At 40.4% G+C, this 72,089-nt stretch overlaps 2 protein-coding genes across 7 annotated transcripts in view; one reads left to right on the top strand and one right to left on the bottom strand.

The window, feature by feature from the left end:
* Positions 1 to 18,144: 18,144 nt before the first annotated feature.
* Positions 18,145 to 49,073, top strand: dipk2b (divergent protein kinase domain 2B). Its single transcript, XM_039745160.1, has 5 exons — positions 18,145 to 18,581; positions 22,932 to 23,193; positions 25,730 to 25,903; positions 29,979 to 30,267; positions 45,941 to 49,073. The coding sequence occupies exons 1-5, from the start codon at positions 18,352 to 18,354 to the stop codon at positions 46,282 to 46,284; spliced, it is 1,299 nt and encodes a 432-aa protein (XP_039601094.1). The 5' UTR covers positions 18,145 to 18,351; the 3' UTR covers positions 46,285 to 49,073.
* An 18,116-nt stretch (positions 49,074 to 67,189) lies between these two features.
* kdm6a (lysine (K)-specific demethylase 6A) overlaps positions 67,190 to 72,089 on the bottom strand; it is a 548,877-nt gene continuing 543,977 nt past the window's right edge. For all 6 annotated transcript variants that reach the window (XM_039745151.1, XM_039745155.1, XM_039745152.1 and 3 more), the window contains 3 exons: positions 70,974 to 71,100; positions 70,554 to 70,724; positions 67,190 to 68,075 (listed from right to left, as the gene is read on the bottom strand). In XM_039745151.1, coding sequence (XP_039601085.1) covers positions 68,046 to 68,075; positions 70,554 to 70,724; positions 70,974 to 71,100 — 328 coding nt within the window. In that variant the 3' untranslated portion in view covers positions 67,190 to 68,045. The remainder of the gene's footprint in view (positions 68,076 to 70,553; positions 70,725 to 70,973; positions 71,101 to 72,089) is intronic.

Here is a 72,089-nt window from a genome sequence, read left to right as displayed (position 1 = left end):
TGGAGGTTAAAATCCAATAGAAAAAAGTCTTCATTAAATACGAGGTTAAAACAATGCTCGCATCTGTCTCTTTAAAAACAAAACTGGTACATTCTTTAACTGCCTTCTCGGCCTTATCCGTCCAGCCGTCTCTCTCTCGTGTGTGTGTGTTTGTGTATGTGTCTTTCTCGCATGCGTGTTTTTTTCTCTCTCGTGTGTGTGTGTGTGTGTTTGTCTCTCTCTCTCTCTTGCTCGCTGCACAGGGAATGCACAGGGAGAGACTGAACACGTGCGGAAATCATCGGCGCGCACAAACCGAAAGGGAAACTGGCTTGTTCATATACCGAGTCAGTGGTCGTGAACAGATGCAAAAGTTTGCAAACTTTTTGGTCATAAACCGATTTGTACGCGTTCCGAGGTTCCACTGTATAACATAGCTTAACACGAGTTGCCATCCCAATCATCTGCAAAACCAACACAGTCCTTTTCCGTCTTAATAGAAATGACGTATTTTCCCAGTATTTATTTTGCAACAAATATTCAGGAAGATACCAGAAGGTATCCCCCTGCTACCCCTTTTTTACTTTTTCCACATTTTTATATATGAAGGAATTGTTGGTTATCATAAAAATTTGACTTTAAATAACATTTAAATGTATTTATATGCTAAGAAAACATTATGAGCATTTTTGGAGAGTTTTTGTATGTTTGTGTTATTTTTGGCATGATGGGGCCACACAAGAATTTTCCTGCATGTGTGCTGACTTCTCTAACATTAACTTATATAACAAGTATCTGTCCCTCTTTTGATAAAGACTAGTGAAGACTTGTGCAGGTTCAAGCACCTTTCATCAAAACAACGGGATGTGTGTGTCTGGAGTGTTTCGACTGGCATCAGGTCACTGTGATACCCTCTGACATCATCATCAGCATCTGACAAAATACAGCCAAGATTTAAAAATTAAGCAAAGAAAGAGCCTCGCAATTACCCACTGCTCAGAAAACTTCCAAAACTGAAACAGCAGCACCTCAAGTTAAGAGTCTGATCGATTTAAGGTGAAAAAGAACAAGCCAGAATAACACAGAAAGAGTATGCAGGTCACACACTCTGCATGCCTGGCAGCAGCTCTAGCTACTGTACAGCCAGGTCAGTGCAAGGCTAGAAAACAACCATAAAATCGATTTTCTACATACTTATTTATTCTTTCATCACAAGATCTCTGTGCTTCTTTGAGACAGAGGCCTCATACTGCTGGCTTCTTTTCAATGAAGTAGGCTTCCTTGTTGGAGTTGTCAAATTTAATACGACCCTCCTCGGTGGTGGGTGAAAATCCAGATGAAGCATAATGTCTTGTGAACAGTGCATATATGATACTGATCTGCTTAAAGAGACAAAGACTACTGGACTTTTCATACCTCTTCACTAGTGTGTGCTGCATGACCTTGACGTATCAACCAAAAGAAATAATAATACTAATTAAAAAGAAAAAACCACAGGTCCTGCTTTTATTATGGGTGATATCCTTCAAGCCACATTAATAAACTGAAAGGTTCAAGATGCACATGCTTAGGCACCTAAGGGTTCAGAGCAGTGTTTCTCAGCCTTTACCTGTAGTACAGTGAGGTCCACAACTGATTAGCGTTTTAAATAAATAATTGTCAGACTCGCGTCTTCAGGTGGGGCCATGGTAGTGTGGCAAAAGAGGACGGCCCTGCACTTAGTGCACAGGTGAAGGATTGCCTGTGACCCTAATTAGCACCACGAGCTGCTGACTGCCACAGATGTGCCACATCCCAGTTTTAAAAGGGAAGCGCGAATGAGAGAGACAGGAAGACACTAAAGGAAAAACAATGGAGGTTAAATCGAGAAGAAGAGAGGCAGGAGTGTGAAAGAGAGCCGGTGTGAGGAAAAGAAGCAGAAGAACAGGTATGGACCGCCAGGGAGGAGTGTGTGTGTGTGCCCAGGACTCAGGAGTGGGCTGAGCAGTTACTCCTGCTGAGCGACCATTGTGCTTAGGAATGTGCTCTTGCTGGGAAGAGTCCACAGACTTGCAGCAGTGGGAGTACAGGGAGCTTGTACCGGGAGGAGCTGACGGGCAGCGGTACAAGCCAAGAGAGCTTTGGGGTTGCCCGTGGAACATTGAGGAAGTGGTGATGAGGACATGAGTCAGGGCAAAAGGTTGTCTGTGGCTGCTGGTTGACTTCTGCTCGGCCTGCAAGATCCAGGAAGTGATTAGACAAGGAGGAGTCGGTTTTAAAGGGGCAACAAGGCTAGTGTTTTTAAAGAAGTTTTAACCTCTATTTTAATGGATATTTATTGGGATTGTTTTAACCTCCACTTTCACTTCTTTTATGGATTATTTATTTATGGAACATTTAGAACACTGCACGTTTTGAACACTGTTGTTTGTTTTAATATCCCCTTGCTTCGTGTGTGTGTTGTCCTCATCTGTCAAGCCCATCTCAGTTACGTTATCTATGGTGTTTGGTTCAAGAGGCTCCCAAGAACAAAGAGGGAGCATGGAGCCGACCTACACCATCACATTACCATCTTGTGCTGCTGTTTTACTTTTATGGGTTTATTGACATTGTAGGCTGGGGTTGGGTGGTCCCCACCTTGATGAACAGAGCATGAGTGTAAGAGTTTAAAGAATGGAAATGAGGGCGGTGGTCCCCATTCATGAAAAGTTTACAGACACAAAAAAGGGATAAACATGACTCGGCACTGTCAATTGCTTTAGTGACCCACCACAACTCAATAGAGCATCCAACAAATGGCAACCTGCAACCAACCAGTGGCAGCCTGGGACCCAATGGTTGGGGATCATTTGTACAGAGAACACTACAGGGCCAATTGGTCCAAACCCTCAGCCAGAAACAGGCTTGAGCTCTCCACATGAAGACAATTTCATGTACTACAAGAAGCCATATTTTTCCAGATAAGTAAAACATTGTGCATATATGGCAGAAAACTGGAAAAAATTGCTTAAGAAGATAAAGCAAATTGTTGTTATAAACATTTTAGTAATAAGTTAAAAAACTTTTAACGTTAAACATTTTCCAGCATAGCAATGGTATTACAGCTTGCATATATTTTGGTAAATTAATGTCATATGCTGGTTGATTAGTTTCGAACCTAGTTTTGTAAAACTTGACTTGCTTGTATGGAATGTTATTTGATTTTAATAAATTCAATAAAATTTAGAAAAAAAATGCCATATACAGTACTATGTTTTATATACAGTACAGAAAAGTCATGTGTTGGCCACATCTGATATTTTGCATACGAAGGAGGACCCCAAATATTCCATCCATCCGTTATCCAACCCTCTATATCCTAACTACAGGGTCACGGGGGTCTGCTGGAGCCAATCCCAGCCAACACAGGGTGCAAGGCAGGAAGCAAACCCTGGGCAGGGCGCCAGCCCACTGCAGGGCACACACACCAAGCACACACTAGGGACAATTTAGAATTGCCAGTACACCTAACCTGCATGTCTTTGGACTGTTGGAGGAAACCGGAGCACCTGGAGGAAACCACGCAGACACAGGGAGAACATGCAAACTCTATGCAGGGAGGACCCGGGAAGCGAACCTGGGTGTCCCTACTGCGAGGCAGCAGCACTACCACTGCGCCACCCCCAAAAATTTCTCGAACTGTTAAAAAACTTATATTTCATTCAGGGCTCCTCCCCAGCTGGTGTTCAAATGCCATTTTTATGTCTGTTTTGTTCATTTTTTTATTCCTTCATTTATGTTAGTACTAGCTGTACCCCATGGCTATGCCCACATAGTAATGAAACAGGACAAAGCATTCCCCACGTGGGGAGAAAAACACATGGCCATGATATCTCTGGCAATCAGCAGCTACCCTCTAAAACACATGGAGCTCTGATCTTTCTCTCAAAAACGTCAAACGTTATTCCTTAACAATCTGTAGATGATAATGTCTGTTGAACAAACAGGTATTGCTAGCTAAGCGGAGGCAAGGTGCACTCCAACACGAGGTGAGACGCAAACCAACTCGAACAGAGGCTGGCGAGGGAATGAGGAAGGCCCCACACACCCTGCTATCGGCCCACAGCCACTCTCTTGGATTTGTATAAATACATCGGTACTGGAAGTGATGGTAGCACAATGACAGAAGTTGCAAAATCAACTGGAAAGTTCAAGCAAATTATAGAAAGCAACCAGATCTAAATCCGTTAAGTAATTCTCTCGTGAAAAGCGGACAGACAGACAAAACGTGCTTGGACCCCAAAATTTTTAAAACCGTTTCTACACCTACATTCCAAATTTCAAGTCCCAAGTCCTCATGGTTCGGGAGATTTTGTGATGAGTGAGTCAGTGGTATATATATATATATATATATATATATATATATATATATATATATATATATATATATATATATATATCTTGTCACACACGTGCAAGCATGGGAGGCAGCTAAAGGGCTTGAGTGAAGGCAGTTCTGAGGCATGCCGGGATGTGGCAGAGTGCACTGACTCTTTTTCTCACTTCCCTGTAGACTATTCCTGGGAAACTACACCTGGCTCTCTTGACATCACTTCCGGGACCAAACCAATGGAAACAGACCTTACCAGCTCCGGCCCCCCTGATGTCATAATGAATGATGAACACGTGCCCGATCCTTATGACCTCACTTCCCCTTTAAAAGCCTGCCCTTTTTCCCTTTTCCCTCAGTCTTGTCTTGGACTCGTTGTATGCACTTCAGTGCTGTATCTTTATAGAAAGAATGACTTTGCAGCCAGGATACGAGATTATACGGGTGGCTGCCCCAAACCTTTTCTTGAGTATGTCTCAACTTTGTGACAGTGGCATAGCCGACAGGATCGAGAAGTCCTGGAAGAGAAGGGGACAGGACCTGCAACCCAACCAGGTAGGAGCGTACCGGGGCTGAGTTTTCAGGCGGGGAGGGTGCCCCGTGTTTCGGAGTGGCCCGGTACAGGCTCTGCTCCCAGCAAGCTCTACTAGGCAGGCCAGGGAGTGTTCGGGAGGGGCTCACAGATGTGGGCTGCTTCGGAAGGGGGAGGCAAAGAGGGCTGTTTGTGCTCTCTCGGAGGAGAGTGCCCGCCTCCCTGTAAAGCCAGAGCCCCGATTTCCACCTAGGGGTGCCCCAGACTGGCAGGTGATTAACCTGAAAAACTGGTGGTTCGACCAGAGCGGCCGACCCCTCAACAAGCATTGTCCTATGGGCAAAGGTAGGGCAGTGGCTACGGCCACAAGAACTGAAGCCCTATCAAATAATAGAGCAGGTGGCTTGCTACCTGCTTCTGGACACGCTACCCCGGAGCTTCACCCAGCCGGTCTGGGGTAGAAACTTTAACAATATGGCAGAGCTCATAGAGAAACAAAGGAGGGCCTCACAATCTGGGGGAGCTGAACCGTCCTTTAGCCGAACCCAGCCGGGGTATGTCCCAACACCTAGCCCCCCCCCGTACAACCCAGAGCTTGTGCCGGCATCCCCAGGGCCGCGGACGCGCAACCCGCTTGGGAATGAGGTGGAATACAGGGGCGAGAAGAGGAGGGGTTGGTGTGCTCTGATAAACCCGTTGGTGGTACCACACACAGGCGCGGTGGTCGTTAACGGGTTTAAAACGTCTGCTCTGTTGGACACCGGCAGCAACACTTCCATTGTTGCCCGCCGTTCTGTGCTACCGCGACAGTGGTTGAACTATAAGGTCGGTATAACCTGTGTCCACGGGGAAACTCGCTGGTACAGGGCCGCCACTTGTGTCATCAGCTACGGGGGATCAGTTCGGAAATTAACAGTGGCAATCCTCCCTGATCCTCCACACCCGGTGATACTGGGGCGGAACTGGCCTGAAATTAAAAGCGGTGAGACACATACCACTCCCGGGATTACTTTGGGCCTCGTTATAGACGGGAATGAGCCATCTCAGACTGCCTCCACGGCGTGTAATCAGCCGGCAGACAGAGACGAAGCGGCTTCCCTGAGTGACATGGCAACCCCAGGGCTGTCGCGTGCTGGTACCTCATCCACCGAAGCCGAGACGGAATGGGAGGAAACCACGCCCCTTGAGGTCGACGATGACCCTCTCTCCTTGTTGCGGTTTCAATTTAAAGAGACGCCGGCTTCCTTCAGAAGGGAACAATGGAATGATGACTCCCTGAAGTTTGCAAAAAATGCAGTGGTCTTTGTCAATGGCCAGCGCACTGATCAGTCAATGCCACAGAACCCTCACTTTGTGTTAGACAACGACCTTCTTTACCGTGTAGCAATGGATGATGGGCAGGAGAGAAAGCTGCTGCTAATTCCGCGTACCTTCCGGCGGCAGGTCTGCGAGCTAGCACACACCCACCTCCTAGGTGGCCACTTGGGCACCGAGAAAACTCTGGAGCGGATCAAGCTCCGTTTCTACTGACCGGGAATCAATGAGGAGGTTCGTCGCTTTTGCGCTTCCTGCTCGGAGTGTCAACTGCAACAAATTCCCAGGAGGGACCGTGCTCCTCTTGTTCCTATCCCCCTGATTGATGTTCCCTTCCACAGAATCGGGGTCGACTTGGTTGGACCCCTTGAGCCCTCAGCGCAAGGAGACAAGTACATTTTAGTCCTCGTGGATTATGCTACACGATACCCCAAAGCTGTTCCATTGCGCTCAGCTACCTCCAAAGCCATCGCACGGAAATTACTAGGGCTCTTTTTGTGCGTGGGTGTTCCCAAGGAAGTATTGACAGACCAGGGGACACCTTTTACCTCGGAGACGTTCAATGAGACTGCCAAGTTACTGAAAATAAAGCATTTAAAGACCGCGGTGTATCCTCAAACCGACGGGATAGTAGAGAGGTTTAATCAGACTCTCAAACAAATTCTACGTAAGGTGGTCAGAGAGGATGGAAGGAACTGGGATCAGCTCCTCCCCCTCGTCCTTTTTGCTAATCGGGAAGTCCCTCAAGCCTCCACGGAGTTCTCCCCTTTTGAATTACTATATAGGCGACAAACTCGGGGCATATTAGACATTCTAAAAGAAGGGTGGGAAGAAGAAGCTCTTCCCTCTACAAACATATTGGAGTATATCGCACAGTTACGCGATAGATTGGGAAAGATTCAGCCTCTCTTTAAAACTCACATGGAAGAGGCTCAAGCAGCACAGGCCCGTTACTACAACCGCAGCACGTCTCTTCGGGAGTTCTACCCGGGAGATCGGGTCATGGTCCTAGTGCCTACCTCCCACTCTAAGTTGCTTGCCCACTGGCAAGGTCCCTACGAAGTTAAGGAGAGGAAGGGGCTGGTCGACTATTTGGTGAGTCAACCCAATCGTCGGCCAAAGGAGCGGCTTATCATGTAAACTTGCTGAAACCGTGGAAGGACAGGGACCCCGATCCCTCCTCCGGCCAGCCCCGCTCACTCTTCGCTCACACACACCGCCTTAACTTCGGTACGGACTTAAGTCCCAGACAACGGCAGGAGCTGGAAACAGTTATCCGAGCCGTCCAGGAGGTAGTCAGTGAAAACCCCGGAAGGACCTCTCTGGTTGAGCACAACATTGTGACAGAGCCCGGGGTTATTGTCCGAGAATGCCCATATCGTCTTCCCGAGGCAAAAAGGGCTGAAGTGGAGCTTGAGATCAAGCGCATGCTGGAGCTAGGTGTGATTGAGGAAAGTTATAGTCCCTGGTCCAGCCCAATTGTGCTTGTCGGTAAGCCTGACGGGAGTTGGAGGTTTTGCAATGACTTCCGTCGGCTTAATTAAGTCTCCCAATTCGATGCTTATCCAATGCCACGAGTGGACGACCTCCTCGAGAGGCTTGGACAGGCTCAGTACTTGACCACACTTGACATGACCAAAGGGTACTGGCAGGTTCCTTTAACGGACTCCGCGAAGGAAAAAAACGCGTTTAGTACCCCTAGCGGACACTGGCAGTATCGTGTCCTTCCATTTGGGTTACACGGGGCTCCAGCAACCTTCCAGCGTCTGCTGGACAAAGTGCTCTGGCCTCATAACTCATACAGTGCTGCCTACCTGGATGACGTGGTCATCTATTCCAGCACATGGAGGGAACACGTACAGCATGTCCGAGCGGTATAGCGAACACTTGGTGAGGCCGGGTTCTGGATTAAACCCAAGAAATGCTTCTTTGGGTTAAGCAAGGCCAAATATTTATTTGGTGGGTCGGGGTACCATAAGGCCGCAGTGCTCCAAAGTTGATGCCATTTTGAAATGGCCCCGTCCGCGAACCAAGCGGCAGGTCCAAGCCTTCCTTGGGTTAGCCGGGTACTACGGCCGGTTTGTACCCCGGTTCTCGGAGAGAGCGGCGCCCTTGACTGATTTAACAAAGAAGAGGGCCCCAAACATTGTGGTATGGACTAAGAAGACAGGCGCTGCATTTGGTGACTTAAAACAGGCCCTTACGTCCGCACCTATTTTGATGGCACCTAACTTTTCTTTGCCTTTCATCCTCCAGACGGACGCTTCGGACACAGGCCTGGGCACCGTGCTGAGCCAAAGTGTCGATGGTGTGGAACACCCCATCATGTTCCTGACCCGGAAACTGTTGGACCAGGAGACCAGGTATGCAGCGGTGGAAAGGGAGGCTTTGGCGATTAAATGGGCGATTACTCAGCTTAGGTACTACCTGTTGGGCCGGGAATTCACCCTTGTTACGGACCATGCACCTCTACAGTGGATGGCCCTGCGCAAGGAGTCGAATCTGCGGGTCACCCGGTGGTTTCTTGAACTACAGCCGTACAAGTTTTCGCTCGTTCATTGTTGGGGTGCTCTCCATGCCAACGCTGATGCTCTTTCTCGGGTTCACGACCTCTCGGTTAGGGTCGCCCAACCCGACGGGTCTGGGCTAAGGGGGGGCCTTGTCACAGACGTGCACATGGGAGGCAGCTAAAGGGCTTGAGTGAAGGCAGTTCTGAGGCATGCCGGGATGTGGCAGAGTGCACTGACTCTTTTTCTCACTTCCCTGTAGACCATTCCTGGGGACTCCACCTGGCTCTCTTGACATCACTTCCGGAACCGAACCAATGGAAACAGACCTTACCAGCTCCGGCCCCCCTGATGTCATGCCCGGGCCTGATCCAATGAATGATGAACAAGTGCCCAATCCTTATGACCTCACTTCCTGTCTTCCCCTTTAAAAGCCTGCCCTTTTTCCTCAGTCTTGTCTTGGACTCGTTGTATGCACTTCAGTGCTGTATCTTTATAGAAAGAACGACTTTGCAGCCAGGATACGAGATTATACGGGTGGCTGCCCCAAACCTTTTCTTGAGTATGTCTCAACTTTGTGACAATATATATATTGTGACAATATATATATATATAGATGGTGATTTAGTTTATATGGATCTCCCTTTATGTTCCCTGTTTTATTGTAATCACTGGAACATAACCCCTAACTTCCCATTGGTTCAATGTATAAATGTTCATGCTGTTTCCTAGGAATGCAACCCTCTCGAAGGTTGTGGATTTACTGCACTCAGTAGAAAGAAAAAAAACAATTTGTAGGGTAGATTTGTTGGGGGTTCATTAATATGAGGGTATAATACGCCTGCATTGTTACTCATTTTCTCTTCCACAATTAATATCTTAATACACACTGATGGCCTTCCGCCTCATTCTACATGGATAGGCTTGGGCCTAAAGCGATCCTAAATTTGATTAAACAGGTCTGAAATTATTATGTAGCCTACTGTGACAGGCTTATTTCACAAAATATATTGTTTGCTTGATTTTTACAATTTGACAACAAAGTGAATGGTTGAACAGTGCAAAACATTCATGTTCCCTGGTTAAATTTCTACAAATTTCTACCTTTGGTTAAATTTCTACAAATTGTAAAGATGTGCAGATAGGGTGGCATCTGGGGTAAAAATATAAAGATTGTTAAATAAAATGACATAAAAATAAATATTCTTTTATTATTTTTCAACAAAGTTGAGAACCCAACCTCCATTTTGGAGCCTATCCCCAAGCCTAGAAAAATGAGAAGGGCTGGCATCAGGAAAGACATCCAGCTGTTAAAAAAATCACATCAAAATCTATAAATCATCAACCCAACACGGAAGTGGGCAAAGATGAAGAGGAAGAAGAAAATTTGGCAAAGTAGAAGAGTTTTTGTTTTTTAGCAAAACGAGTAAATGTATTTCATGATAACTGAAGGGCACAGGAAGTAGGATGAACGGAGGAGACACATCAAGTAAGAAGATTTAACAAAATACTACAAAGAAGTTAAAGAACAGAAGACTACAATGTCGATCTATCAGGTATACTTAACTGATAATAAAGTGGTCCTAAGAGCTTACCAAGCTGATCACCACACAACCCTTTGTCCAACAAAATCTTTCTTTTTTTTTTTTTGCATGGCTGTGACTTGAGTTCAGGGTGCACAGTCCCCAAGACCTTAACGGCAATTACCTCCAACATTTTAAAGTTATTGCAGTAATACAGAAGTATACCACAGTCACACTGAAATTGTGGTTGCTTTTCAAGTTTTCTCAGACATCCCTTTTCAAAATCTTGAGGGGGTCGTCCTTCGATATGAAAGTTCATGCATTTTCCTGATTTGGAGGATTCAAGGTACTCCAAAAGAGGGTAGAGGTAGTAATGATATCACCCAGGATTTGAACTAAAATCTTCAGTAAGTGAGGGAGCCAGACCAGTAGGTCTTCAGTCAATCTTCATACATGAGGAAGCTACGATGGATGTGCAATGAGTGGAGTGGCATGAATTGACTTGACAGGTGAAAAAAATGAAACAGAGATGGCAACATTCACATGTTAATTATTCTGCTGTGTGACTGGAAGATATCTGTAAATGTAGAGCCACTCAGTGAGACCATGGCTCTCCTGGTTTAGATTTTATTTATTATATTGAAAGCAATGAAAGGACCACCCTTGACTAAGTGAGGAAAATAAAATCTCCTCTCATATCTAAAACTCGTGGAGTGTCCCCTGTTGTTTAGAGCAGGTTACAATTGCAGGCCACCTCACTGGGTCAGCTGTGACGTACTGATGGAGGTAAATATACACGAGAGGTGGGCCACTGGTGCTATGGCTGGCCTCCTTGAATTCAGTACTTAGACAAAGAGCAGGGACTTTCAACATTCAACTCTCTACAGGATCTCTTAAATAGTGTGTTATAGTTCTTCTATGAATAACTACATATTTATCATTAATATATCATTGTCAAACCCCATCTAAGCTCATCTGATTCAGAGTCATGGAGGGTGACAGATTAGGAACTAACTCTGTATGGGGCACCAGTGCAACACATGGCCCACTTACACCCCCATACTCAGCCATTTTGGAATTGCCAGCTAACCTGATAGTGAGAGAATGAGAAAAAAAAAAACAGAATAGCTGTAGGAAAGGCCAAGCAGATGTGGGGAGAAGGTGCATAAGCTAACCAGATAATAACTGGGCACAGATCTGTGAGGCAACGGCACTAACCACTGTGCCACCAACAGCATTTACAGGCAAGTTTTACAAAACTTCCAGGATAAAACCCCCAGATGTTCGAGGTGGGTTGATTTTATTTATTTATTTCCCCCCCTCCATTCCTCACAAACCTGTTTAATCCAACGGAGCATTGGACACCAGGCAGGAGCCAGCCAGGATAAGATGCCAGTCTATTAAGCATGTAGGCCCCTACTCTCAGTCATACGAATATACCTGGATACCACACAGGGGGCATGCACAGGGAGTTTGAACCCTTAACTTTTTGACATTTTCTCTTATTCTCCCTCAATAGTATAACATTTTGTCTTTTTGGCTTGGGCAGTTTGCATCAATCTATGGTTTCTTTATCCCTTTTCCTAGCCCTAACCATGACACGTCACATCACAATGCAAATAAGAATCCAACTCAAACATCTGCACATGAAACAAGCCGCCACTTTTTGAAGTTCCCCCACCCACCCAGAAGAAACTTATGATCTTTAGCTAAGAATTTTTTCTGAGCTGTTCAGCTTCTCAGGAGGAAGGAAATTCCTGTATTTTTTGAGAAAGTCCATTTCCTCATTTTGTTTTCTAGAACTGTGTGTTCCTGCATCATTGTCAGCAGATTATCTGAGACAAAGCTCAGCAAAATGTGACAGACCCCAATGAGTGTGACCAATGAGCTGCTGCCTCCACTCTTAGCAAACATAGCAGGAGTGCCACAACAGAAAATAGTCTAACTAAAGACCCTCGCCACCCTGCACAGATGCTTTTCTCAGACCTTCCAACTTTCAAAGTCTACTCATACTAGTTGGCAGCTTCTGTGTAAACACCATACTGAGGAGCCAGCCATTAGGGCAAATACTGTAAAATGAAAAAAACTTAAGGACTTAGATAGTTCACAATATATTTGTCTTAGATGGTTATTATGGATTAGTGTGTCAATAGGAGAGGGCGAATCTTAGAATTTCAAACATTACTTTTATAAAAATAACTAGCTGTGTAAGCCCATGCTGTAAAGAGCCCAGGCTCCTTGAAACAATTGGAAAAAAAAATGAAATGCAGAGTCGGCAGTTTCATTGTCTGTCAGCAGTTAAGCGAGTTTCTCTCTCCTCGGAGGTTTTGTTTTGCCGATGTGCTCACCTCACTTGTGTATTAGTGGCTAAGCGAGTTTGTCTTTCTTCGGTGGTCTCACTTTGGCGATGGAGTCGCTTTCTTTCAGCCTTGCACTTCTTCTTCCGACTTGTTAAATTGGGTCTGCCTTGCCGGCTGTTTGAGTTTCATGCTGTAGCTTTGCACTTCTGGGCCGGACACACAGACACACACACACTTCCACATGTAAATGTTTATATATAAGAAGATATCTGAATGTCCTCAAAGAAAGAAATGAACACAGTGATAGAACAATTGCAGCTATAAAGCATGAGATCCTTGTATACAGATTCCCCAGTGTGTACTTACAAAATCTAACAAACATGTGCTAATGAGCAATGACATCAAGTGAAGGACGAACAAAAGTAACTAAATAAAATGGAAACACTTGTGTGGAGGGAATATAACTGGGCAAAGGGAGGACCATACCAGAAAGGCGAGGTTGGAGTAGATGCAGTGATTCATCTGGAAATCTTACACCATGGCAAAAGTGAGCATAGCAACAAGAAACCTGAATCAACAAGGTCTCTCCCAAGAAGAAATGTTTTTCCAGTGTGCTGTCCAAGCTCTTCTACAGAAGCACAAACAAGCAGGCAAGATTAAGGACTCGGAACGCGGTCAGTCACAGAAACGGAGTTGTAGCAAAACAGAAATGCATCGAGCTTACTTAAAAATGGAAGATGTCAGCACAGAACTGATAAAAACCATAGGAACCCTATTACATCCATCTACAGTCCAGAGACATTTTATCAGAAATGTAAAAGTTGTGACCAAAAAGCCATTCCTCCACAGTGAAGGCAAACGACTCCCCAACACATAAAAACACAATGACTGGTGTGCAGAAAATGGTAGCAGTTAGTCTAGATTAATGAGTCCAGTTTGAAGATATTTGGCTACAACAGACAGCAGTTTGTCAACCAAAAAGATACAGAATGGCACATGGATGCATGTCTGCAGGCAACAGTGAGGCAAGGTGGAGGTTCCCTGCAGGTAAGGAGCTGTATTTCCACAAATGGAACTGCTGATTTGATTAAAACTGATGGCCCCTTACTGTTGAGGAATACAGGGAGATTCTTAGCCATCCAGCAGTCCCTTCAGGAAGCATCTGACCTGTCCTAACGTCATTCTGTAGCATGACAATGGACTCAAAAACACAACCAACAACATAAAAATAACATCTGCAAGGAACAGAGAATCCTGCAACAGATGGTATGGCCCCTGATCCTAACATCATCATTGACGCATGTCTGAGATTACAAGTAAGAGAGCCAAAGTCTGCAGTGGCACGTTCTTCAAGAGACCTGGAACAGCTAACCATGCACACACCTTCAGAAACTGACAGTGGACTTAAGGGACTTGCCAAAGGATGGTCACACCAAATATTGATTTTACTTGGTTTTTTTTTTGTGTGTAGCATTATTTTTGAAAGAATTCCTGCTTTTATAATCATAGTTTGCACAATAATGAAAGTATATCTATCCATCTATGATTAGACACTCATCTATCTATCTATCTATCTAATATTTGACAGGATTGTACATCTAGAGCATTAAGTGTCTGCTAAGAAAGGACATTTTGATATTTAGGGGTGACACACCCCACCCACCCTGTAGAAAAACTAAATATCCAAAAATTTCAAAAAAATTGCAATTGACTTAAAATTTGTTGACATTATAGAAAACCTGCTAAGAGTAGGATGAACGGATAAGTGAAGAATGGCTGGTGTTCTGGGCAGGAAGAAAAAAAGTTGTGATCATATTTGGCATCTACAATCAGAAGGAGAAAGTTTGGTGACAATCAAGGAAGTGTGCTATAACCCTTGAGTGCTGGTGTGAAAGGCTGTGGTTGTGACTGCAGGTGTCACTTTGTTGGAAGCAAAAAGGGAGGAAAGGAGAAGCAGAGGTGGAAATGGCATCCTCACATCTAAGGTATGCCTAGATGAATGACGTCAGTTTAAAATTAATGAGTCCATCATGAGTTTGTTTGTTGTAATATACATTCACATTTATGGACTCTTCAAATCTCCCCCACCACCCCCCCAACTCTCTCCATAGTCGTTAACATTTACATGCATGAATGGGGATGCTCCAGCCTGATGCTCTCCAAAATTTATAATATTAATATATATTCAAATTTCATTTTATTCTAACTTTCAATTCAAAAGAATATAATTTCCTGTAAAATTGTGTTTTGCAATGGGCATCACAAATGCTAAGTCACTAGGAAATGCAGCAATTGATCTGCGGCAGGAATGTTTTTACCCATGGACAGTTATATGTTCAAGAGTAAGCAGCTGCAGTGACTTAATAATATTATTACTTATTATTTGACTGATGTCTTTATCAAAGACAACTTATAACATTTGTTTTGTTTTCCCAAGTGGAGCTCAGGCAGGTCAAGTGACTTGCTCAGGGTCACACAGTGAAAGTAGTGGAATTTGAACTCACAACATCAGGGTTTGAAGTCCAAAGCACCACACTGCCTGATGATAATATTAGCCCTTTGTAAAAAAAAAAAAAAAAAAATCCTACAAATATTATGTACAGAAAACTTTATAGTTTGTTACAGTTCATAGTGCTTCTGACACACCTAATTATATACTGCTCAAAAAATTAAAGGAACACTTTTTAATCAGAGTATAGCATCAAGTCAATGGAACCTCAGAGGGGTTGTTAATCAGTTTCAGCTGCTGTGGTGTTAATGAAATTAACAACAGGTGCACCAGAGGGGCAACAATGAGATGACCCCCAAAACAGGAATGGTTTAACAGGAGGATGCCACTGGCATTTTTCCCTCCTCATCTTTTCTGACTGTTTTTTCACTAGTTTTGCATTTGGCTATGGTCAGTGTCACTACTGGTAGAATGAGGCGATACCTGGACCGTACAGATGTAGCACAGGTAGTCTAACTTCTCCAGGATGGCACATCAATACATTCTATTACCAGAAGGTTTGCTGTGTCTCCCAGCACAGTCTCAAGAGCATGGAGGAGATTCCAGTAAGCAGGCTGTTACTCTAGGAGAGCTGGACAGGGCCGTAGAAAGTCCTTAACCCATCAGCAGGACTGGTATCTGCTCCTTTGGGCAAGGAGGAACAGGATGAGCACTGTCAGAGCCCTACAAAATGACCTCCAGCAAGCCACTAATGTGAATGTCTCTGACTAAACAATCAGAAACAGACTTCATGAAGGTGGCCTGAGGGCTCAACGTTCTCTGGTGGGCCCTGTGCTCACTGTCCGGCACCATGGAGCTCGATTGGCATTTGCCATAGAATACCAGAATTGGCAGGTTCACCACTGGCGCCCTGTGCTTTTCACAGATGAGAGCAGATTCACCCTGAGCACATGTGACAAACGTGAAAGGGTCTGGAGAAGCCATGGAGAACATTATACTGCTTGTAACATCGTTCAGCATGACCAGTTTGGTGGTAGGTCAGTGATGGTCTAGGGAGGCATATCCATGGAGGGACACACAGACCTCTACAGGCTAGACAATGGCACATTGACTGCCATTAGGTATCGGGGTGAAATCCTTGCACCCATGGTCAGACCCTATGCTAGTGCAGTGGGTCCTGGGTTCCTCCTGGTGCACGGCAATGCCCGGCCTCATGTGGCAAGAATATACAGGCAGTTTGTGGAGGATGAAGGAATTGATACCATTGACTGGCCCCCACGCTCGCTTGACCTAAATACAATAGAATACCTCTGGGACATTATGTTTTGGTCCATCTGACACCACCAGGTTGCACCTCAGACTGTCCAGAAGCTCAGTGATGCCCTGGTCCAGATCTGGGAGGAGATTCCCCCAGGACACCATCTGTTATATCATACAAGCACGCAGGGGCCATACAAACTAATGAGTACTATTTAAAGTTGCTGCAATGAAATTATCCAGTTAGTTTCCTTTTTGTGTGTTTCTCTGTTATTTTTGCACCCTGTCACTATTCTGAGAAGACATACTAATAAGAATGTTTTGTACTGCATGCATATGACACTAAATTTGAGTAGGAACTTGAACTGTGCCGTCAGATCCTCTGAATGTTCACGCTGCTCAATATGGGATAGAAATGTGTGACTTCACCTACCAGTAAGAAGGTAACTTCCAAAGAAACTCGTGCTGCTGTTGTTCAACACGTTAAGCTGGTGGCCATGCACGAGTTCACACAAACCCACTTACAACTGCAACTTGTTAAAGAGAACTGTCTGAAGCCACAAATGGGGCCGAAGTGTTTCTGCCATAAAGAGAGTCACAGGAGAAACGTGTTAATGGTTTACAGATCAACTGCCTGTTACTGTCTCTTCCTCCTTTCATTTTCTCTTATTTTCAGCATATTAGAACTGTGGGCTACTTTGTTTTTGTTTTTTTTAACCCCTTCAGCTAAGAGTCAAGGCACATGGAAGACGCTATAGCATCAGAAAGCACCTGCATTGGACTGGCTTGGCTTCTGAGCACCACCTTATAATTCAGGATCATTTCTTAGACAGCACTGACCATGCACTGCACAGAAGGAGGCAGCAGTTTATCTAGTCCAGGCTTACACAATCGTGTTTTCAGGGTCACGTGAAGACCCAGCATCCTCTGCACAACCTTGGACATTATTATTGGTCAAGGTTTTACATTTATGAAGACAGGCAGAATGAATCGTTAACATGCAGTAGATGATAGATAGATAGATAGATAGATAGATAGATAGATAGATAGATAGATAGATAGATAGATAATATATTAATTGCAAGGAGAAATTCACATAATCCAGCAGCAGCATACTGATACAAAAAACAATATTAAATTAAATATGTAATATTTAATTATTTAATAAAAATGCAGATAAAAACAGACAATAACTTTGAATAATGTTAGCTTTTGGCAGGAATGGCAGGAAATCCATCAACAGTGAAGCAGGCTGTGACGGTGACCGAAGACCGAAGAGGTCGCCAAGCGCTCCCCATGCTCAACCCAAAATTGTCATGCACCTTCTGGTGTAGCCCCTATGCAGGCAGATGTGACCCAGAGGATGAAGTGACTACTGGACTCTCCATCACCATGTCAAGTGTCACTTTCTGTCTGAAGATATTTTGGTAGCCGAGAGGCCCTTTCTATGGGTGCCCTGCTGAATTTTATGAATTTATTAGAAGAAGTAACCCGGCAGGTGCCCCAACATTCCTTTTTTGGGTCTCTATCTTACATTTCACAAATGTACGAATGCATATATGTATAAATAAAATAAAACCACCACAATGTAAATTCCAAACTGTCTTGGATGATGGCGCTCCCTACAATAAACCGGCTGTTTGCTTCCATATTCCTGTTTGCCTCAGAGGTGCAAACGTTCAGTTCTCACTTCACCAGTGACACTCCCAGGACTGAACTGACAACACTACGGACTGCAGTTTGTTTCTCTTTTTTTTTCGCACTGGAAATAAACATCAGCATGGAGCTGCTGAAATATGCAAGATATTTCCATTTTGTTGTACTCACTTCACGCATATCTTTTATATGAAAAAGTAAAAAAAAAAAAAAGGCCGGTCCTTGCTCAGGATATTCCACCTTTGTCTCCCCCTGCTCTGCCAAGGCCAAACTGGGTGGGGTCACAGAAGGCGCCAAACATCTGCAGCCTAAGTTGGAGTTGCCATAGTGACCGGCCTATCTGCATCCTCCATGTATTTCCTCCCAGGGTCAAAGCAGAACTAGAACTCAAGGGTGTTTGTCTGGGCGCTTCTTTATGCCACGAATGTTCACCTCGCTGGATGTCACTTGCTGCTTGCCTTCGTTCAGTGACTTCTCGAGAACTGGATGGATTTTGTCCCATGGAAAGCCAATCGGCTGACATTGAGAGCTCTGCTGTCAGTTTGGGTGGGTTTAAGTTTGAGCTGCTGGCGTGCCCAAGCTTCAGTGGCCACTGCAGAGTCTTCAGCACAGCGCAAATCAGCCTACAACTTCAGCAAGCCCTTCCTGGGACTTGACAAATGTAATGCCTGCATTGGCACATCCATCTGCAAGAAGTTCTTCAAAGAAGAGATCAGGTAGGAGTCTCGTCAGGACAATTTCTCCAATTGCTGGTTTAATTTTGGTGAGAGAAGAAAAGCTGAAAATGAGGTCAATGTTTAATTAAGAACATAGAAAGATTTTCACTTTTTATGGTTTGTGTAAAATAACTAATAATTAATACATCCTTTTGGATAAAAAACAAAAATGGAAGGTGGCCGAAATGTTTTAATGGGCTGTAAACATGTGTTGTTTTGACAAAGTAATGCAGGGATCTATTTTTCAGAAAAAAATGTGAAGAAATAAATAAAGGAAAGCAATTGTTTCACTGTGCCAGTAACAGCTCAGGCACGGTGGGCTCCCCACACACCAAATGAATATCAGTCAACACGAAACGGCCTGCTGCAGCGCTCTGAATGGTCTGTCCAAGCTCCATGCTGGCTGGAGCAGCACTGCGACCTCACCCCAACACTCCGATAAATACATAAAAGCAGGAAGAACAAACGTCTCCAGTCGTCTTTATCCTGTCACCTAATTGTCTGCTGCTTCAGGGTTTACTGCATTTGTTTGGTAAATACAACCTTGATGATAATATTTCTTCATAAACCGTTGTGTCCCGAATATTGTCACGACTACAGAAGGAGAATCTAATAGAAGCTAATGGACTGCCCAAAACGTTCAGAAGTAGAAATAATGTGAACAACTCGCATTCAACCGTACAGTTAAACCATTTTGTGTGCGGTGGAGCCCACACCCACACTTTCACTGCAGGAGATCCAAGAGCCATTCAACATGTGAAATGATTTCCTTGATTATCTCCAGAATTTCAGGAAGGCTGGAGGGGAACTTCAGATAATCTGGTGGCATTCTTTAGGGGGTATTCATCTTTGTAAACTTTCATCTGATAGCCCAAAGAAATGATGATTGGCCAGTTCCCTACTGTGGAGAACACACAATATGCAAGATCATTTCTGCTTCCACATCTGAGAATCTTAGCATTTGTTAAGTTTATTCATTTTAATCTTCTTAATCAGTTATTTAGATTTTTGAATCTATATTTAGATTTAATGATACATCTTCTTTTACAATTTTAAACATTTGATAATGCTCAGTGAACTTTCTTCACCAACTCATCACACATGGACTTGACATTTCCTCTGTGGAAAGGCAACATTTTTTATAAAAGGTATAAACTGCAGTGTAGAATAAAGGACAGATCTGCCTCCAATTGATTGACCCATGCAGTCTGACAATGATGATGATAATTGTACATTTTATTTAACTGCACTTTTCAAGAAACGCAGACTGATTATGAGATAAAACGCTATAAAATATACATATATATATATATACATATATATACATATATACATATATATACATACATATACATATATACATACATATATATATATATACATACATATACATATACATATATATACATATACATATACATATATATACACATATATATACATATATATATATATATATACATATATATACATATATATATATACATATATATACACATATATATACACATATATACATATATATACATATATACATATATATATACATATATATGTATATATATATGTATATATATATATGTATATGTATATATATATATATATATATATATGTATATATAGTGTCCACCACCAGAGGGAGATCCTGCCACCCAAACAAGACACAGACAAATCCAGGACACACGTTCAACACACACGCTTTGATTTTTCCTTGTGGAAAACACTTTCCCTCGTTTCCCACCTTCACAGCACAGTTCCAAAACGCAGTACATGGCACAGAATACAATTCTTTTCTCTTTCCTTTCCCTACATATATATATATACATATACTAGGGGGGCAAGCCCCCCTGGCACCCTTCCCCCAGTTGCAGCCAGAATATTAGTAAAATCTGTAAATGTAAAAAAGAAAAAATATTATTTATTGGAGTCAACATCGCGAAATTCTATAAATATGTAAAAGAAAAATTAATTATTATTTAACAGAGTAAAAATCATGAAATGAGAATAAAATATTTACTCTCTTACCGATTGGAGTATTCCCATTAAACTCAGGTCCACTATGCTTGATGCACGACTTTCTTGATATTTTAGTTTATAATTTAAAAACGGAATAAGAATCTGAAAATCTAACAACATCACATTAAAGTTCGATAAATTCTGAAAAGAATGATACCAAACATATATATGTAGGGCATAAAATAAGCCCCACTTAAAGCGTGACAAAAAAGTCACATAAAAACATCACATAAAATTGTTGCACTTTTAGGCTTATAGATAGATAGATAGATAGATAGATAGATAGATAGATAGATAGATAGATAGATAGATAGATAGATAGATAGATAAACTTTTATATTTTGTTCTTTATTTATTAATATTTTTTTTTTTGTGCGTCGGGGCGAGTCTAAGAATCCCTGCAGCCATCTTACTGAATTACGCAGGCTCAGTAAGTGCGCTGATGGGTGGATTTCAAGTACAGTTTCCCAGTCACTTTCTGCTGCTCGCCAAAGTATTTTCAGATGACATGAAGAGCTTTTCTCTGTATTTCCTCACTTGCTGGTCATCCTCTACACTGGATGTGTTTTGCTGCTTGATTAATCATGAAGTTTCGTAAGATAATATAAAACCAGTCGTGAGCATCTTCATAGTTACCAGTGGTTAGCGATCTGTGCCAATAGAGAGTATATGGGGGGGGGGGGGGGGATTTTTGGTCAACCAAACTTTTATAAAAATATTGTATATGTTCAAATTTAAAAAAACAATCTGAAGATGAGCGTATTACACCTATGCACTGCTTTAAAATAAGAAAATGACAGTTGATCAACTGTATCACATGCATATGGCAGAGGTGCAGGGCATTCTATACATTTATGACATTTGTCACTACGTATAAATCTTACCAAGAAGAACGTTTACTCCTCTTTACACATTCTTACAGTAAATCGTGTTCTATGACTTATAAGCACAAAGAACTAGAGCTCAGTTTATGATAAACCAGTGTTAAGCTGCCGTCACATTACCCGACTTCTAGTTATTGGGTATGTCAGACATATTGGCTGCCATTGCTGGTCTTGTTGCCAGACCACGTCAGTTTACATGGCCGAAAATCACTGGCCATGTCAAGTTAAGTGACTGCGTGACGACCTTCCAGCACAGTCGTGCTCACCGCCTTTTTTTGACAGGCCAATAGTGTGCTGCCTGATGGAGACCATGGTGCATGAAGGGTTAACAAGTTTGTAGCGTTCGGCCATCATCTTGTCCCTTTTTGTTTTCTATTCAGACATCACACAGCCGAGCTTCCCATCTGCCTGCGACGTCTAAAACACCCGTGGTCCTTATTCCTCCTCGCTACATTCTGTGCATTGTATTTCCGGAGGAGCATTCATTGGTTGTCAGCCCTCACTCACACAGAGCCCCCCACTACTACTAAGGACTGCTTTGCTGTATCGGGGCGAGTTGTGGACTGACTGGACTGCTGACTCTGACTTGCTGAGATTATATACGTGGAGGCCTTGACTGAAATCACAGGACAAGAGGTGTAACGTAACATTGGCTTTAGCAGAGGCCCACTCGGTACTCCAGCTATTATCTTCTCAAGGCTCTGTCAGAGCGTGCAGAAGTGTGGAAGGTGATGGAGGGCCGCAATTCTGAACACTCAGGGCTGAACCGGTCAGCAGTCGTGATGCTCCAGTATGTCCAGAGGGTTTTTCTAGCTTGTTTTGGTAGTTTAATTAAATGTTTGGCTCCGTTTTGACAAAAACCCCTAGAAGCAGAGAACTTTGTCAGAAGTACTTGTCATGTAAAAGTATTTCAGGCACAATTTACAGAATTTAAGCCAAGGTGGTGTGCAACTGGCTTTGTAAAAAAATACCACAAAGAGATAAACAGCACTACACTTGTGTTTTGAAGTGTTGAGCGCCTCAGCCTTGCTTAGAAACTACTAGCAGGAAATGGCTGAATGGCACCATGAATGAAAACAGTCAAAGCAATCATAAGATGCGTATGGTTGACGCGCGGCGAGATTCAGGAGGGCTTGTTACAAACTCCTAGACTCGAGACAAGTATTGGGAGTGAGCAGCCACAGGCCCCACCCGATGAATGCCACTTTACATGCCCCTGCCACCCAGTTAGTGCCCCGTATTCGCTAAAGTGATGGCTGGCTTCTGCCCGATGTATTAAAGGTCTGAGAGTGTGAGTGCTGGTCTTGTGCTCAATGTGCTCAGGATCTGCTTGGATTAAGCACATGCGAGGATGAGAACATCTCCTTTCATTTGCCCTTTCACTTACTCCTCGCCTGGCAGCTCTTTCTACCGGAAATAATCCAACAAAATCCATTTGGTTCTTTTTCAGATTTGAGAACTGGCTGTCGTCAAACCTCAAGTTGCCGTCCAGCTACAAAGTTAGCTACGCAGGAAATTACACGGATGATTCTGAGAACTGGAGGGTGATAGTCATATCCCGCCTGCTTCCTCAGTATAAGCACGACCTCTCCGACACGAGGATCTGCAGCTCAGCGCACAGGAGCACCTGCAGCATCGAGAGTGTCCTGAAGAGCACAGAGAGGTTCCAGAAGTGGCTGGGCTCCAACCTGCTCACTCCAGAACTCGTTCAGGTCAGCCGTACTGCTCAAAATGAAAAAATGGTGGACAATATCAGTGGGCGTGATGTTTCAGTGACCTCCATTTGATACCATAATCAATAAATACATTTTATACATCTTTCAATTAGATAGTAAGCTTCAGTGCCCAAATTCAGACATTATCACAGGTTTTTCCACATCCATCCATTTATTGCAGTGTGCTGGCGTGGCACTGTACTCAACACCATTTCATCAAAGTGGACGCCTGGCTCACACACACACACACATCCATTCATTCATTCATACCAGACACAGTCCAAATTAAGCACAGAGAAACCCATCTGAATGTGCACATTCAGCCCATGCAGGATTTAAATTCCCACTTATAAAAATACACACAGCATTCTTGCAAATGCTTAACCCAATTCAGCACTGAGGGGGGCACAAGGCAGGCATCAGTCCAAGACAGGACCCACTCGTGCAAACACCCACATTCACACATCAAAAATGGCCAATTAGCCTAACACACATCGGGAATATGAGCAGGAAATGGGTCTATCCAAAGGAAAACCCACAGAGACACGGAAAGAGCATGCCAACTCCACACAGACAACAAGCAGGTGCACAACGTAAACTTGTGAGGAAGGAGCAATCACCACTGCACCCAGTATATACTCATCCACCTTAAGAAAAGGATAAGCATCTGTGTGTCTATCTGCTTGCTATGTCTGTCATTCCCATGGTTGGCACATCACAAACAGTCAATGATAAAAAATACATTGCTTTTGTCATTCCAACAGATGGCACATTGCTAATATTAATACTGCTTTTATAAATCCCAAAACAAATTGCATATAACAGTGACATATGCATTGTCATTCCAAGTGGTGGCACATCAAAAAAATTTGTACTGATAAAATGTATTACAATTTTCATTCCAACAGATGGCACATCACAAACATTAACACTGCTTTTGCGAATCCCATACCAAATGGCATATAAGAGAAACATGCATTGCATTTCTCATTCAAACAGATGGTGCATCAAAGACATTAATACTCCCTTTACAAATCCCATACCAAATGGCATATAAGAGAAACATATGCATGCCATTTATCATTCCAACAGATGGCACATCACAGCCATTTGTAGTAATACATTTTAGAACTACAAGCGTTTGTGGCGCACCATCCGTTGGAATGATATTTTACTACTACATACATTCCAGCAGATTGTGCAGTGCGAATGTTAATGCTAAGGTCTATAATGATTATTTAGATTCCAACCCATCTTAGATAACTAGCACTGCTAGTTATTGAATGCACGGCCATCCATTTCTTTATCCTGTTTACGTGATTTCAATGTTGCACTGGGTGCAAAATTGGAAATAAGCCTGGATGGACCCACTGCCAAAAATGAACAGGTCACTTTAAAGTGTCCCTAAAACACATACGGCTTTGTGATGTAAGAGAAAAGCTGGAAAAGTCAAAGAAAAACCCAGAAGCCATGGGGAGTACATGCAAATTCCATACAGCAGCGGTTCTCAAACTGTGGGGCGCGCCCCCTGAAGCTGTAGAAGGGGGGCGCCGAATAAATGAACATCAAAATTATTTTTTTTACATTTTTATTTCAAATTTAAATTTGCAAGCATATAATCACAACGAATGCATTATAACTAAAATTAAAATAAAACATTTCTAAGGCACAGATCTAATGACTAACTGACGAGCGGCGCCGCTGCTGTTGTTTTTATAGTTACATATTTTCAATCCAGAAAGTTCGAGACGTATCGGTATCTGTCGCGAACATTCGAGTAACAGTAGATCAGGTGATAATGCGGCGTGACTGCACCACATTGGCAGCGTAGCCAATATAGCCAAATTGAGTCAAATAGTTTACTGCGTATTGGGTTATTTTCATGATATAACTAACAGCGGTATAATATTTGTCGTACGAAAATACGTTCGTCTCGCGCAGATTGACTTCATCGGTGTCGTCGTTTACGAGATTTTTAAAAATTAAAACATATTTAATTGATTCTTTACATAAAAAATAAATAAGAATAAATAATATATTCTTTGTTTTTGGGATTAGAATTACTACCAAAAACCACACAAGACATTGTAACAGTTATTAAAGCACTTTAAAAAAAAAATAAAGTGCAAATATTTCATCGAAGTTAGCCGAACACATACAAATCATATAGAAGTAAAAATAATAGGATACCGCACGAGTATCATACCTTTGTTAGTTGTATCATGGGTTATTCTCATCTATCTTATATTAGGCAGGGAGCGCATATATATACCAGGTAGAAAAGGGGGGACGCGAAATACGAAAGTTTGAGAACCGCTGCCATACAGTGAAATAAAATCAAGCGTCTTCTCTATTAGCTTGGCTCCTCCTACGCGGACCACAGAAGACGCCTCACAGGGGCCCCGGGTTGGCTGTCCATGTGAGAGGCAGCAGAGCTCGAGCTCCGCTTCCAGAACTGAGGCAGCTGCCTGCGCTGCGCTTGCGCTTTCCTTTCCCGATTCTGACGCCGGTGTCCTCCTTCCTGTTTTCACAGGGCTTATCCAGCCCCATGCTGCGATGTCCTTCACAGCGGCTCCTGAACCGGATCATAAGGCGATATGCTGAGGTGGCCGACGCAGGAAGCATTCAAATGAATCATTTTAGAGAACAGGATAAACTGAGGCTTCTGTACACGCTGTCCATCAACCAGCATCCTATTATACTTCAGGTAACACAACTTAACTTATTTTTTATATATAATGTTTTTAGAACAAAACACAACCCAATGAAAAAGAAAAAAAAAAAACAAAGCGAGAAAAGCGAGTACATGAATGTTGTACCAAAGAGTATCCACAAAACTGACACGACAAGACAGTCCCACCAAAGGTGGAAACAGCAAATCAAATGAAAATGACATTCCATTTGCTGGGCTTGTTTTTATTACAGGCAGTCTGTGAAATATTAAACCACAGAAAAATTTTAAAATCAGCTATTTAAACCCATAATCAATTTCAAAGAAGAAAAACTGCAAAGAATTAAAAAAAAGAGGGCCACCATGTCAGAGATAACATTTAGGAAGGAAATTGGGTGGATGGCTTAAGATGTCTGAGCTGTTGCTGTACTCTGGGGACCTTAGCCATGGGTGGGTGTTAGGGGGCAGACATTTTCATGGGGTCGAGACAGATATTCATCATCTGCCAGTAAAATACACAACCATTTTAAGAAAATACACAACCATTTAAAGAAGACACCTAAGCAGCAGTTGTCATCAGGCACAGAATCCAGCATTTTAAAAATGCTGTGAATATGCTAAGCAGGCGTCACTCAACTGACACCAAGGCACAACAGCCATGGGCATTTGCGCTGCTGGTTTTTTCCTTCTCCAAGTATTCGCCAGTTAGTAGGTTTGAGCCCAATGGCAAAGAAGAGCAGCATGTACCACAGACTCCTGTCTTTGGGGTTAATCAGCCAGAGGCCAGGCCTTGTATTGTGTGTTGTTAACATTTTAATGGACTTGGAGTGGAAAGTGGAGTGTGCTGTGCCTTTAGTCAAACATGCAAGTAAGAGTGTCATTGAGCTCCGGCAGATCAAAACCTTAGTGTCACCTGCATGTGGTCACTAAATTTGCAATGCCGATCAACATTCAGCACTATGTGCTTTCTTTGTTGTTGTGTATCAGTGCACGATAAGAAAAATGTAAAGGAAACAAAGGCAAATAAAAAAGAGATTATATGATAATCCATAAGGAAACAGAGTAAATCACCACAAACCAATTGCCATATTTATAGTGCATACTGAGTCTGCCAGTGGAAAGAGAATAATAAAGGAGGACGTGTTTGAGTGTGTGCTGAGCGATTAGTAACATTGATTCAAGTCTATAACAGGACAAGGCTGCTGTGGTCTTAGGCTTTGAGGCCAATACCGAGTGGTGATTCTTAGCAATTTTAAAGCAACTTTGAACAATTATTAACTGAAGAAACAATCAGGGGTTAAGGAGTGAACTGGCATTCAGAGAGTGCTGAATTTAAAAAGAAGCATATGTGATACAGAGGCTGATTTCCCATGGATGACTTCTCCACATTGTCCTTCCTTCTTCTTTGCCAGGACTCTCTCTTACCAGGGGGTATTGTAATGTCTGCTGAGATGTTACTGGACCAATCTTAGGCTTCCGACAATCACCTTCTGTAGTAGGGAGTTCTACAGCAATCTCTGTGTATGTCATACCGTGCCATACCACCTGCACTTCAGAACAGGTCACCCACCTGAAGCTTAGCATGTTCAGGTCCGGCCAGTACTTGGATGGGAGACCACCTAGGAAAGCTTTGATTGCTGCTGGAAGAGGTGTTGGTGAGGCCTGTACGGGGCACTTACCCTGTGGTCTGTGTGTGGATCCCAATACCCCAATTCAATGATGAGGACATCACACTTTAAAAATGGTGCCGTCCTTCTGATGAAATGTGAAAACAAGGTCCTGACTCTCTGTGGTCATAAAGATCCCTTTGACATCCAAACCCTAACCCTAAGAGTAGAGTGCATCCCAATTTCCAGGCTAAACTGCGCATCACGGCCTCAGTAATCCTCCCCTGTCCCTTATCCTTATTAATTAACTATCTTGCTCACCGCTTCAACACCTAATGGCTAATGTGTGGTGAGCATACTGGCACAGTAATGGCTGCTGTCACATCACCCAGGTGGTGGTTGAAGAGTAATGAGAAAAGTGCTAAATGAATGGAATTAGCTATTGTTATTATTATTATTAGTAGTAGTAGTACTATGCCTCACCCCACCACACTGCTGGGCGGCCCATGTTCTGGAGCATACCTTTAGCCGGTTGTACTTCTACCTTTGTGGTGTCGAGTGACTCTCCTGTGTTATGATGCCATCAAACTAAGTGGTGCTGTGGAACTTTTGTCTGCGCTGAATGGATTCTTCTTAGGCCCAGATCTGATCCTCTTTGGTGCACACAAACGTCACAAAAACTAAACTCCCACATTAAAGGGCAATTAGAAGAAGAATCATCAAGCAAAGAATGGCTAGATAGAAGAAGAATCACAAGAGAGAGGAGGTCAGCATTGGATTTGTACTCGATCTGAAATCCTGGAGGATGAAGAGGATACTGCTAGGACACACCAACAAAGGGCAATGAGGGTACTGCACCAGCTAAATGTCCTCTCATTCAGAGTTTCTCAACCTTTCTAGTGTTGCAATGCCCTTTTTTCTATTGTAACACCTTTATGACCTCCTTGGTGAACTGAGCAGGATCAAGAAAGTCAGGGCTTGGTGTCCTATTGTGAACCGAAGACATCAAGATGTTTCAAGTGTGATCGTTGCGACCCAGTGGTCAAGAAACACTGCTCTAGGCCATAGGTGGCACCCTTAGGGAGAACTACCTCTAATATATACAGGGCCCAGCAATATACAAAAGTAGGCCTAAGAGGGCAGGTGGGCTTTTGTTGTATGCCTTGCTGTTATTTTTTGTTTTTGAGCATTAAGTCACTTGATGTCTGTGTCAGGATAAGCTCTGGGTAGCGTATAGGACTATGTCTGCTGCAGGTAATTGTTGTAGGTAGGTAAGTACAGGAGAATACACACATTGTTACACAGACACAAGAAAACAACATTATACTACTTTGTACACACACATAACATTTTTAAAAATGATAATATTGAACTCTAACAGTATATGATGACGTTTCAGAGTTCAGGAAGATCTCAACAATTACTATAAGCCAAAACACTTCTAACTCTGGGAATAAAAGAGTTCTGAAATCTGTGGCTCTTCAACCTCAGGATCCTAAATCTGGGGCCTGATGTCAATAAATGAAACAGAAGGCCGCTGGTGCCTAAAAGAACCAAGTCAGCGTTCTTTCTAATTTGTTGGTGCCACAACTCAGTCACAAAGAGCTGCTGCTGCAAACCAATAATTGTACGACTAATTTTGACAATATTGCTTGGGCGGTTTGTTTTCACTGTTAAGGCTTCCCTACATATAACATATAAAAGCAAATGCGACAATCAATTTCATACAATCCTAATATCACAAACCACAAAGAATAATTCAGCATGTAATTCTTGTCAGGCTCTGCCAGAAAACCCTCTCTGGAGTTGTGCAGGATGAATGCAGCTCTCGCGCTGTCTCTGGTACCTGAGGTGCTCTCTGACTGTTATCTTCACCAGATGCTACTGGAGTGTACAGAAGTTTGGAGGTTAGAAAGATATGGAAGGCTGCAACTGAAAAGTCGGAGGGCTAAATGTGCCAGTGGTGGTGCTCCAGAGTGTCAGGGTTATAACTTAAAGACAGTATAGTTTGGTACAGTAAACCAATCAGTGCTTCTCTAGAGGATTCACCTGTCTCTCACTAGAAATCTCATGGAACTTTCTGAGCGTTTCTTCAGACAGAGCCCCAGAAAAACGTTTTGTCACTGAAACAGCAGGGTAAGGAAAAGAAATGTACAGTATAACAAAAAGGTAATTCAAACATAATAACTTATAATAATCAGTGGAAATAAATATATTTCTTGTATATGAAAGAAAATTCTTTCAAAAGCAGGTTGAGCAAAAAGCTATTTGAATACACTGACCATGGTGATGTATTGAATATCAATTGCCACTGATGACTGTAAATATTATTCTATTAAAATTGGTTTAAAGTTAAAAAGAAATTTTAATTCAAATATTTCTCATTATTGTGCAGCAAAATTATTAAGGATTAAAGAGAAAAGCACGAATTTCTTGCTTCAGTAATTTACTAGGCACGTAGCTGTGAGCAAACTCAACAATTTCCTTTGTCGTGTCTTTTTAAGATATTTCCTGGAAAAGAAGGCTGGCCCTTCCCAAGGTATCATGGATCCTGTGGGAGAATGATGGTGACAGCTGGAACGGAGCCCCTCCGTAGGTACTATGGTGCTCCCCTGGAGACAGTAGCAGACCTGGCCTATCAGCTTCTGCACATCACGGAATTCCTGAGGGAAAACGGGCTCAGCTACCTCTTGTACTACACGGCCGTCAGTGCTGACATGTTTGGCACTTTCGAGGACGGTCGTCTGTTCATCACAGATGCCAGCACCATAGGAGTCATTGACAAGCAGGAAGGTAGGCATTTGGCTTCTATTTTGTAATCACTGTTAATTAAAGCTAAGAATCAAAGTTTTAAGAGCAATAAACTCAGATGTTTCTAAAACTGAGCTATAAACCCATCCATTCCAATAAATAACATGTCAAGAATGAATCCCTTGTCATTTGTTCCATGTTATGAATAGTATTATAAGACTTCTGCAGGGAGCCATTTCTTCATATAAACACACAGCAGCATCCCCACATTCGCTGAGGCATTCTGAGCTTCAGCCTCTAAAATGTTACCAGACTTACCAGAGTACTGGTCACAGACACAGGCCAGTGCAGACCTACCGTGGATTTAGAAAGTATTCAGACCCCTTCCCGTGGACTATGATGTTTGCTGATGACATTGTGATCTGTAGCGATAGTAGGGAGCAGGTTGAGGGGACCCTGGAGAGGTGGAGATATGCTCTAGAGAGGAGAGGAATGAAGGTCAGTAGGAACAAGACAGAATACATGTGTGTAAATGAGAGGAAGGTCAGTGGAATGGTGAGGATGCAGGGAGTAGAGTTGGCGAAGGTGGATGAGTTTAAATACTTGGGATCAACAGTACAGAGTAATGGGGATTGTGGAGGAGAGATGAAAAAGAGAGTGCAGGCAGGGTGGAATGGGTGGAGAAGAGTGTCAGGAGTAATTTGTGACAGACAGGTATCAGCAAGAGTGAAAGGAGAAGTCTACAGGACGGTAGTGAGACCAGCTATGTTATATGGGTTAGAGATGGTGGCACAGACCAGAAAGTAGGAGACAGAGCTGGAGGTGGCAGTGTTAAAGATGCTAAGATTTGTACTGGGTGTGACGAGGATGGATAGGATTAGAAATTAGTACATTAGAGGGTCAGCTCAAGTTGGACGGTTGGGAGACAAAGTCAGAGAGGCGAGATTGTGTTGGTTTGGACATGTGCAGAGGAGAGATGCTGGGTATATTGGGAGAAGGATGCTAAGGATAGAGCTGCCAGGAAAGAAGAAAAGAGGAAGGCTTAAGCGAAGGTTTATGGAGGTGGTGAGAGAGGACATGCAGGTGATGGGTGTAACAGAACAAGATGGAGAGGACAGAAAGATATGGAAGAAGATGATCCTCTGTGGCGACCCCTAATGGGAGCAGCCGAAAGAAGAAGAAGGCGGCCTACACTCAGTAACCCATAATGAGAAACACGTTTTCAGAGAGGTTTGCAAATGTATTTAAAAATTGAAAACTGAAATGTCTCATTTATATAAGTATTCAGACTCTCTGCTGTGGTACTCCAAATTTTGGTCAGGTGCTTCTCCCTTGAGATGTGTCTACAACCTGAATGCAGTCCATCTGTAACAAATCAAATGGGGTCAATTAAAGAAAGGCACACAGGATGTCAGGGTTACCACCAAGCCTGGGAAGTCTCTGCGATCAAACTGTGAAGAGCCATAGATTAGGGTGATGATATCAAACCATTCCGAAAGCTTTTGAGTGGCCTCAAAAATTGTGAAATGGAAGAAGTTTATAACCAACAGAACTCTTCCTAGAGTTGGTCATCTGGCCAAACTGACAGACCAGACAAGAACAGCCTTGGTTAGGTAGGTGGCCAAGAACCGAAAGATCACTCTAAAAAAGCTTCAGAAGTTCTCTGCTGAGATGGGAAACCCTGTTGGAAGGACAACCATCTCAGCAGCACTCCATCAATAAGGCTTTTATGGTAGAGTCACTTCACTATATATGACGGACCAAATGGCATTTAAAGGACTCTTGTCATCTGAGGAGACAAAAAACTTAACTCTTTGGGCTGAACTCAAAGACTGGTGAAGACATGGCACTACTCATCACCTGCCTACTGTGAAGCATGGAGGTGGTGCTCCCCAGTGGCAGGAGAAGGGAGACCGGTCTGAAACTTAGGCAAGGAGGAATGTAGCCAAACACAGAGAAGTCCTTTAATAAATCCTGCTACAGAGTGACCTCAATCGTTCACCTTTCAGCAAGACAATGACCAGAAGCATACAGCCAAGATAAAGCTGGTGTGGCTTTGCAACATGCTGTTCTTGAGTGGTCCATACAAAAGCCAAACTAGAACATGTGTGGAGAGACATGAAGATGACAGTTTACAGACATTTCCCATTCAATCTAACAGTGTAACGATTGAGAGGATCTGCCAGGAAGAGTGAGACACTTTCCCCAAGAAGATTCAAAGCTATAATTACTGCCAAAGAGGCTTCCATAAGTGTACTAAATGAAGGGACTGATAAAAGACCAGAGCTAGAGGGGGGCTATGCTCCCCCCTGTCATGTTGCAAGCTTGTGATTGTACTTTGGGAATTGTGAAGGCCCCTCACCTCCATGTTTCACTTGAGCTCCTGAGAACCTCAATGGGGACCACTGCCCTGCCGTTCTGCGATCGCAGCATTAACTGCCCCACTGGCCTAAGCATTGTAAGGGCAACCTTGGTTGGAATACTTCTATAAAGGAGAGACTTCAGTTTTTGATCTTTAATAAATTTGTGAATCTTTCCGAAAACATATTTCCACTTTATCATTATAGGTTACTGAGAGTAGAAAAGTGGCAGATTTTACCACGATAAAGTGTGAAGACAGTGAGAGGGTCCTTTCTGAATCCACTGTTTGCAATCAAGCACCATAAAACATAGTTGACTTTATTTATTGTTACTTTCAAATTTAGGAAAAGCATATATGTTTCATGTTGTTCAAAATGTTACTCTTATATCTTTGAAATGAACCAGCAACATCTTATGGCCGTATCGATGTGATAACAAAAATGTAACTGCTCCGGTTTCGTGACTGCTCCACGCCTTCGCAAGAACACAATGTCTATCGGTGACTCCAGGTTGTACTGTGATGTGGAGTTTCCACTAGAGGTGTCTTTCCTAAGCAGATTAGCCCACCCCCATGAGTCCATCAGATAACACAACATTCTCAAAGTCACTCGATCCACTTCAGGATCATGGATGCCTGTTCTGTCAGCATCAGACACAAGGCTGGGACCAAACCTGGATGTGGGACCAGTCCGTGCCAATGCCCTCTCAAACACCCACACTTGTGACGTGAATGTGGAGCTGGCAGTTGATGTGACAAACACCTTTGAGGTGTGGTACAGGGAGCACCAGATATCCTCAAATAGCTACAGTCACTTACTGACCTCAAGAGGAAAGGAATGTGAAGCTGAGAGATTAAAACTGACATGGAACTGCAAACTCTAGTGAAATGAGGAAGCCCCCGGGCTTGGGGGACCACATCTGGCAGCTCACAAGCTCCCCTCGTAGGCTGAGAGTCCTGACTTACAACTCAGAGTAGATGATCAGGAAAGAGAGCTGCTTATCGTGTTGAGTGCCCGCTGTGAAATGAACAAAACTTAAACAGGGCACACAAATGCTGCCTTTCATTAGGACAGAACAGGGTTTGGACTTTTTAGGCCTTTCTTTTCAAAAAGTTCCACAGTAAAACACCCAAGGATTCACTTCAATTCTAGTTTTTTACACGTCTAAAGTCTTGACCCAGGAGCTGAAATGAACTGATAAGAACGTGGAGTCAAGGCTGTTATAGTTTCACTTTTTATACCAGCTTTTATTTCAGTTCTTACTGGAAATTACTTTAGTTTTAGTTCTTCTTGAAAATGTATTTTTAGTTTAGCTTTTATTTCACATTGACATTACTACTTTTTTTTACATTCATATTAGTTTCAATTTTAGTAATTATCTGTGGTTGTGATGCCCCGTGTGCCTGCTGTCTGGCATCTTCCATCTCCCTGGGCAATGACAGTCATGAACCAAGATGGAGAATGAGGACACACTACAAACAAGTGATGGTGTAGAAGTGCATAGTGCATTTATTAAAAGCAAAGAGCAAAAATGTGCCGCAGAAAGCCATTAATAAATAATCCATTAAAACAGTATAGCGAGGATAAAAGCAATAAATAAATCCAATAAAACCCAAGTCTGAACTGGCCTTCCAAGGTGCTCCTCACGTTCACTCTCCCTACTCACCCATCTCCCTGGGCTGAGACACACACGACTCCCGTCCTGGCCATCTTCATTCAGCTTCTGCCGGGATGTGCAGAGCCCAACTCCCTCATCATCCACAGGTTTGCTTGGAGCACACGATTGCTCCTAACCTCTGCAGTTTAGCTGGGGTCCACTCCTGGAGTGCCTTTCACTGTGTGTCTCTGAGGGGCTAACTGACAGCTTTGCTGCCTTCCTATCACACCGGCTCCCACCCGATTCTCTCCTCTCTCTTGTCACTGATCTTGCTTCCACAATTTCTCTTTCCTTTTATTCTCAACACATTTTTTTCTGTCCTTCTCAGACCCCTTTATCGCTTGAGGGTGCAGTGCTCTTACTAATGACCCATGAACGAGGAATGGCAGGGCTGATTGCACTTGTCTGTGAACAAGCAATCCCTCAGGTTTTGCCCTTAAGCACTCCTGAGCCGCTCGGCTTTCAGCACAGCACAGCACACACCTACACCCACAAAGTCTGAGCACCACTATTTTTAAAACTCCTGCATCGCCACAGACCCCAAGAAGCTTCACCACAATGGTCAAAGAGATATTATGGAGTTTTTGTGTCACAATCACCAATTTATCCAACTGCTGGCCTAAAAACTTATTAAAAAAATGATTAGAAAATAAATTCTACTGTGTTGTGACAGACAATGATAATAAACCACAGGGGTCTTAGGGGATTGGTGGCCACTGGGCTTGAATTGTTGTTTGAGCTTCATCTAGCTGTACTGAGGGAACTGCAGAAAATGTGTATAGTGTCAAGGCTTAGGAGTATCTGAGATATGAGTAGCCATAAAACAAGGACAGCAAGCACCTCGTGACAAACACCGAGAACATTCAATAGGTGAATGGACAGCCACAAAATGGCACAAACAGCATCTGTGTTTGATACACATATACTGTAAATACATATATACAGTATATATACATGTATATTACACACATACATACTGTATATACATAATAATACTTAAAGCAACAGAATCTCTAGACTCCGGTGTAAATTTTTGGGATGCCAAGCCAGCTGTAACCCCTTTTAGTAAATGGCTTGCAACTCCAAGAAGAAAAAAAAACCAGAAGCAAAACTGATTATTAATGAGAAGTAAGTTAAATCCAGGAACTCCATCTCATCAGTCTTATCTGATTAAATGATGCCATACCTATTGGCTCATCTGCTTAAATAGTTCAAGCCCAGAAGGGACAGGTCTTACTTCGCTCATTGGGGGTTGGGGCTAGGTATCTTCTCCTGGGGGAATGGCTCAGTGATGCAGAGAAAGTAGAAGATATTGTTAGTGACAGAACTCCCTCTTGCCCCGACATGGTATTGGCAAGCTTATCCTACCCTCCCCTGAAGTCCCTTTTTGTAAGTGCATGACTTTTTTATATATTTTAAAGTATATATATATATATATATACATACACACACTAGGAGGCTTCACCCCCTGCTCGCTCGCCAACCCCGTGTTTGGTTGTTTGGTTTTCTGGATACACACTTGTAAGATTTTTTTTCTTTGAATTGTTGCTATTTCATTAGTTTCACTTTTATTTCAGAACTTCTGTAAAAACAACATTTGGAATCTTTCGTGTCCCAATATGCTGAATCTTTTAAATGAGGTCAGTGAGACGTGTTTAATGACTTTGTACCATAATTCAGGATAGGTTTCTCTGTTTGGAATTTCAGCACAGACAAAACGATCCATATCATCACCAGTTAATAATTTTTTTTGCAAAGTAACCAATAGATGCATGTGAGTTAAATCCCGTTTTTGAAATTCTCTGACTTAAACTAATCTCCTTTTGTTTGCGTCAATGAGATCTGTGCTATCTTTTTTTTTGATACTGTAGTGACTGACGTAATAAAGTGTCACAAAAGTTTTACTTGTTTTACAATCGCCGACTGTGTAACCCCAAACACAACTTTCTAGCAGCCTCTCCAACCCCTCCTCCCATGGGTCTAGCCTCCCCCTTACCACATCAATCAGCTCCCGGCTATCAGTCTGCCGTGTTGTACTCTGCCCTCCCTCAATTGAACTTAACAGTCACTTAAAACAAAAAAGGCTTCAGCTTGGCTGGGACGCTATGTGGTGTAGTGAGTCCACAGCTCATGTAAAAAGGGCCACGCATCCGTGATTGTTCCTGGGGCCGCTGATTTGCCATAGCTGCCATGCCCTCTTGATATATAGAAGCGCAAGTTGGCTAAAGGATAGGGAGCAGGAGGGAAAAAAAAGGAAGGAAAGAGAAGAGGAAAAGAGAAAGAAAGAAGAGAACAGGAGGTTGTGAGAGAAGGCAGGAAGCAGCGTGGAGAGAGAGTGTTGGTGTGAGGGAGAAGGAGAGCGAGCAAGCGAGCAAGAGCAGGCTCGAATAAGAGAAACCAGGCAGCTGGGAGGTGAGTCCACGAGGGGAGTGTTTGGCCGACACTCGGTGGGGCTGAAGGAAGTGGTCACTCCAGCTGAGCGATTAAGGAGTTGGGGTGACCAGTAGAGGAGATGACTGACCGTCGAAAGGAGCGGGAGTCGAGGAGGCTTTGGGCTGATTTTAGCCCCAGGATGAGCGCCTTGGCCGCTTGGGAATTAACCCAAGTCTCGGTCTGGTTTGGAGCCCGACGTAGCCAGGGATCGGAGAGCTACCGGACCAGTGTGAAAGGCAGCTGTTCCTGCAGGTAGGCGACCCTCCTGTTGTAGAGCCCTATAGGAGAAGCAGGGGAGCCGGCAAGTACAGAAGGTAGCATGAAGACACTGAGCTTTGTTGTTTTTTTAAAAAAGAGACTGTTTCATGCCGTGGTTTTAACCTCGTTGTTTTTAAAGGATCGTTTTTCTATTTATTGGTTTTTTAACCTCCACGTTTCAACTGTTTTTATGGATTATTTATTTTCAGACGTTTTTGAATGCACTGCACTTTATTTAATTTGAACATTGTTTTTGTTTATTGTTTTAATAAAAGCACTTTACACTTTATATATAGATATAGATATACAGATTCCCTATATGTTTCCCCTGATCATCGTTGAGATGTTTCTGCAGCTTAATTGGAGTCCACCTGTGGTAAATTCAGTTGATTGGACATGATTTGGAAAGGCACACACCTGTCTATATAAGGTCCCACAGTTGACAGTTCATGTCAGAGCACAAACCAAGCATGAAGTCAAAGGAATTGTTTGTAGACCTCCAAGACAGGATTGTCTCGAGGCACAAATCTGGGGAAGGTTACAGAAAAATTTCTGCTGCTTTGAAGGTCCCAATGAGCACAGTGGCCTCCATCATCCGTAAGTGGAAGAAGTTCGAAACCACCAGGACTCTTCCTAGAGCTGGCCGGCCATCTAAACTGAGCAATCGGGGGAGAAGGGCCTTAGTCAGGGAGGTGACCAAGAAACCGATGGTCACTCTGTCACAGCTCCAGAGGTCCTCTGTGGAGAGGGGAGAACCTTCCAGAAGGACAACCAAGTCTGCAGCAATCCACCAATCAGGCCTGTATCGTAGAGTGGCCAGACAGAAACCACTCCTTAGTAAAAGTAACATGGCAGCCTGCCTGGAGTTTGCAAAAAGGCACCTGAAGGACTCTCAGACCATGAGAAACAAAATTCTCTGGTTTGATAAGACAAAGATTGAATTCTTTGGTGTGAATGCCAGGTGTCACGTTTGGAGGAAACCAGGCACCGCTGAAAACCAGGCCAATACCATCCCTACAGTGAAGCATGGTGGTGGCAGCATCGTGCTGTGTAGATGTTTTTCAGCGGCAGGAACTGGGACACTAGTCAGGATAAAGAGAAAGATGACTGCAGCAATGTACAGAGACATCCTGGATGAAAATCTGCTCCAGAGCATTCTTGATCTCAGACTGGGTCGACGGTTAATCTTTCAGCAGGACAACGACCCTAAGCACACAGCCAAGATATCAAAGGGGTGGCTTCAGGACAACTCTGTGAATGTCCTTGAGTGGCCCAGCCAGAGCCCAGACTTGAATCCGATTGAACATCTCTGGAGAGATCTTAAAATGGCTGTGCACCGACGTTTCCCATCCAACCTGATGGAGCTTGAGAGGTGCTGCAAAGAGGAATGGGCGAAACTGGCCAAGGATAGGTGTGCCAAGCTTGTGGCATCATATTCAAAAAGACTTAAGGCTGTAATTGCTGCCAAAGGTGCATCGACAAAGTATTGAGCAAAGGCTGTGAGTACATGTGATTTCTCAATTTTTAATTTTTAATAAATTTGCAAAAACCTCAAGTAAACTTTTTCACTTTGTCATTATGGGGTGTTGTGTGTAGAATTCTAAGGAAAAAATGAATTTAATCCATTTTGGAATAAGGCTGTAACATAACAAAATGTGGAAAAAGTGATGTGCTGTGAATACTTCCCAGATGCACTGTATATAGATACAGTACAGGCCAAAAGTTTGGACACACCTCCTCATTCAATGTGTTTTCTTTATTTTCATTAACCATTTACATTGGTAGATTCTCACTGAAGGCATCAAAACTATGAATGAACACATGTGGAGTTATGTACTTAACAAAAAAAGGTGAAATAACTGAAAACATGTTTTATATTCTAGTTTCTTCTTCAAAATAGCCACCCTTTGCTCTGATTACTGCTTTGCACACTCTTGGCATTCTCTCGATGAGCTTCAACAGGTAGTCACCTGAAATGGTTTTATTTTCAGTTATTTCACCTTTTTTTGTTAAGTACATAACTCCACATGTGTTCATTCATAGTTTTGATGCCTTCAGTGAGAATCTACCAATGTAAATGGTCATGAAAATAAAGAAAACACATTGAATGAGGAGGTGTGTCCAAACTTTTGGCCTGTACTGTATGTATATGTATATATAGATATAGAGAGATCGGAGCTGTAAGGCATGTCTGGAAGGCAGTCTGAAGGGTCACCATCTTGGAGATGTTGATTTTCTGTCCTATCCAGGAACTGGCCAAATGTAAGGGTCTCATGAACAGTAAATGGCCTGTAATTGAAAAACTGGATGGAGTGAAAATGGTTAGCTAGACTAGATAGCTAGTTAAATAAAAAGAGGGAAAAAATTATTAAGAGTTCTAAATCTTAAACAGCAAACTAATTAAAAGTAAGGCATCAGTGGTTACTAATTAAGTAAGTGGCTGAAATGAAAACCACTGTGGACCCCCAGGAGCTGAATTTGGCACCTCTTGTTTATAGGCTATCCATGCAGTGTCAGGGACACAGGAACAACATGAATGGAGTCAACTCGGAGACTTCACATCAGCAGCAGACCTATCGCCAAGGCAAATCTTAAGGTTGGCATTGTCATTTCTGTGATGGGCAATGTGGATTTGCAATTTAAAATCAAATTAAGCCCGGTGTTAGTTCAGAGAGCTATTTTAACAAAGCACTGGTGTCAAAATAATTTAAATTACATATAAACAGCACCAATCAATCAATCGATCGATCTATCATCCAACTCAAGTTAACCCAAAGAACAGCTTAGGCCACCAAAACCAAAAAACACAGCCAGCCAAAAGCGTATCAAAGGTTCTGCATGCAAGAACAAGTGCTGCATCAACCATACTGTATATTATATTTATCATGTCTAATATCTATAATGTCATTTTTCATATTACATACATTTATACAAAATTTTAAAAACATTATTAATGGATAGGCCTAGCCAGTCTGAAGCCCACCCAGAAACCAAAACACAGATCTTTGTCATACAGCAAGAAAACCAATAACACCAAAAGAAGAAAAAGAAAAAAATGATTGGGGGCAACACTCAAACCCTTGGGACTATGTGGCAGTGATGCCAGCCAGTGTGCCACCATGTTGTACATCAATTTTATTTTTAGTGACTTTTATACTTATGAATCAAGAATTGGTTCATTTTTTAATTGGCACCACTAGTAGGACTTTTGTTTGAGTTTTTTAGGTTTTATTTTCAAAGTGAATCTATGAAATGATGTCTTGTCAAAATTTAAAAAAATGTGCTTTACTGTTTAATTCAATATGTCCACAATGTTGGTCAGCACTGCTGCCTCAGAGGCCACTGATATAGCATAGGACACAATCACAGTAAAATAAAAAAAGTCAATATGGCAACAGGACTGCACGTCTGCGCTTCACAAGCATTGCTAAAGACTGATTTAATAGTCTAGGGGGCTCCACCCCCTGCTCACCCGGGTTTGGTTTACCAGATATACAATTTAAAGAGATTGTTATTTTCATGGGAATTGTTACATATGCATTATTTTCACTTTTACTTTAAAACTTTTGTAAAAACAATACTTTTCCTTTACTTCTGTCCCAGAGCGTGGCTGCATCTCTTTCTCGCAGGATGTATAACGCAGCTCACGTTGTGAAGGGGGTGCGGCTGAACACACGCTAAGGAGATGGCATTGGATCATCTGCTGGCTTTCTGCTGCTGCTGCTGTACGTCGATCATTTAAAAGCCTGTACAGAAGCTGTCCTTTTGCAACTTCATGTCGCTCGCATAGTGAAGGGGGTGTTTTTGCTGAACGCAAGCTAAGGAAAAGTGGTCGGATCATCTGCTGGCTTCCCCTGCTGGCAAGCTGCACATTCTGCTTGTCGTTGTTTTAAGAGCTGGGAGCACAATATGTCTGTCTGCCAAAAGCATTCCAACAACTGCTTGGTTAGATGTCCGTGAACTTGTTTTAAATGTGGTCTCACTGCCTTCTCTCGCGTGACATTAAAGTGTCTCTCACGGGATGTCAAATTGTCTTTGTGTGACGTTAAAGTGTCTCTTGCACAGGCGTCAAATTGTCTTCCAAGAACATCACGTCTCGTCTCCCTAGTCTCCCTCCCCGGATTTTTTTTTTTATAATAGAGAGAAATTGTTCAAATGGGCTTACATGAAAACGTGATAAATGCTGTCTGTTGTTGTCCAGCAACATCTATGACTTGATTGATTACACTCTCCACATTCACTTCTGGCAAACTGAAAAAGTACTTCACGGTCAGTCTATGGCTGCAGAAACTCCAACATTGTGCATTGGCTGGACGGTGCTATTGCTTTCTTTGCATACGTAGACTAAGCTACAGCAAACAGAATTTATAAGTGAAATTTCAAGATATTAGCTATACTTTAATTTCATTGAATTTTGAGATTATATTTAATCTAGTCATTTTATTTCAGTGACCTAAACTTAATTTAAATATGTGAATCATGACAGTAAAATGATTCTGTTGTCCCCATCACTGTAATCTATGCGTTAGGCTGGTGGGTTAAATACACAAATGTTTGAAAGGAATGTTTTTTATACTGTTGTGAAACTGTAATTTCTCTTTCACTTATATGTCAAGGATTTGATCTTTTTACAGAAATGTGAAATGCAAAAATGAAAAGAAAAAGCCTACCAATGCAACCCATGTGTTTTTGAAACATGCATATTTTTCCTGACAGTCTTGCTCAATGGCTTCCCTCTCGTGTCCACAGGTTTTTAGATATGCAGCTTTGGCAGGGATGATTCCACTCAGAGTATCTTTAAGCACTTGCCGTTGAGAGCTGACAAATATGCTGATGCCCTGGACTGTAAATCACTTGCAGTCTGCATGTAGCTGAGGTTCATGACCTTTCCACATAATTTTGTGCCTGTAAAAAATTGTGTGAAGATGCAGCTTTTTACAGTTCACGACAAGGACCAGACCTAATTTTGCTCCTTCTACATTTGTATTTTAAAGCACTGATAATTTAGAAAATGCAGATTGTTTTGACCTTGGTGAAAGCACACTCATAGTTACAACTGCAGTTTCTTTCTCTGGCATTGACATAAACAAGTTTAAGGAACATTGAGTTATTTAAAAAATTACTGTTGGAGGGGACTAGCTAGTGACCCCCCTTCACGTACAGTAAGGGTGTGTAATAGTGATCGCAAATAATAGGGACTTATAATCTCAAGCACTAACAAACATACTGGTGTCCTCGCGGCATACAAACTCAATCATTTGGGCTATTGGGCCACTTTCTAACCAACTGTCTTATTTCTACCATACATGTTCTAAATATCAAGGAGCGACTTTGATAGCCCAGCAGGCAAAGACGACAGTCTTCCACCACTATGTGCTCTAATATTAACTTCAATCACTCAGGACAAAGTATAGAAATGTAAAAGCAATTTGACATTGATTACAGTATAATGATACAAAGTATAAAAACAGAACAGAAGATAAAGCAGATAAAAAAAGAAAAATCTTAGAAAAGCTTCCTAAAAATCAGCATTGTCAAGGGTGGATGTTTTCCTGGGCGCCGTTCGGCCTTATTCGTAGGTTACTCTCTCCGGCGTCCAGATGAAATTGTCTCGTGTCTTAATCTCCGATGTCACTTCTTATGATGCTCTGCTTTTGTTGCCTCCTGGACCTTTGAGCGAGCCACGTACATGTTCTAATTTCACATAGTCATGTGACACTGCACACATCTGATTGGCTGGCTTTCTGTCCTTATGACAGATGACACTGCACAGTCTTTGATCTTTTAATGGTCCCAGGCTATAAACTACTTGAAGCAGCTCCTGGTCCATGCATAGTTTCCATTCTTAGGTGATAAACTAATTGAATCGGCAACTTTGAGGTTCTAAATTACTGGTACAACACAGAAAGAAAGCATGAAAGAGAAACACTTTCATTGTGAATTGCCTCTGTAATTAAATATCTTGTAAGAGTCCTATTAATTCAGTTCATCCTGGTACATTTGAGCAAACAATTCAAATTAATCTAAGCAGTCTGCAGTTTAAAAAACGGAGGAGCTTCCACTCCAAGGCAACTGTGCTTCAACATTTACAGCAGGAATTAGAAGCATTATGGACTTCTAGCTACAGCCACCTGTAACACGAGGGTGAGAAAAATAACACGGGAAAGAACTACCATATGTCTTTTAATTAATTTACAGCAAACACTTATTCATTTTATTGTATTCTTCTAATGTGGCACCGCAGCAGTTCAAAAGCATAAACATCTGAGGAACTTAAATTACTAATGTATGGTCACCATGAAATTAACACTTTATTTTTATTTAAAAATCAATAGCAATAGATATCCTAAGGAATATTTCAGTATAATTGGGCTTCAAATAAAAAAAAAAAAACCTCAATTTCTTTTAATTAACAAACCAGCTCCAAAAATTAGCTTTACAGGCCCGGGACCTCAATGTGACCCAACTCCCAAGGGTCTGCGTACTGTAGATCTTCTGCTGATGCTTTCATTTCCTCCCACAGGCCAAACGTGTGCAAGTTGGGTTTACTGGCAAGTCTAAGATGGCCCAGAATGACTTCATGTGTATGTATTTTGCGATGGACTGGCACTTCATCTAGTGTTTGCATTTGTCCCTGAAATGGAAAAAAGTGGTGGGAAAACCTTTGGGTGGATGAATTACAATGCTGCTCGATTCTGACAGATAAAAGACTTTCATTACAATCTATATATATATATATATATATAATTCATTAAGGTAAGACACCCATGGAAAGCACGCCGGAAGGGGCGTGGATTCACTAAGCCGCCGACAAGTAAGACGCCCATGGCACACGCAGGAAGGAGCCACGCCCATCAACTCTAAGACCATTGGATACGACGACAACTCACAGAACCACACCCACCAACTCGGACGCGATTCCTTATCTATAATGAAGTGTTCGATCAGAAGAAAATATAAAGCTGGTTTTAAATTAAATACCGTTGAAGGGGCGAAAAAAATTGGTAACTGTGCTGCTGCAACAAAATTCGATGCATCTGAGGAACTGGTACGAGATCAGAAAAGGCAAGAAGATGTTAAAAAAAAAAAATTGCAAGTGTTGCATTTTTGAACACAAGTATATATGGTATGTTATCACCAGGGCCGGCACTGCCATTAAGGTGAATTAGGTATTCGCTCCAGGCGCATAAGGGGGTTAGCTACCCAACAGTTGGTTGGCACATTAATAAAAGCTTGACCTGGGCCACAAAATAACGTAGCACCGGTACTGGTTGTCACACTCGATCAAAAGGACTGCTGTTAAAAGAGCTGATAACGAGAACCACAAGAAATACAGATTTCAGTACTCGAAACACCAAAAATCAGCAAATCTGCCTAACAGCACCAGTAGATGCACAGCTGAGGTTGCACATGATCCATCTTCTGCATTACATTTCTAAATGAATAACTAAAGAAATTAACATCACTGTCTAAAGGGAAAGGCAAATATACTGTGATCAAACAGAGCCACGTGTAAATGAAATGTGATTATCTACAGTGGAACCTCAGGTCACGAACGTCTCAGAACACGTACAAATTGGGTTATGACCAAAAAGTTCGCCAAACTTTTGCATCTGTTCACGACCACACACTTGGGTGATGAACAAGCCACTTTCCCTTTGATTCATACGCACGATGATTTCTGCACGTGTTCAGTCTCTCCCTGTGTATCCGCTGTGCAGAGAGAGAGAGAGAGCGCGAAAGTTAAAGAAGGCACTGGGCTTGTTTTTAAAGAGACTGCTTCAAGCATTGTTTTAATCTCGTTGTATTTAATGAGGGCTTTTTCTATTGGATTTTAACCTCCACTTCACTTCTGTTTTTATGGGATCATTTATTTATTGAAGGATTCTGAAAGCACTGCATTTTATTTAATTTGGACTTTGTTTTTGATTGTTGTTTTGTTGAATTTAATAAAAGCACTTGGCACTTTTTGCACCATCCGATTGCTCCATTGTAGTGGCTCACTGTCGTGCTCTTCGGTAACATTACTGACGGTGATGGGTTTAAGGGCTCTCGGAAGCAAGATGGGAGCATACAGCAAACCCGCATAGTCACAGACTTTACCTCAAAACTGTAATCTCCTCTCCACCTAGTTCCTCCTCACTTCCTTCATGCCAGAACTCAACTCATGCAAGGTTAGTTTTCTTGGTTGTTTATGGTTAGTTTGTGTAAATTACGGATTTTTCAAATGTTCATTTTTTTCCCTGTGCTTAAAACTCATTAAAAAAAGTGTTTACAGTGAGCGGTTCGTAAGGCTATAGCATGAACTCTTGCAATGTCTGAAATGTTAGTTTTCTCTGTTCAAGGTTTTTTCAGTGTTATTCAATATTTTTACATTTAGTTTACTATTACACTGTGCATTCTATGGTATAGTTAACTATTTTTGTGCTTAAAATCTTAAAAAAAAAAATATATTTTACATACAGCTTGTACGGTCCAGAACGGATTAATTGTATTTACATACAATCCTATGGGGGAAATTACTTCAGGTTCCACTGTATTTGGTAATTGGCTAGTATTTTTGGAGGTAAATGAATGTAACCAATTAATCCTGCACACATAAATAATTGCAGATCAAGCAGCAAACAACAAATGACTCAATCTTGTGAAATGAATAGAAACAGTACAGTACAGGCAGCTTTTAAAAGAGAGCCAAAGTGATAAAAGGCTGTCCTACCTGCCAACAAGAAGTTTCATCACTGCTGGATTTAGACATGGCCTCCAGGAGGTGGGTCCTTCTGCTGGCATTACATTATTGTTTTCAAGGAATAAAGGAGGAGATGGCCACCTTTCTCAAATCCATAATTAGTTGGTAAACTTGACTCAATGGTGGCTCCCAGTGACCCACGATCAGATAAGCCACAATGACATTGCATTGTTTTAATGGGTCTTTTTTTTTTTTAACAATTAAAAAATATTTTAAAAATGTCACAGTTCTTAAAAGAAGCCTCCTCTTTCGTTCTTACAGGTTATCCATTGGAGGGAAGACACAAGGAACAGCAAGATATTTTCTCCTGCCTCAGCATGGACTGCAGGCCATTTCCATCTTGCCAGTCAGTCAGAGAGGCACAAAGTCTCCTCCTGTTGTGCAAGGAGATCCTACCAAAGCTGCTGCTATCCCGGCAACGGACTAACCTACACCTCCATAAGGAAATGAAGCTGCTCCTCCACGACTGCAGTGCTGCTGCACTTTCTGACAAGAGCATTATACATGCAGCAAAGGAGCTGATGCTTCTGTTAAAGCCACTTCGTCCTTGCACACAGAGCTTCCCGTATCGCTATCCAGAATGTAAATACAACACGGACTACTAATAACAAAAAAGACAACACGCAGGTCTGTTCACAAGGGCTGATGAGCTCAAGGTTAGCTATGCTAGAAGACTCCAAGGTGTACACACACACACACACACACACACATATATACAAACATGGTGTGCCTTTTGGGACAAGATAAGGACATTTAAAGGCTGGCTGTGCAACACTGGGGACATTTCTTTCTATGTTGGTTAAGTGTTAGTTAATTTACCAATTTTTATGATGTGATTTCTAATAAGAGTATTTATTAATTTAGTACCGGACTATGACAACACTGTATACTCTACTTTGAATAATTTTGACAGCTTTGGGTGAGAGACCTTAGCATCAGATCATCACTGCCTTGGTTAGATTACACGCTGCTTCAATGGCTCGTCTTGACTGGAACACTTACTGTAGCTAACAGTGAGGATTGTCTGGTAGGTCTACCTTTGACTCCCTAAAACCAATCTGCACGTTTGCCTCAGTGCTCATTCATTTCTGCTGAAAGTCATGGCAGCTCATAAACTGCATGGAAAATTGGTGCCAAGGAAAATGAGGACAATCCTCAGAACCTGACATTCATGTTTCATAGACTACTTTTGAGCACACTGTTTTATATGCGATGTTATTTTTATTTGTTTCACTGACTTGTGTTCCATTGTAGTGTTTGGCGCCTCCAAAAAAAGGAGTAAAAAAATGAAACAAATTAATGAAGGGAAATTCTAGACTAGTACACCATTCGGGATTAGCTTCCAGCTGGCACCTGAACTGCTTAGACTCTGTGAGGGATAAATAGAGACAAAATACGACGATAACAATAAGATCTGCAGACCAGTCAGCGGAATAAATGCATTTCTGGCACTGCAACAATCTACTAGTTGCACTTGTTCATTTCTGTTTTATGTCTGTTCAACTCAATAAAAAAATCAATTACAAAACAGGTAGATATTCAAGTTGATCTCCCATTGTCTGTTCTAATCTAACATTTTCATCTCCTACCTGTAATACGTCACATTTACTTCCATTAAATTTCAAATCTACATAAGCCTGTATGTGGGTTTACATTATTCCATCTACTATACGGTCATCTGGAAATTTAATCTGTTTGCTTTTATATCCTTGTCCAGATCACTTAAATATATTAAAACAAGCAGTGGCCTCAGCACTGACCCCTGAGGGGCACCACTTTTACCATCATCTACTGTAAGGGTCCTTGCACCATAACTCTCAGCTTCCATTGTTTAAGATTGGTTTTGGCACCCATCTATCCACTACACCCAAAACATCCATCTCTTTTATTTTGATGCACAACCTGTCATGTAGGACCTTATCAAATGTCTTCGGAAAATCAAGATAAATAATATCATATGTGCCCATCTAACCATATACCTGTGCCACTTCCTCCTAAAACTCTCCCAAATATAAATCAATGCTGACTGCTCATTGGCACTCCTGTTCTTGGGGTCTGCGGCTCGGCCTTCTCCTTAATTGCTTGCATTGATCTACATGTTAAGCTTTTTGGCCTATAGCTGCTGTACTTGGCTTAGCATGATAATGATGAACCTTTTTTGTATATTATAATGGAGGAAAAAAATGATATATTTTATCTTTAGGTATTTCTAAATTCTGTCTTCCTATATTTAGGTATTTCTGAGAATAATGCATTTTTTTTAATCATTATATAATTACTATCTTACTTAAACTCTCTAGGGCCAACATTATCTGGTCACTGCAATTTATTGGACTTCAGCCTTTTTAGTTTAAGCAGCACTTCTCTCACTGTGTTCTCCAAATAACTGAGTATCTCCATAGCTACTGGAAAGTTGTTGAATTGTTAATGTGTAAAAACGTTAGAAAAATCTGAGTTCAGAGCATTTGCTATATATTTAATTTCTCCCTGCTGTTCTCAATACCTGCGGTGGGCTGGCACCCTGCCCGGGGTTTGTTTCCTGCCTTGTGCCCTGTGTTGGCTGGGATTGGCTCCGACAGACCCCTGTGACCCTGTAGTTAGGATATAGCGTGTTGGATGGGTGTTCTCAATACTTTTCACCTCATTCGTGACCATTCACTTTTATTCTGTTTACTGCTAACTGAACCACTTTAGGTTAGAGTTGCTTTTGCATTCTCCTCAGAAAGTGCATGGGAGAAAAGCACAGAGAGGCAAATGAGTTCAACAGTGTTTAAATATTTAAAGCAAGACAAATCCACCTTGGTAATAAATTCTGCTTTACATATACAGTACACAAATATAATTTCAAATATACTGTATAAGCCTTTCATAAATTATGATTTGAAAATACAAAGTGCAAGGAATAATACCATACTTTGGAGGAAAGAAACCACAAAACCAGGTAAATGTTAAGATTAACTGACTGTGCAATTTAGAGGGCCAGACATATGTAGCTCTGGATTATCCTGATGTTAATAGCATCACATGCAACTTAACTTGAGGCTAATCCCATTGTAGCATACAGCTTTTCACTGCTTTTTGTAACCGTTCACCAAATTACATTCCTTCATTTCTCTCTACTGTGACTGTTCTAAGTGGAAGAAATAACTCGCTAACTCGACCACTGGGAAGGCAGTTTAACGGATATTCTAACAAACGTGAAAGGACAGGAAGGAAGAGACAATGCCTTAGATCTGAACTATTTAATGCTGCTTGATTTTTTTTGACAACTTCTGTCCCGCGTGCTTTGGTTGCACCCTCTGTTATATAGATTAATTAACAGTTACTATTTGTCATTTTCTGAATTTTTACAATAACTAAATGTAGAGAAAAGTCAAGCAAAATTACACCTTTGATTGGCTAACTAAAAAGATTACAATATGCAAGTTTTCAAGGCAATCTTTTTAGTTAGCCAATCAAAGGTGCCATTTTGCTTGGCTTTTCTCTGCATTCATAATGGCTAACATTACGGTACAACACCCTAGTACTACAATAATTAAATAAAACTTAGATGTGTTATTTGTAAACCTGCCACGGGGTGCTCACCTCCGGTCTGGCGGCTTGTTGCTGGCCGACTGCTGATTACTTGGTCACTGTCTTTGCAGCAGGTAAGCAAGCTTTGGCTGAACTGCATTTTTCATTTTTTTATGAATTCCATTACAATATTATTGTCAAGGACAGAAAACATACACTACATTTATTGTACTTCCTGTTACATTTTGTAATGATGGGAACTGTTGAAGGCAATATATAAAATTCTAATTAACTAGCGACTGGGAGTCCGATCGAATCGGGCTACAAATTCAACGTTTGTGAAATCCATACTTTCTCTGCAAAGAGTTATTTGTTTTGTTAAGTTCTTTTAATTGATTTTGTTTATCATGGCACTGATTTGTGGTTAAAATAGACCTTTTAAGCCACCGCAAGCCACGGGCTGCTCGATTTTGTTCAACCTGTGCTGCATTTGCGGCTGCTCGAGCTTCTTCCGTCGCTTGTGCACGGCTGGCACGATGTCTGGCAGCGTTAGTAGCATTCTGTAGTGCATGTTCTTCATCTGTACGTTGTGTCCGATTTCGTTCCACGTTAGTAGCCGTACGTTGCTCACCCGTTTGTTGTGTACGTGTGGCCGCATTAGCAAGTCTACGTTCCGCGTCAGTCACGTGACTTCGTTTCCTACGCATCCTTCCCGCGGCCGCTGCTCTTGTGGCCGCTCGAGGTATTGCTGCGAACACCATACATACGGATAGAATCAAATTATATATAAGGATTATTTGGGGGTCTTCATTTCTTCCATGCTACAGTCTCTTTGGAGAAACATTAATACACGTGCATTACACTCAACACGATGTTGGAGTTTTTATTATTTTATGAACAAATACACACACAAATACACAAAATGTGTGTAAAAAGTATGTACGGTTCTCCTCCTCATACATTCTACTAGCCATCGTTGACTTAACGGAGAACATTCTCTTTTCAGCTTGGCTGCTGAATTTTAGGGGATAACAACTGCAGTCTACGAAACCTTCATTTCTTAACACCTGCGTGGAGTTTGCATGTTCTCCCCGTGTCTGCGTGGGTTTCCTCCCACAGTCCAAAGACATGCTGGTTAGGTGCATTGGCGATCCTAAATTGTCCTTGGTGTGTGTGTGTGCCCTACGGTTGGCTGGCGCCCTGCCTGGGGTTTGTTCCTGCCTTGCGCCCTGTGCTAGCTGGGATTGGCTCCAGCAGCCCCCTGTGACCCTGTAGTTAGGATATAGCAGGTTGGATGATGACTGACTGATGACTGACTAACCAGTGCTCCCTTTCTCACACAGACATGCGTGTTTAATCAACCTTACAACGTCAGCTTGTGTCCAGCATGGCACACTATTGACCAGTTCAATGCAGGAAATGCACTGTAGAAACGTAGCTTTGCTTACAGCGCCACCTCAAAGCCACCTCAGCATCAAGAACCAATCACAACACAAGGTGATTCTTACCGCAGCTCACATGAAAGAACTTCTCCGACATTCAATCTATGTCAGGCTTTGCCAGGAGACCTCTGTTGAATAAAGGCCGGGTGAACGTTGCTGTAGTAGTCGGGCCGCTCGCTCTTTCGCTCACCGCTAACTGAGGTGCTCTCAGTGCCATTGGGTGTTATCTTCTCCAGCCGTTGTCAGGTCGGAGGGCACAAGGCGACAATTCAAAAATCCCAGGGTTGAGTGGGTCAGCAGTCGTGATAAAGATACGGTAACACTTCTGTAACTTTAAGATAATATCGTTTAACTTTCTCAGCATTTCTCCTACCAGAGCCCAAGGAAATATTCTTTTACAGACTGGCACCAAAAATAACTAAAAGAGAAAGCATAATGAAAAGGAAAAGCAAGCCAAATAACATGATAATAATTAAAAACAGAATACAATGACCCTATATTGTACATGAAAGCATCATATTTCATAAGCAAACTGTTTCTATGAGTGCAATACTTTATGAATATTCAGGTAACAGTGGCACGTTGCGTGCTGATCGAACATCATGGCAGCCTCCTCTGGTGAATTTCATTTCTCTGCTGTTCTTTTTCTGGTTTTCTGTGGTGCTCATCTGCACCACCACCTCCTGATCAAAGCGCCATGCAGTTCTTACATTCATGGATTGAAGGCCAGAGGTTTTTTTTTGTTTTTCTGTTCTCCCAGGCCATCGGACCTTACATTATTCTTTGTTTATTAGTATTGCCTACTTTTTATATTTTCTTGTTTTCTTTCTTCATCCTGTAAAGCACTGCGAGCTGCATCATTTGTATGAAAACATGCTATAGAAATAAATGTTGTTGTCGTTAAACTGTTAAGTGCACAATGATGGGTTCCCATTACAAGTTTTTTTTCAGATGCTAATGGCAACAGACTAAAACAAATACTGAGGGATGAATGCTTTTCCAGTGTAATATTTTATATTAATTGAACATGCGGCATCATTCAGTTGTGACTCAGTAAACTGCAGGGAAGATATGAATATTTTATTCCAGCATCAAATGATGTCAGAGACGGCATAATGTCATTATATATAAAGTACTGTAAAATGTAATGCTCACTGCCAATTTTTACAACCGTGTTTTCTGTGAAAACAATAAAGATGGTCATTCAGGAAAAGCTTGCAAGTTTTCTTTTTTGTTTTGATCATTAAATTTACCTCATAATCTTAGTGCTTATTTGATAAGACCACTACTACCTCATCTATGGAGTACTGATAATTCTTGAGCCTGCTGCATATGTCAGTTATTAATCATTTTGGTCCTATTTTAAAACTGTACATAGACATGGAGCCTAACTTTCTTCATTCAAACTCGGGACTGGGCAGAGCAGCAGTACACTGCAGGGCCAACTCTCGCACCGACAATTTGGAATGGCCAGTCAACCTGAAAACTGGGATTTTGGAGGTAAAACCATGTAGATGAAGGAAAACATGTAAACTGCACATGGATAATAAGTAAGTCCAAGTGCTGGGCACTAAGCACCACACACCACACTATCACGCCACCCAATATACAGTTGTGCTTGAAAGTTTGTGAACCCTTTAGATTTTTTATATTTCTGCATAAATATGACCTAAAACATCATCAGATTTTCCTAAAAGTAGATAAAGAGAAACCAGTTAAACAAATGTGACAAAAATATTATACTTGGTCATTTATTTATTAAGGAAAGTGATCGAATATTACATATTTGTGAGTGGCAAAAGTATGTGAACCTTTGTTTTCAGTATCTGGTGTGACCCCCCTTTTGCAGCAATAACTGCAACTAAACGTTTCCGGTAACTTTTGATCATTTGTGCACTCTGGCTTGGAGGAATTTTAGCCCATTCCACCGTACAGAGCAGCTTCAACTCTGGGATGTTGGTAGGTTTCCTCACATTAACTGCTCGCTTCAGGTCCTTCCACAACATTTCACTTGGATTAAGGTTAGGACTTTGACTTGGCCATTCCAAAACATTAACTTTATTCTTCATTAACCATTCTTTGGTAGAACAACTTCTGTGCTTACGGTTGTTGTCTTGCTGCGTGACCCACCTTCTCTTGAGATTCAGTTCATGGACAGATGTCCTGACATTTTCCTTTAGAATTCTCTGATATAATTCAGAATTCATTGTTCCATCAATGAAGGCAAGCCGTCCTGGCCCAAATGCAGCAAAACAGGCCCAAACCATGATACTACCACCACCATGTTTCACAGATGGGATAAGGTTCTTATGCTGGAATGCAGTGTTTTCCTTTCTCCAAACATAACGCTTTTTATTTAAACCAAAAAGTTCTATTTTGGTCTCATCCATCCACAAAACATTCTTCCAAAAGCCTTCTGGTTTGTCCACGTGATCTTTAGCAAACTGCAGACGAGCAGCAATGTTTTTTTTGGAGAGCAGTGGCTTTCTCCTTGCAATCCTGCCATGCACACCATTGTTGTTCAGTGTTCTCCTGATGGTGGACTCATGAACATGAACATTAGCCAATGTGAGAGAGGCCTTCAGTTGCTTAGAAGTTACCCTGGGGTCGTTTGTGACCTCGCCAACTATTACACGCCTTGCTCTTGGAGTGATCTTTGTTGGTCGACCACTCCTGGGGAGGGTAACAATGGTCTTGAATTTCCTCCATTTCTACACAATCTGTCTGACTGTGGATTGGTGGAGTCCAAACTCTTTAGAGATGGTTTTGTAACCTTTTCCAGCCTGATGAGCATCAACAACTCTTTTTCTGAGGTCCTCAGAAATCTCCTTTGTTCGTGTCATGATACACTTCCACAAACATGTGTTGTGAAGAGCAGACTTTGATAGATCTCTGTTCTTACAAATAACACAGGGTGCCCACTTACACCAGATTGTCATCCCACTGATTGAAAACACCTGACTCTAATTTCACCTTCAAACTAACTGCTAATCCTAGAGGTTCACATACTTTTGCCACTCACAAATATGTAATATTCGATCATTTTCCTCAATAAATAAATGACAAAGTATAATATTTTTGTCTTATTTGTTTAACTGGTTTCTCTTTATCTACTTTTAGGACTTGAGTGAAAATCTGATGATGTTTTAGGTCATATTTATGCAGAAATATAGAAAATTCTAAAGGGTTCACAATCTTTCAAGCACAAGTGTAACATTAAATTCTGTTTAACATGGTTTGCTTCACTAAGCATGAAACATAAAAGCACAGTGATCACAGGTTCAGCTGAAGTGATAGACGCACTTGTAGTGAACAAACAGATAAACACGTGCTTTCACAAACAACTTGTTGCTGTAGTTCATTTTCACAGATGGCACTGGCTGAGTTACAGGTGTCACCCAATCATTATGACGCTTCTACAGACAGGGGCAGAGCCTGACTGTGTGCTACTGAATATGCATAGTCCACAGTAAGTGATCATTTTTTCCTGTGTCTTTTAAAATTATGTCAGGTTGCAAGTTAAGAAATAAACCACTTTGGACGTCCATGGATAATGTTTCTAACAAACACACAGTAAATGTGCTCTGTATGCTGGCTAAACTGGCAGATGCTGAGTGGAAATGCTTGAACTGAGATGTCTGACTGAAACATCCTTCGAGAGCAACTTCTCCCAAGCATCCAAGAACAGTTTGGTGAAGAACAATGCCTTTTCCAACATGATGGAGCACCATGCCATAAGGCAAAAGTGATAACTAAGTAGCTCAGGGAACAAATCATCAAAATTTTGGGTCCATGGCTAGGAACCTCCATCCATTATTCAACCCACTATATCCTAACTATAGGGTGGTCCAGATCTAATTATGCAATTTTCATTACGCTATAACTTATTAAGTGTATTACATAGAAAATCACCCGAAAAATCCCAGACCATCAAGAAGTGTGCGAACTGACGACATGAAGAATTGTCTTCACGCCAAACTGGAATCGTACCTGCATAAATCAAAGTCATCCAGATGATCTGGATCTGCATAATTAGATCTGGACCACCCTGTACAGGGTCAAGGGGGTCTGCTGGAGCCAATCCCTGGCTAGGAAACCCCCCCCCCAGACCTTAATCCCATTGAGAACTTGTGGCCAATTCTCAAGAGGCAGGTGGACAAACTCCAAGAATGGGCTGCCGTCAGTCAGGATTTGGTCCAGAAGATGACTAACAGCATGCCAGGGCAAACTGCAGACGTCTTAAAAAAGAAGGGCCAACACTGCAAATATTCAAATAGTAAATAAAAGCCTTTGAAACTTATGAAATGCTTGGAATTATACTTCAGTATACCATAGAAACATCTGACAAAAAGATCTAAAAATAATGAAGTAGCAGACTTTGTGAAAATCACTAGCCGGGTGGAATGGGGTGCTTTATTGATTTTCTGCACTCGTACACTCCCTCGTCCACGACAGAGTGAAGAAGAAGTTAGTTAATCAATTTGAAGAGATGCAATTGCAAGAACAGAATCGCACCAAAGTGAAAAGTACAACAAACTTCGCTGCAGTTAAAACATGCTCTCAAAAAGAAAAGTGGCTTATCAGAACAGCAAACCGCTGCAGCATCAACATCTTCTACAGCAGTGTTGGTCGAACAATCGACACTTGATAGAATCTGTAGAAGGACATTTTTTTTATATTAGCATAGAGAATAGTAAATTAACATAACATAAAAAGTAATTAAAAGCTTCTAAAATATTAAGATTAAGCATAAATTAGAATGTTAAGCAAATCAGATAGGTCAAGCAAATAGTTAACTAAAAATCACTTATATTGCATTATTTTTTAAACTTACAGTAAAATTTCCAGTCTGGGAAAGAACAGAAATTGACGTATCGAAACCAGTTTAGAACAGGATAAGAGTTTGAGAACACATGTGATTCAAGGCTAGGAAGCGAAGGATCTGATACCACAGAGAAGAAGGCTCTGGAAGGCACGTAGCGAAACAGGCTGGGTTGATGAATCAGCAGAAAGGCAACAAAAGGCTTTTACTGTAAGCAAGGTCACACTGATGTAATGCCTGAAGAGAAGATCTTAGTATATTCAGGCATTAGTAGTAATTATAGAAGAATATATTAGAAATTAGCTTTAGTGTAGAAATTAAGACAAATCAAGGATGCCAAGCAATGATTAAATGAAAGCTTATACTATATTTCTTTTAAATTAAAGCTTAGCTTTAGGCCACCAATATAGCATAGCATGAAAGGCTAGAGGAGGAAGTGACACCATGAAAGACCAAATATGGAATAGAGGACATCTGACCAGTTGAAGAACCAATCAAGAATAAGAAAAACAGAAACTGGAATAAACAATAGACAGTATAGCCAGGTGCAGAATGAGCTCAGTGAACAAGGTTAAAATGATAAGAAATTGTTATAAAAACTTCGATTATGGCAACGTTCAGGGCTCAATCTCATTCGGCCGAATTGGGTTGAGTCCGTGTTGTTTTTTGTGTTGTTTTATTGCAATAAAGCCTTAAAACTCTGTCTGTCTATCTCGAGTCCTAATAACCTTTATTTTTAGGTAAAAAGCCTTCTGATGATGAATTTTTCGCCACATCAAATCCTACAAAGGTTAGATGAACTTGAGTCTGAAAGGCAGGTACGGTCAGTAACTACCGCAGGGCAGCCATTGTTGTACGGACACGGTCTTATTGATAGGTTATTTCAGAATCAAGCCGAATGTTAGAAAGTAATCACTGAATTGGCTAAATCGCTATCTGATCAAAAGGTAACCCCGACTCCAGCACCTCCTGCACCGCGTGGTGAAGTACCTCACTGATAAGTCTCTTTATTTTCAGGTGACCCATTGACTTATGCAGAGTTTATTAGGGCCTTTGATAACTCTGTTGGGGATGTGTTAGAAAACCCTCAAGATAAATTTGATTATTTGATCCAATTCACAAGAGGCCCTGCTCAGGATTTAGTTAAAGGGGTGTGTGTGACTGCCATCAAGTTGACGTTATCAAAAGGCCAGAAAGCAACATGAAACTTACTTTGGTGATGAAGTATTCATAGCTGATGCATACATAGTAAGGGCATTGAAGTGGCCTCAAATAAAACAAAATGATAGCGCAGCTCTGAGAGAATATGCATCCTTTCTTGATAGCTATAGAGACGCAATGACAAGTGCAGGAAGTCGTGATGCGTTCAATAACAATCCAAATATTCGCATAATAATCTTCAAGCTCCCATATACTTTACGAGATAAGTGGCAAAGCTGGGCCTTTGAATTTAAAAAAAAGGAAGCAAGAAGGGCAGGTATTGATCACCTAATCACCTTTCTGCATCGTCAGGAAAAGATGACGATGGATCCCTTTTATGGAGATGTTACACAAGGTAACACAGAGAAAAAGGAAAAGACTGACAAAAGTAGGTCTCCTCAGAAGAGCAGACAGAGAAAAGGAGACTAGAGAAACCTCGGTCAAAAAGACTGTTAATGATACATGTGCAGTTAAAAAGCCTTGTGTATTTTGCAATGGCCAGCACATCCTTGCTGAATGTAGAAAAATCAAAGAACTGCCACATAAAGAAAGAATTGACTTTTTAAAATCTAAAGGTTTATGTTTTCGCTGTCTCAAACAGGGGCACCTTGGTAAGAACGTCCTTGGGATAGTGGAAACCTTAAAAGTAGCTTGAGTTTTCTAAATGCTTTCTCTGCAGAAGCTACTGTTGATGGAATTGTTAAAAGTACTGATAAGCTGACAGAACCATTTGGGAACAGGTCACCAAGTCTGTATTCTGGTAGCATGTTCAACAGGAAATTGTGCATTTCCTAAATTTGCTTTATGTAGCGGGGCTAAATGTTGCATTTTCCTAAATTTGCTTTATGTAGCGGGGCTAAATGTTGCATTTTTGTTAAAAAAAATCTTCAACAATTAAGGCCACCAGTCCCAAAGGTATCATGTCCTAGTGAGCTGAATGACTTCCAGCCTGTCACTCTGGCGTCACATGTGATGAAGACCATGGAGCGGCTGCTGCTTCACCACCTGAGGCCACAGGTCCACCACTCCCTCGACCTTCTACACTTGGCATACCAGGAAAAGGTGGGAGCGGAGGATACCATCATTTATATGCTACACCTATCCCTCTCCCACTTGGACAGAGGCAGTGGTGATGTAAGAATTATGTTTCTGGACATCTTTAGCGCCTTCAACACCAACCAACCTCTGCTCCTTATGGATAAGCTGATAAATAACGTAAAAACAAAACATATTCATGCACAAACTATTAATGAAATAAAGAACAACAGGTACATTTAAAGACACAAATCATTCCACTTACATACGTGTTTCGTTAATTAAAAAAAAATTCAACAAAACATTAAGTGTAGCCTATTCAGTCACTGTGAGGAGAAAAAGGAAAAAAAAAAAAAAACGTTAAAAATGTGACCACACTCTACACTTCATTAAAATTTGAAACAAAACCAAAACAAAATACGCAATAACAAATACCAAAAGCCATACAACACACAAATATAATTCGAAGTATATTAAACAACCTTCACATATAACTCTAATCACAAAAGCACCAGACCTCTCATGATATCGCACTTCTGTTTGACCATCAGAGCACAAGACGCATGCAAAGTCAAAACTTGACTTGGAAAAAAAAAACAAACCAAGAAACCAGAAAAGAAGCCCTCTGACGTTAAACTATGAGGATTTGTGCCCACTATACAGAGCAATAACGCCTGCTCATTTTCCAGTATAAAAACCTTATCTAATTTCACCACTAGTTTATTTCACTGGTTGCTCTGAATGCCAGGCCAGGCCACTGGGAAAGCTCCCACTGGATGGTAAAGGTCAGTCCGGCTTTATCCGAATAAATCTTGCTTTTATTTTCTTGACCTTTTATTTTCATCCTTTTCACTGGAACTATTTGTTGATGTGGATATGCAAGCACTGAAAAAAAAAAACTAGATTTGTAAAGTTTGCCTTTTCACGTCCATTGTAAGAGAACTGATGGGTGTGCACAATGAACAGCATCCAATACTGAAATAAAAACTAGCAACAAACATTCAGTTCAGACATTGCCTTTCATTATGAAATAGTGTAATGGAGAAGCCAACATGTCACATTAGTCTGAGGATAAGTCACTTACAGAATGAGCCGGCATTCCATTATGCAAATTGGCAGCTGAGGAAGAGGAGGAAGAGTATCAATTCCTGCAACAAGAGCATGCGGTTCTTCTAAGGACAGCAAGTTACCCAGCAGGGCGATATGATTGTGCCTGTTGATGAGGTTTTAAAGCCATTAGCTGTATGACTATTTCTGAACAACCTAACATTCAGACGAGCTGCATATAATTTAACTTTGTACTTTCATAACATAAAGATCATAAAACATTTTTGTGGACCAGTAAAAGACCACCAGAAGCAATTGAGAGTCTTTTTGCAGCACAAACAATACACATTTTTTTTTACTGTTTTCTTTGTGTACGCATCGTTTGCATAAACTTGGGCCACTTGGAAACAGCAATGCCTGACTTTACTTGGTTGATTGTCTTCAACTTCACTTGTTTTAATTTAAGCACATACACTTATGTCTTGGCCATGGGTGGGCTGCACTGATATTTGATTGACAGACACCTTTCAAGAGAATTCAGAATTGACCAATTGAGTCCATGCAGTACATGGAGAGGAAAAGGAAATACTGAGTTTACAGAGTATTGGTTTTGCAATAAATATTGATTTCTAATATTGCTGTCTTTAATGCAATGTACCAGCTGCCCCCACTGTCACTGGGCCTAAACTGAGAAACTGGGGCATAACGGGTAACTGTCACCTACTGGCCTAATCTGGCTCTGCCAAAACAGTTTAAAAAGAGTGCCGTGGAGTCACCCCAGCCAGTCAGCCTGTGTAGCTTTTCTTCAGAAGCAAAGTCTGCCTATGAGCCTCACTGTTCCAGGGACTACCAGTGATGTTGGTGTTCAGCTTGCTTGTGCTTTAATAGCAGTTTATTTCCAGAACTGCCCTTTAATGTCAAGCCTGAGTAAGTATAATTATTCTTGAATGTTCAAGTAGTTTGCTTGCTTCATTGTGCTGTTTTTTGAAAGAATGATGCAGACACCTGTGTTCACCAAAAAAAGAAACCTGTGTTAAAAAGAATTTGACACTTTAAGTATGACATCAACATTTTGTCTACATAAAGTTATAACAGAACTTTTTTTTATTAGTCTTGTATTCATCCCAGTCCCTTTTTCCTATGTTCTTGTAGTACTTACTTATCTTTAAACTTCTGCACCCTTCCAAGTCAACATTTAAAAAAAACAAAAAAAAAAACAACCAAACTGATTTTTACACTTTAAGCTAACTAGAACTGGCGCCTTTTACAAGGAGATGATGGCTAACAGACAACACTTAAAGTTGTTTTTAATCTGAAGCACTGCTATAGGTGAGAATTATTTGTACAGTCACTTTCTCAAAGACCATGCTTTAGTCGGGGGTCCAGTGTGCTGCTACTTCAGAGACCACACTTCCTAGATTCAAATCCCAAGGCCAATTTCCATTTAGAGTTTGCACATTCTAGTATCACTACTTCCACAATTAAATACTGGCAAGTTAAGCAATGTGATGTAAAGGGACAGTAATGACTTTGTAACAAAGTTGTTAGTTGACTAGATACTGTATGTACCTCAACTTCAAACCAGTAAAGCAATAGACGTTTTATCTGATTCAGAATTAAAAAGCAAATATTTGTCTAATTATATTTAAGCAGATCAGGTAGGATGGCAGGGGCGCCCTCAGCCCCAAAGAAAGCACTTTGAGTCTCGGGACAGGCAGCAGTATTAGGCTTTATTGTTTGGCGTGCATAGAGACTCAACTCGGATGTAATTAATGTAAAAGGTGCTGATAGCTGGGCGCTCATTGTTCCAATTCTAATCATCTAAGCCATTATTCTTCCTCATCTGACTCCTAACATTTTGCTGCTCTAATTGATTCCACCAATAATTCTTAGTTGAGGGGGTGTCAAACACTGCTCTATCTATCTTATCTGGTTGATAAAGACTCCTCTTGCTTGCTACTATTACTCACAGCCAAAGTGAGGAGGCCCATCCTTCAGCTCTCTATACATCTGACCTTTTGCTTATGAAATACTGGCGTTTTCTAGCTCATACAAAATAATAAAGAATATCTGGCATAAGTCTTTGTAATCCTTTTAAGAATATATTTTTCTACATTACTGTAGAACACTGCATTTAATCAAGCCTAACAAAGGAAGGGTTATTAGGACCTGGTCATCGGGAAGCAGAACCACACTGAACTAAAAGGACACAGAAAATGTGTTGCAGATACTACCTTACATACTGTTAAAGCAAAAACCTTCTAAAACACGGGGACAAGAATGCATGTGATGGCGTAGAACACATGGAAAGAATAGTCAGCTTGTTAAAACCCATGCATGTAAAGCTTCTGCTAAGAAGGGACTTTAGTAACAAATGCCACTCAATCTAAGTCATTTTTGGAGAAGAAGAATACTGAAACAAATTCACTGACTTTAAATAACTGCAGTGACAATTTGACAATAAAATCAAATGTTGGTGTGAAAATACATCATGGAATAAAGACAGAATGGGCAGATTAGAGAAATTCTAATAACTATATTGGATCGCCATCTACTTAAGTTTGTGCTTTCATCAATATAAGCAAAAAGCAAAAACAGTGCACCATCCACATTATATAGTAGGGTATAAATATTGTAAGAATCAAAATCCTAATCATAGACTGACATATGATTATGACAAAGTAGCTCACTAGAAACAAGATAAAGGAAAAATCCTTGGTTTTAATAAGATAACTTGTGTTCTTAACTTAAAATCATGAAAACTAGACAGTTGATTAGGAGCAACAAAGTTACGAGTGTGAACAGTTTGAAAAGGTATTAAAAATCTTCATCTGGATCACTCTGCTAAGCGTTCCACATGGATTACAAACAGAAACAACTAGTTTATCCGAGATAGCTTTGTTGATGCAGAATTCAGAGTCTGGGGAGGCCTTACCATTTGCTGCAGAACTCCTTGCTCTTCATTTTTGCTTAAGATTGTTCTTTATAGCTTTGAACAATGTTGGGACCATTCATATGCCTCACTGATGGTGTTGTGTGATGGATGATAATCTGTTTATACTTCCATTAATTCGGAACAGCTCTCCAAATCCATTTTCAGAAATGTAAACCCAAACCTCCAGAGAAACTCCTACAAACACTAATGTAATGCTGTTCCATTGACAACAAGCCTGCTGTTTGTGTCCACAATTTCAAATTTGAATTCAGCAGTGGAGAAGCATTGATGTGTTTTTCTGCATAAGGAAGTCTGTTGGCTTTATTTCCACTTCAGAGGAACTTTTTTTTTTTGTCAGCAACAATTACATGAAAATGCCACTTCTGACAAGATTTTCCAGACTGTAGACAGAAATGTACCCAGCTTCATTGCTTTTTGTGACTTCAGAGCCAAGTGCAGTGCTGGACTTCTGATTTTAAAGGGAAGTCAGTTTGATGTACTGCACTCAAGTTTCTGTGGCCGACCACTGCATTGCTCATCCTAACCATGATCCATTTCCTTCAGATTGGGAATGACCTTGCTGATGCAGAAAGATCACTTTGTCTTACCATGCTGCTTTCTTTGCCATGGTGGAAGAATTGATGATTGAGTGTTAACTGTTAAATCAGCCACATTACTGTAATTTGATTGCCTTTCACTCATTTCAATTCCTCCTTCAAAAACTCTATTTCTTGTTTAGATTCTCACTTTGGTTCAATCAACTCTTTGTCAATGATCACTAAAATGTTAGTTATAATTCTTTAATAATGCATGGGCCTATAGGACCGACAAAGCAAATAAGCCTTTATCTGAAAATTAAATGATTTAATATGTTTGTAAGAGCCAATCTTAGAAAGTTAATGCTTTAAGTTAAATTCATAGTGTTTGCTTGACTCTTAGTCATCAAGACAATACTAGATACCAAAGGTGCAGTCAGAAGAGTTTGTGTGCAGACAAAAACCAGCACACTGGACAGACCTGTGAATAAACTGTGTCTGCTTCGAATTATAGCCAAAGTTTGAAATAAATTCTTAAATGTTTGTTTGCAGTTTTATTGTTAGTGATTTGAAAACCATAGTTAGTGTAAAGTACAGTTTGTGGCTCTTACTGAAGTATAATATAGCAATTGTCTCTGTTCCTGTATAAACAATGACGGGCCTGAAATGTAACAGCCAATCTTGGAAAGTTAATGCTTTAAGTTAAATTCGTATAGTGCTTTGCTTGCCTCCTATATAAGAAAAGCTATTAGAATATGGTACTGTATAGTCTTTTACCTCCCTGTAAGTTAATTTGAGATAGAACTTTCTTGCTGTACCTGAGATAGAGTGTGTTAAGTCAGTTGTTGTTGTTGCTTAGTATAGGTCCCAGTGCTAGCAGGGACCGAAAGACCCATTTACAGTATGAAAATGGGTTAAGCATACAGTTTTCTGACCATTTAGAAATGGTCCACCTGTATAAGCAAACAAAGAAATGAAACAAGATTTATTAGCTTTTGAACAGGACTTTTCTTATACAAGAACTTTTCTTATCTATATCAATTTTTTCTCTATCTTTGTGTGAACTGTTTTACTTTGAAATTTTACTAAAGTTTTTAAAACAAAGATATTTTGTCTGTGGAATCATTTCAACATGTCAAGCTTTTGCCAGAATCCCATGAAGCATGCTGTAGCTGCAGAGCTTTGGGTAAACAGAACTACAATGTTCTTTAACACACAAACATTTCCCCGGTAATATTTAATTTTTAGAAAATGGGTATCTGAAAAAATTGCATAAGACAAAAAGTGACGATGTACGAGTGGCTGATTCGCAGCTTCAGTTTTACCTTACTTTTTTTTTAACTTGCTTGAAACGCTTCATTTTGGCTTTTACTGCGGTAATAGTAGTTTTCTCAATGACTTTTAAAATCATATAATTATTACACAATTTTTGAGCTGCTACTAAAGATTCCAATAATTAATAAAACTATGGTAGGAGATCACATTCTCTCGGCTATGTGGCCCCAACCCTGTGGAATGCTCTCCCACCTTTTGTTACTTATGTCCCATCAATTTTCAGGCTGAAATCTCTACTTTAGCCTAGTATACCTGAATCAAAACTGCACATTAGCTTATAAATATTTCAACTGTTTGTTAGTTATTTGGAGGAAAATAGGAGTATGGCACTCTTTGTGAACTGTTACTGACTCTCCTCTATTCTGTTCCTTCTTGGTGTCCAAGTGGTGAAGTTTCTGCCACAGCTAAACTGCTACTACTGCCCATGGGTAGTAACACATCAGGGGCCTTGAAATCTTAAAAGTGCCCAGAGTTGATGTTGATCTCCATAACTGTGACTTTGTTGTTATTGAAAGTTTATTTTAACTATGCATGGTGCTGACTGAAGTCTGCTTCCATTTCCTTCACTGCTAACCCTCTATTTATCTGTTAAAATATAAATTGATATCATCAAGATTTTATGATAATTACATTGAAATTAGATGTTTTGCTATTTAACCTAACCTGTATGTGAATGATGTTCGGTTTTATAGATTTAGAGGTGGAAAATTGAGGAAGCGCTCTGAGCCTTTACTTCTGTACTATCAAAATTACTGTAAGCACTTTAAAATTCCACTGCCTGCATGAGAATGCCAGGATATTTACTTCAAGAATGAATTAAAATATTAAAAAGATATCTTCTCTTTTTAATGACAAACTGAATGCTATTATTTACATGAAAAGAGTAGGGCAGATACTATTGTGTTGCTGAATCTGAAATACCAACACCTTACAAAAGGCCATGCAAAATCCCAACCCTAGCCTGAATAAAATACTTTAAGCTCTTCTATGTATGTACAGTAACAATAAAGGTATCCTGCATCTTGTTTAGCCATAAACAAACAAAACAATAGTAAAAAAAAAAAAAAAAGATTACCTGATTAACTAAATGTTCTGACCAAAACTATAACAGTGACGCCCAAGTAACTGCTGTGAAGCTAGTAACAGTTGCAGAAAGCTCTATAAGCTTTCAGTGTATGGTGACATCCCATTACAAATTAAACAGACATAAACCTGACCGCTGTCTCTCCACATGAAAAGAGAAAAATAAAAACACCACCACAGATTCTGTAGGAGACTTGCACACATCATATAAAGTAGTTTTTAAATGTATTTTCCAACCTTCACTCACTCATGATCAAACCCCTTTACTTCTCAGAGGAGCGGTCATCTTTATGAATTTAACTTTATTTTGGATGTTTTCCATCCTTGAATTGTGCATAAATATTTCAATAAAAAGGATACAGGCACAGTATGTCTTGACTATTACTTCATCATAATGTGTGACATGAAATAATTATATGATATAGCAGTACAAATACTAACAGGAATGCCATTGATTAAATAAACACCCTGCTTGTTATCCTTTACAAACTACTTAAGGGAGAAAAAAGCCCCTAAACTATATATCTGCATTAGTAAAGGGCTTAGGATTTCACAATTTTAATGGTTTAGATATTAGGCTAACTTTATTTAAATTGTGTAACGGAACATGTCATGACTGTGGTTATTCTATTTAATCACAAATATTTTCTTTAATTGTGGGTAAAGAGGCCGAAAATACTATAACTTTTAACAGCCTTAGCCCATGATCTATCTAGCTTGAGTAACACACTAACACCAATGACAATTGGCAGCTTTTCTGAAAGCCAAAGAAAGCATGATTATGGTGAAAACAACCAAAGCTTTCAGTGGTATATGTAGGACTACTTGAAACATAAAACAGACTGGGGAAAAAGGGTAACCTTAAACGTATACAGATGAAAAACATCCTGTATTTAAGCCATTTATGTCCATTTTTAACAACTTAAATTTACTTTGTTTACAGACTACTAGTTTACAAGTGAAATTGCTCATATGCAGAGGTCAATCTATTTTCAAAGTATTATTGTGTATCTAAATTAATTCCCACTAATTTATAACTGCTTGTTGCACACCTTTAAATATTTTGTGACACAAAGCAGTTTTGATAATGTTTTTCCAACTAAATATGGCTGCACAGCATTCCATCAAAGAGACAGACCAGTTACAGGAACATGCCTGCACAGTAGTGGTTATCATAAAACATAACCCTGAAACTTTGTGCAAATTTATCATGTCTAACCTTTCTTTCACAGCTCATTTACATACAAAATATAGTAGCAGCATACGTGCAATAAGGTTAAGCACAGGATTAAGTTATAAAAGATTAAACATATTTAGTTCATATATGATTCATAACAAAGATGCATTAATCTGCTATATAAAAATGTTGTCTTTGTAGGTAGAACAGCTGGAAATGTAATTTTTTTTTTGTTTCAAGCAAGTTTTCTCATTAGGTATGTAAATGTGACAACTCAAAATGAGGTATATACTTGCACATTGGCATGAAACTGCTAATTCTGGGGTGTCTCTGTTCAACTGAAGGCACCTGGCAGATTTTATACAAGCAATGCCAAAAATGTCTGATTCCTTCAAAGACAATTACCCAATTACATGCTTAAAAATAGATACTGTGAGACCTAGAATATCACAATTGCAACTGGTTTACACATATCTTTCAAAAAGCTTCACATGATTGAACAATATATGCAAATTTACAAGAAAAGATTTGTAACTTATGTATAATAATCTTTGGCTGATTAATGTTAAGACCCAAAAGTCATCAACAACATGCTTTCTTGATTACAAAATATTCTGAATATTGAAAGTTATGCTTTATATAAAAACAATTAACTGCATAAAATAAATGAAGACACAAGCTAAATTTAATTTGGAAAAACTGATATATCAATAACACATTTAAAATAACTCCAAAACCTGACTGTTTTTGTAATGTGAATCCCATTTGTTGTCTAAACAATTTCCTTAATGCACTCCGAAGTGTTTTGTAAAGGCTTCTGCAAAGCACAGAGTCAAAGAATGCAATCTTGTCTTGATTGCCAAAGAAGGAAGAGAACATCACTGAAGTTCATCATACAGGTATATTATAAAATTGTAAACAGTTTATTACTAAATTTAAAATCTATCAATATATCATTTACACACACTTTATTTCTGCTTTCCTGTAGATGGCAAAAATTATAGCTTCAAAATCAAAAATATCAAACACTTTATTACAAACTCTTTATTTCAACTAAAGTTTATAGAGCACTAGATTGTTACATTTGAATGTGTTCTGTGTTGTAAACTGTTTTTCCACATACACATATACTGTATATATATATATATATATATATATATATATATATATATATATATATATATATATATATATTTGTATTCACACACGCGCACACACGCACACACTCAAACAATATCTGCTTTCACCTGTGCATACAGTACCAGTCACATATTGTTTTTTTTTGGTAAAGAGGCTAAAATTTAACAATAGATAAAACATTTTTCAAACAATAAAACAATTTTAATGTAAGTTTCTGTACAATGCTAAGCAGTTTTATTTATATAGAAAACGTAATTGGAGTAGTGTTTAAAATAACAAAACTCCATAAAATTTAATGGCAGGTACTCTGGAGAAAATAACAGCATTCCATCCACAAATATTTTCAAGCAATAAATATGTATTTATAAATAGTGTAAATTTACATCAAGATTAGAAACAAAAAAAAAAAAAAATCACAAAATTGAATTTTATTTCTTAGTCTATGTGCAACCCATTTATCTTTGTGACTTGGCTGTTAATTTTTTCTTTAACCTAAGAAACCAGAGAGAAACGGTTTCCAAAAAAACAAAAAATTAAAATAAAATAAAAATGACAGATAAAACAAAAAAGCAGTAAAAAATTATATTCACCTAACTTCTCACATTACAAAATTTTATATTTTGTTGCCCAAAGAGACTTAAAATTTCTATCTAACATACAAAAGACCAGCTATGCTAGTACTCAGTTGTCTTAGGGAAACTTCGAAGGAAAAAAAGAAAAGAAAAAGATAAAGGAACCAATCAGCCCAATAACAGAGCAATACAAAAGAGGAAGGTTGTCAAGTCAGTAGTCTTTGTGTGATGTTGCCAGTTGTGACAGATATTTACATATACAAAACAAGTAATTTTTTTTTTTTTTTTTAAAGTTTAGTTTTCTTGTTTAAGTACAGCTGAAACAGCTATAAATAGTCCTGGAATAGGAGCAGCACCTACTCCTCTCCAGATGGTTGACACTCCGCACTAGGAAGGTTGCATAGACACACAGCTTTCAGCCAGCAGCCTTATGGGATAGCTACAGATACCAGTGGTGCAGAACTGGGTCACTTCCTGAATATCAGAAATGTTTCATTGTTTATTGTCCATAAAACAATAAATATTAATGTCAAGATGAGGGTGAAGGCAATGGAGGAGCCTAAAAAAGAAAAGGATATTTTATTAGGATACATATTAATATATGGATAATTTAAATAAATGTGCATAACAGATTAAATATTTAAATACTGAAATGAACCAATGTAATAATAGTATATTTTGATATTTAATTGCACATGGCTGTTGACTACATGAATGGCTCTGTTTGTAATGTAAAGAACCCCTCACACAAAAAAAAATGTCCTTGCCTATTTAATGCTTTCATTCAAAATTTATTTGCAGTTCTCATTTGAACTGGCCTACATAAACAGGTGTGTTTACAGGAGACATTACACAATCTGAATTCAGATACATCACTTTTAACTGCTCCTGATTAACCATTAAATAAATACAAAATTGTCAAGTATTGTGCCAGTCTTTGCTGGAAGAACTCGGAATTGGCTGTTGAAAGAAGCCTCTCTTGCCTTAAGTCTTGCTAAAGCCAGATGTATAATATATACACCTGGAGACAACCATGAGTGAATTTTGTTTAAAACTGGGTGGAAATAATTAGACGGCTCACCGAGTGTCACATTTCTAAACCAAACCAATGCTTCATAAAGGTGGAGCTCAAAGTAGGGGCGTTACGGCATTAAATAGGATTTTAATCAATATTTTTAATTAATGCCTGATATAATTTAATAGTTTAAAGCAAGTATATACTTATGTTTATTAAGTAGTATAGTGTAGTATATTAAACATAAGGGTAAGAGTTGAATGTAACTAAAGGGTTAATTAATGTTGTTTTAAGCCTAGGCACATAAGGCTTTTACCTCATCTTAGAGGAGTCACCAAGATAGTTGCCAAGGTTAAAGTAAAGTAGATGTGTAACAAACAATCTAGACAGCAGAAATAAACTAATAGGAAACCAAAACATCACTTCTATGAAGCGGTGCTGAAATCAATTTGCAAATCATTGCATTCTGCTTTTATTTACATTTTATATAGTGTCCCAACTATTTTGGAATTGGGGTTGCATATATTATATGCCTGGCTTAACAAGACTACTTTGGATAATCATTTATTCATGAAGTCATTCATTTAGTGAATCATGTATCATCAAAAATCATACTGCACTGACCAAATATGTGACTGCACTGAACTCATGACAATCAATATTACTGTTTTTAAAAGTATATTTAAAACATTAAAAAATAGCACTGCAATCAGAAAAAATGATCATGTGCACAAAGTACAATGGGCTCTGAATTTTTCACTACAACTACTTGTACCTTTTCGGGCAAGAGTCTATTGGCGGAGTTAGCTAAAATTGTGCATTAGTGGCACTAAAGTCAGTAAAACAAAGGGAAATCTTAAATATGATGTCCTTATTGTGGTTGAAGTACAAACTAATCTGTACAGAGGGATTATAGATAATACCAACATGCACTGGGAACAGCATCTTCTTAACTTTTTGATTGGCAATACTATAAATGGATTTCTGAAATAATTTAGTTGTAGTTTAAAACTTCTCTCAAAGGAAAGTGTTTTACATAGCGCCAGAGAGTTACTTAGTTTAATTACCATCCATGAACAGATATTCATGTTGTGATTTCTCCTTCCATTACAAAAAACATTCAAACACCATTCCATTCATAATACAAGGAAAATGCTTACTTTGTTTTTTGTTTGTAATATTTCTTAGCTATTCTTATTTTCTGAGGCTGCTAAAAGCCTGCAGATAAAACTCATAGTCCATCTACAAGGCAGTTTAAATGTTTGTCCATAATAATTGAGTGAATTTGTTTCCCCAAGTGCTATATGCAATGAACTGGTAACCCACCTAGGGCTGTGTTTTTCATTTGAAGACTTTAAAAATCAAGGTTCCTTTTACTCTGGGCACATATTTCGTTGGAGGATGGGAGGAGAAACAAATTATTTTTTTTTGTTACCCATGAATGTAGAAGTAGATCAAGAGCCACCCTGCATCTCTCCTGTGCTGTGGCTGGAAGAGAGCTGGAAGTGGGTTGTTCTAACCCTAACTGTTGCAGTTGGAAGTTGATTTCACAAAGTATTTGTGAAATACAGTCAATTGATTGACTGGATCAATTCCCATATTGCCAAAGGTTTACTTATAGTATGTTGCCAAATTGATATTTCATAAGCGGCCCTAGTAATCATCTTCCTCTTTCAATTACATTTTAAATTCTATTAGTAAAATCACTGCCAAAAAATCTGCTCAGTGTGTACAGCTAACAATTTATTGAAGATTATGCTAATAGCCATGAAAGACAAAACATGCAAAATTAATAGTCTGCTTTGCACCTCTTCAGTTCTTAAGATTCCAAGTAGTTTGTGAGAACTGACACTGTACAATAAACAATATATTACAAATATGCTAATGACATGTTAGAAAGAAAAAGTTACTGTAATTCACTTTTTTGTTAAAAAAAACCAAAAAACTTCCCCACTTTAATGCCACAGATATGCTGTATTCATTAAGATAAACTAAGACATTTACATATTAAAATTTACTTACTATTGTGAACAAGTCATAGACATACATCAATTCCTCCATCTTGTACTGTTCTAGCACCACAAAATTGTCCAGATTTGCATTGCCTTTACGCGCACAGTCCTGACAATGCACTATGTAAGTCTTTCGAGAATTGCTCTCATTAGTGACAAAAAGCAGATTGAAGACCTCCACCTGTTATATATAAATAAATAAATAGAATTAAAAAAAATTTGAGAATGTGTAACATTTTCATGTATTACCCATTAAGAATAAATATGAATGCCATGAAGCATAAATATCCTCATAAAAAGACAGTGTGGTTATTTTTGTTAAAATTTCAAATAAAACCACATTAATAATAAAACTTATTTATGAAGATGAAGTCTAACAATGTTAAATAAGTGGTAAATCGACTTTCAGTTGTAATTAAAATGATCTTACCTCACAGATGCTACAATAATGTGCTGTCTCATCTTTTGCTCTCCCATGCCACGCCATTTCTTTCCCTGCAGCAGTTAAAGCTTCCTTCAACATTTGGCACTGCTTTAGCGTCCTCAACAAGCAGTACCTTAAAAAAAAAAAAAAATTTATTTAATTTTAAAATGCCTAAAATGAACAATACTTCAACATGTTTTATTTGAACGGTTAGAAAAATGCTTCTATTTCTCTGTTTCTCTACTTCATTAGAGTACCTGATTTTTCACCTTAAGCTTTTTATTTATCCTTACTTTAAAAACTATAACAGATGGGAAAATTAGACTAAAAGACGACACAGTATTTTTGATCCTTGCCTCCTTGCTACATATTCTATCAGACATAGTGACGTGCTGGTCTCACTTCTTTCTGCCTGTTCTGTTTGTGCCACACCACCTCCCCCATCCTTCATTTCTATTGCAATAAGACTTTTAATCCTGAAATTTAAAAACATTATAATTTAACTGCTTACAAATGACAACACAGCATTACTAAAACATTGTTACAGTTTTTAAGACAAATTAATAGCCAACTATTATACACAAAGTGGAGCAAATCATGTTAAGTCATACTGAAATTGCCTTCAGAATTACTCAATACTTCATCACTAAACATGGGTTTTACTAATTTGCTGGAATTCCATGTGAAAATAACAAAATGATACAATCAAAGAAGCACATGTGATATTATTCACTTTGACTGGCAGAAGGCGTTTGATAAGATCCCACTTTAGAGACTAGAAATAAAAATGAAATGGGATTTTGGGGTGTGGTATATAATTGCCTATAGATTTGGTTTAAGTATAGGAAGCAAGGGCTCATTTTATAAGAAACCTTATCAGAACTATGTATGAAATGATGTGTCACTTAACACTAGAATTACTGGAGTCTACAAAAAAACTCATAGATCCGGCCCACCTTGAATCCGTTTGCACCTCTCCGTCAGCGTCTTTTGTCCTCTAAATGTGCCGATAAAGACAAGCTGCCGGCTATTCCATCCCCCCATCGACTTAGAAAGTGCACAAACTTCTCCCAGCTCATGCCTTGATTGATTATATAGGAGTGAAGTGGAGTTTTAGAGTGG

This window comes from Polypterus senegalus, chromosome 2 (assembly GCF_016835505.1).
Source record: "Polypterus senegalus isolate Bchr_013 chromosome 2, ASM1683550v1, whole genome shotgun sequence".
In the NCBI taxonomy this organism is placed as follows: Eukaryota; Metazoa; Chordata; class Cladistia; order Polypteriformes; family Polypteridae; genus Polypterus; species Polypterus senegalus.
The sequence above is the reverse complement of the archived record's forward strand: the minus strand, read 5'-3'. Positions and strand labels throughout refer to the sequence as shown.

What these genes read in the sequence shown, in the direction of transcription:
- dipk2b (XM_039745160.1), top strand. Translation starts at nt 18,352, where the DNA reads ATGGATTTTGTCCCATGGAAAGCCAATCGGCTGACATTGAGAGCTCTG. An exon ending in TTCTTCAAAGAAGAGATCAG is followed by an intron (nt 18,582 to 22,931) that starts GTAGGAGTCTCG and finishes GTTCTTTTTCAG; the next exon opens with ATTTGAGAACTGGCTGTCGT. An exon ending in AGCATCCTATTATACTTCAG is followed by an intron (nt 25,904 to 29,978) that starts GTAACACAACTT and finishes TGTCTTTTTAAG; the next exon opens with ATATTTCCTGGAAAAGAAGG.